Source organism: Triticum dicoccoides, chromosome 3B (genome assembly GCF_002162155.2).
Source record: "Triticum dicoccoides isolate Atlit2015 ecotype Zavitan chromosome 3B, WEW_v2.0, whole genome shotgun sequence".
NCBI classification, from domain to species: domain Eukaryota; kingdom Viridiplantae; phylum Streptophyta; class Magnoliopsida; order Poales; family Poaceae; genus Triticum; species Triticum dicoccoides.
In genome coordinates, this window is record NC_041385.1 from 222,304,127 (window position 1) to 222,376,215 (window position 72,089).

The following is a 72,089-nucleotide window of genomic DNA, read 5'->3' on the forward strand; positions in this document are numbered from 1 at the left end:
TTTAGTATATTTTAGATGAGTTCAACAGTGGAGTGGCATGGACAAGAGGATGTGGAACCCCTTCAAGATGCTAAGGACAGAAGATTGGCAAAAGCTCAAGACTCTACTTTTTCATTTTAGTGATCCAAGATCACATTGAGTCCATAGGAAAAGCCAATACTATTAAAAGGGGATGAGGTGTTGCTTAATGGCTTACTTGCTCAAAGTGCTTAGTGATATGCTCCAGAGCGCTCAACCACTTTCTCATATCCACATATGTCCCAACCTAAAGTCAAACTCAGCCACACCAATTTGATCTATCCGGCGCCACCGAGTTCATTTGACATAGACACTGCCAGAAACCCTAATCAGTTCAGTCTCATCGATGGGATCTCGGCCTCACCGAGATGGGCTTGCAAACTCTCTGTTGCCTGTTGCAATTATTTCGCCCCATCGAGATAAGCAATCGGTTCCATCGAGTTTGCTTGACCAACTCTCTGTTTTGCTTATTACCAAAATCGATCTCACCGAGTTTGTGTAATCAGTCAAACCAAGTTGAGGTTTTACCCTATCGCTAGCACATCGGTCCCACCGAGTTGATCATATCGGTCCCACCAAAAATCCTAACCTTCACATTTTGAACCAAATCGGTCTGACCGAGTTCCACGATTCGGTCCCACCGAGTTTGGTAAATTGTGTGTAACGGCTAGATTTTGTGTGGAGGCTATATATACCCCTCCACCCATCCTCCATTCGGGGAGAAAGCCATCAGAATGTGCCTACACTTCCACCATTCATTTTCTGAGAGAGAACCACCTACTCATGTGTTGAGACCAAGATATACCATTCCAACCACAAGAATCTTGATCTCTAGCCTTCCCCAAGTTGCTTCTCACTCAAATCATCTTTCCACCAAATCCAAATCTTTGAGAGAGAGTTGAGTGTTGGGGATACTATCATTTGAAGCAGAAGAGCAAGGATTTCATCATCAACACACCATCTATTACCTTTTGGAGAGTGGTGTCTCCTAGATTGCTTAGGTGTCACTTGGGAGCCTCTGTCAAGATTGTGGAGTTGAACCAAGGAGTTTGTAAGGGCAAGGAGATCGCCTACTTCGTGAAGATCTACCTAAGTCAGGCAAGTCCTTCGTGGGCGATGACCATGGTGGGATAGAAAAGGTTGCTTCTTCGTGGACCCTTCGTGGGTGGAGCCCTCCGTGGACTCGCACAACCTTTACCGTTCGTGGGTTGAAGTCTCCACCAACGTGGATGTACGATAGCACCACCTATCGGAACCACGCCAAAAATCTCCGTGTCTCCAATTGCGTTTGCATACTCCAATCCCATCCATTTACATTCTTGCAACTTGCATGCTTTACTTTCCGCTGCTCATATACACTTGTCATGCTTGCTTGAAATGTATTGTGAATGTTTAAACATGTGCTAAAACTCCATCTTAACTTGAAGAAATTAAAAACTGCTACTTTTCTTTGTTGAGGGTCTAATCACCCCCCTCTAGACACCTCTTCTCGATCCTTTCAGAGGGATTGGGGTCCAAATCCATGGACAAAACCTTCAGATTCCAAGGATATGGGGAAGGAATTGAGAGGCGGGAAGAGGGGAAATCAGGGATGGGGGGAACAAATATGTCGTGGGGGTTGGTTGGGTGTGTGTGTGGGAGGGGGGCAGGCGCTGCACTTCACAAGTATGGCGCCTTACGCATAGGCGCCACACCTGGCAAGTGTGGCGCCTGTCGGCTAGGCGCTGCACGACCAGGGGTGGGGTCGGGCCTGGCCCCGGGGTGCCACGCTTGCTAGGCGTGCAACGCCTGTCAATAAGACACTGCTCTATAGAGTGCACAGCCTTACTATCGGGCGCTGCACAAAAGGGTCAGCTGGGTGAATTAGTTTCGCCGACGGTTTAGTTTGTGAACTACTTTGATCCTGAGGTCAAATTTGTCCATTTTGCCCCTCACAAGCCATGTTTATCAACAAATATCTACACCGGTACAATTTGTCTTAGCTTCTACTGCAAACATTCCACATGGAATCTGTCAGGACCCCGACTCAATGCCACACCAATCTAGCATGTAACACCTCATATCACTTTGCGGCCTCACGCACGGTATTCCCACGGGTGTCGCCTTACCTGGCCCGGGACCGTTTGCGCCTTTTGGCACGCATATATTATATTGTCGCTAGCATCCATATGACAAGAAGCCCGAGCTGACATGGCTAGTTGTGAACCCAAAGTGGCACTAACTTACAGGGACAGGCATACATGACCCAACAACGAACGTGTCGGTCATGAGTGAATCCGGGCTGTAGCAACTGGGCTAGCAGGACTCCGGTAAACCGGGCTATAGCAGGCTAACAGGACTCCGGTAGACACCGCGTGACATTTCCCCGAAGGGATAGACACAGGAACAAAGAAGGACACATGCCGGCCAGCCTAAGTGTTCCGGAGCAGTAGCAAGCTACCAGGGCTCAGTGGAAGCACTAGGAGACATTTCCACGGTAAGAGAGGCTACCAAGAATAAACAACTAGATAGTCAGATCCCACACATACCAAGAATTTCAATAACATACACACAATATGCTCGATATGTGCAAATACAACATGGCATCACAACATGACTCTACAACTCAAGTATTTTATTCACTAGGCTTCGAGGAGCGAGATATTACAAACATGGGTCTCATGACCCAACATTCAGAGCATACAAGTCAAAGCACAAGCGGAAGCTCAACATGTCTGAGTACAGACATCTACAAATGAAAAAGGCTGAGAAGCCTGACTATCTACTAGATCCTGCCGAGGGCACAAAATCGTAAGTAAGGTAACAAGCTAAACGTCGAAGTCCACGTGGAACTACTAGCGAGACTGAAGTCTCTCTGCAAAAACATAAATTAAGCAATGTGGGTACAAATGTACCCAGCAAGACTTACATCAGAACTAGCTACATATGCATCATTATCAATAAAGCGATGGTGGGGTTTAACTGCAGCAAGCCAACTTTGACTCAGTGGCTAACCTGAACTATGTCTGCAAGTAACTCTTTTGAGGTGGCGCACACAAGTCCACATATTCACCAAATCAATACACCACTATGGATCCGCTCCCGTCCCCCTACGAGAACGCCATCCATAGCACTCACGCTTATCTTGCGTATTTTAGAGTATCCACTTCAAGTTATCTATGAACTGTACAGGCAACCCAGAAGTCCTTTACCGCGAACACGGCTATTCGAATAGATCATATTAACCTTGCAGGGGTGTACTTCTTCACACACGCTCTCGCCACTTACCGCCATGTACACCTCGTGTATCTTGGCAACCTTCAAGCGGAAGCCTGGCGAGGGAGTCGGCCACGACCTGACTAACCACACAAGTCTCTCGTCCAGGTTTATCGCCTATTCGGGTTCCATCCGCAAGGATATCCGGCCGGGGTGTCGCTCACGGCCCCAAACGATGTGTGCAGGGTTCCCAAGTCCACCAACCGGGTGCCACTTGGTACACCGGGCCACTGTGCCTAGTCTGTCCCAAGCCCACCTGTACCGGGTGCCACTTGGTAGACTACTAACACTACCTACAAACACCAGAAACTAGTTGCAACTCCTGGACAGAGATAAGGTTGATTAATAAGTCGAGAGGGGCCGAGTTACCGGAACCCAATGTGTGGTAGTAGTTGTTCGTGGATCACAAACACAGAACTCAGTTCCTGAGGATGGCTGCAATGAGACAACCCACCATGTACTCCTACATGGCCTCTCACCGCTACCTTTACCAAATCGTGTTCACACACTTAGCTCTCAACGGTAGGACATGTTCACACACCTCCAATTCATCCACGATGAATCAGACCTGACACAACTCTAAGCAATAGCAGGCATGACAAAAAAGCAAGAATGAGTAGGCACATCAGGGCTCAAACAACTCCTACTCATGCTAGTGGGTTTCATCTATTTACTGTGGCAATGACAGGTCATGCAGAGGATAAAGGGGTTCAGCTACCGCAGCAAGTAACAGATGAATCGTTGTTGTCCTAATGCAGTAAAAGAGAGCAGGAGCGAGAGAGTAGGATTGTATCGGAATGAACAAGGGGGTTTTGCTTGCCTGGCACTTCTGAAGATAGTAATAGTTCTTCATCGGTGTCATCGAACAATCGTCAGAACCATGTTTACTAAGAGGGGACAAACACCGACAACAGAGAAAGAAACACAATCAATGCAATGCACAATATGGTGCATGCTCATGACATGTCAATATGAGTGAGTTGGCCTAATGCAACTACAACCAGATGGATTTGGGTCATTTTGAACCAAAGGTTCAATCCCAAACTCAAATTATGAATTTAAATAGTGCCTTATCATGTTTTGCACTAAACAGAAAGGTTAAGTTGGTTAACAATGCACGAAACCAGTACAGATGGATAGATTGGATTTTTCTGATCATTTTTCATATATAAATTATTTCATTTGGAGTAACGGTTGATTTTCTATGAATTTTAGAAGTTTTGAACTTTTTCTGGAATTTCCTGAATAAGAATAAATCCAAAAAAGGAGTTACTGCATCAGCCTGATGTCAGTGTGACGTCAACAAGTCAACAGACTTGACCAGAGTCAAACCTGACATGTGGGTCCCGCATGTCACTGAAACAATGCTAATTACTGATTAGGTTTAACCTAAACCAAAAATTAACAGGGGCTGGCCCCACCTGTCATGGAGCCAGGGGGTCATTAGGTTAGTGCCTGATGGTGTTTTCGCCGGAGTTAGGCCGCCGGCCATGGCCAAACGCGGCGGAGGTGTTCGGGAAACGCCCACAGGGCTCGGTTCGAGGTGTGCTTGGGCTCGTTGGAGAGCCCTCGCTGGCGCGCGTCGAATGGTGGTGGTGGTCGTGCCTGTGGTGGCCGGAACCGACGACGCCGAGCTCGTGAGCAGCGGCCGAAGCTCGGATGCGGTCGGGTTCGGTGCTGCTTCTCACAAACGAGGGAGCTGAGGTTCTGGAGGGGCTCTACGGGTCGCGGCAAGCGCAACGGGTGCACGCCCGTGACCAAATGGTCACCGGGGTTTCGCCGGCGACGAGCCCATCCGGCGGCGGCTGTTGTTAGCAAGGGGCGGCGGCTACGGCAATCAAACGGAGGCGGGATTAGGGGGAAATGACCGGGGGCTCACAGTGCATTGATTGAAGTATTCGGCGGGCTTGGGGGAGGATTGGAGGCGACGGGCGACGATGGCGATCTCCAACGGCCATGCAGAGAAGAAGAGCTCGATGACGAGGCTTCAGGGCGTCCGGGGTCGTGTGGTTCGGCGTAGAGGTGGGCGGCAGCGAGGCGGAGCTCGTGGGCGGGATGGCTGACCGTGGGGAGGTCGGTGGTCACAACGGACGGCGACGGTGGCGATGGTGGCGCTCGGGCACGAGGTGCAGAGTGAGAGAGAGGAGGGGATGAGCATGGGGAGAGAGCGAGAGCGGTCCAGGGGGTGCGTGGCGTCGTCCAGAAGGTCGGGGAGGCCAGGCAGGCAGGGAGGAGCTGGCGCGGCTCGCCTGCGCACCGGGCACGCAGCTGCTTCTCCTCCTGGCAAGAGGAAGAAGACAGTGCTGCCCCTGGTGGGCCGGGCTGGCTTTGCCCGGCTGGGCTGCTACAGTGGTGGGCTGGCTGGGCTGCCAGGTAAGTTCAGGTGAGCTCTCCCTCTCCTCTATTTTCTAATGTTTTTGTTTTCTAATTATTTGCCTCTGTTTTGAGCTTAGGAAAAATACCAAGGCATTTCCTAAAATCCTGAAAATATTCATGGACACTTGCTGAATTATTTCAGTGGCCCAAAAATAGTTCCAACATTATTTGAACATTTAAAATATTTATAGTATTTGCCCAAAGTCAAATACAATAAGATATAATTCAAGAGTCCAAAAATGGCCTAGAAATATGTGCATCATTTTTGGCAGAGGTTTTCACCTTTAACAAAAATCATGAACATTTCTAAAGGGCATTTGGGTTCGTTGAAAATATTTTTATTGAACCTAGATGAACTCAATTGGTGCTAGGGTTTCAACAATCCCCATTTCAAATTTCAAAGAAATTTAGACATGATGCAGCAACAAGCTAGTCCAAGTGCATAGCAAGGCTAGGGACGTGACAACTCACCCCCACTAAACAAGAATCTCGACCCGAGATTCAAGACGTGAGGTAAGAAGACAGAGGGAACACGAAGCTAGCACAATCTTCACAATCCAGGTTGCACTTCATAAGAACCTTGATTCGATCATCATCTTGTCTCGACGTCTTGCTCTGAGAACTCCAACTAACATGATAACGAGAGGGAAAGAAAGACTCTGGAAGGATCGATCTTCTCGAAGGTCGAACAACTCAGGATCAACTCATGGAATGAGACATTGAAACATCTCTCGAGCTGAGACATGAAGCATACATCTGAAGGAATGGAGTGAGATAGATGACGAGGGTTCACTAGGTAGACAACAATTCTACACTTAAGAGGGTGGTGAATGGTTGTCAATGTAGCGAGGAGTTGAGTTGCCATGATACCATAACGATGCACCTTAGGGAAGGTGACTCGTAGAAATATCCCCTTAAGTGGCAAAAAGAATTACCTTTGATTCAGATATCATTGAAACTCTTTATACCAGCCTAAGGCAATTCTCAAGCGATCATTTAGAGGGGTTCGGTAGAATGGCATACCCGGATTAGAATGGATGATGTGGATTACCTTGTTGAAAACAACACAAGGGATGATTTTAGTAACTGGGGAGAAGCTCAACAGTAGAGAGTGAGTCCACTGTTTGAAAACTTATAGCATAATCGAGGAAACTGAGAGCAATCCCAGTTAGTGCCGATGATAACACCTAGCGCTTGTGTGTGCTCTCAAGAACTTGAGCATTTCCATATTCATCAAGGTTTTACCAATTTCCGTGTCAAGGGTCCTGGCAACACAACACACTACCATGATGAATAGTGATGGATGATGCAGATGCAAAGGAAGATAACACCTTCTCAGATTTCACCTTAACAATGCCAAGGTCGCAAGATCTGGATAATCGACCGATAGACATTTAGCACTCCGCTTCTAATGTTCTCCTTGATGTGCTAGTGTATCCCATTCATAGATATGGTTTGATATCTAGAACATCAAGTAAAACGTCGGACTTCGGAAACACCAAATCCATAAGGAACAACTTCTGGAGTAAATCCTACGAAATCCTTATGGGGAGGTGGCCAACTTCCTCAATCAAGATACTACAATAATAGGTCTTCCGGCTGGGTGTGTTGGCCACTACATCCACTTTACCGGATTACAGAGAGACCAATATTATAGTTCTTGGGAAATGTTCCAACCATCATATCTGCCTGAGATTCAGATCTGGTTGGTGTCAGGATAATCCAGACTTATCGAGTCTAGAAAGAAAAATGAAAGTTTGCAACACAAATCGATGAGATGACGTTGAGAGATTCTCGGGGGATGAACTACGTTAGTAAGCTCCAAAACATGAGACATCTCGGCTACATACATGTGAACACACTGTTGCAGACAAGCATGACCACGTAGTAGTCTTATAATAAAACACTATCGAGTTCAGGTGGGGAACCATCAACGAGGATAATGAAGTCTTGTGCATGAACTAGTATTCGCACAACAACTCCTTTTCCCTTGAACAAATCAATCAGTGGCTTGGTGTGCTAGGAAACCCATATAGAATGGAGGTGGCCAACCTACCAAACCATAGAGTACTTCGCACATGTGCATGACCAACTTGGTACGATTCCAGAGGAAGAAAAACAATCCTTCTCGGATCCACGGCGGCAACTTACATCAAGTGCACGTGAATTAGAGAAAGTCGCTCCTTTCATCCAAGCATATGCTTCATGAACGGGACATGAAGATAATGCTTATAAAGTTTCCAATACTAGCTGGATGTTCAACACGAATCATGGAGAAGATAACAATGTTGCTAATGGGCTCAACAACAATTCATCTAGATTTCCATATAGATGGAATTCCATAACTATGTGAACAAGGTGATAGTATTGGTCAGACCCAAAAGATATAATGGTGTATGCTCGAGGAAAATCCACGAGTAAGACAACATTACGAACATCATTGGTTCTGATTTGATTTGATGATAGCCCACACTCAAATCAAGGTTTAGACGAGACAATAGATCCAACAATTGACCACGAGGGTCAATCAATGAAGATATCATCTTTCTTCAACACACACACACACACACACACAAAGATATCCCTTTGGAATGAACTGAGTCGGACAAGCTTTCATCTTCCAACTCTCCAAGTTGTTGTTTAGCTTAACCAACCAGCTCAGGGGTATCCAACACGGATTCTTGGAGAAAGGGTGGTTTTGAAAACCAACTTGATCACGAGCTCAACATAGCGGTCAGGTGACATCCTGGTGATACTTCCGAGAAGATATTCGGAAAATCACAAACCACCGATATGTTACTAAGCTCGAGAAAAACCTTGCTTTTCAGGGCAAGACGATATGATCACAAGAGTAAGGGACTGGCACAATCCTAACTCATTGATCAAAGAGTGCACCGGAAATAAGGACTAGGTAGCACAATCTATCTTAGAATGATGATTCAATAATCAGCATGCTAAGAATGAGGTTGTTGTCCATTTAACTACCAAGCAATGGAGTTGCTAGGGTATAGATTTCACACATCACGAATCGCTTGTCGGCATTCCGGTTGCGACAACACGGAACCGAGGACTGAGTAATGATGGTGAGAAGTATCACTACGTCAAGAATTCACAAGAGCCGGTGCAATTCTCATGATATTCTTAATATAAAGATGGTAATTCTCCAAGGTAGAATAGACCAGAAGCTGGATTAGCAATTTGATCTGTGGAATACAACTGCTTTGACCCAATCCCAGAGATGGACGAGGTACTGGAGTTTGTTTCTCCTAGTCATTCCGGAATAGAATGGCTTGACGGACCACAAGAATAATAAGCATCGATAACACGAATGCACAATTACTCCTGACTATCAATTGATAGACGAGGGTCGGAAGACAACTAAAATGGGACAACTCAAAAGAACATATGATTTTCTGAGTTGTGGATGCATGGATTAGCATGTCGAACCAGGTTCAACAGGTTTCTTCCGGATAACCCATGCAGAAAGGTAGAGCTGGCAGAGTAACAACATAGAATCGAGAACTCATCAAGAGCACTCTGGTTGTGATCTTTCGGTTCAACGAGGAACTTCTGCCATAAATAGTTCATGGTATTGGAAGAAGGAAATACCATGGACCTTGAGGACTGTCGCAAAGGTTACTAATTTCCTGAAGGAGCTAGCAAACACTATCAACATGGAGTAGGTGGAGTGAATCCCGGGTTCAAAATCCAGGACTAGAATACTTGCTAGCTAAATTGCATCACAGGATGTTTTCGAGAATGTTGGCCAGAATGATCACACTGGGAACACAATACATGGCTAGATTACTAGGTGATACTCTAGATATCTAGGGTCATAATAATAGCTCCAACATATACGTCGAGGCAATAGAGTACCTCAACTCAGCAATTAGTGTGATTAACCTGGCCCAAAGGAACATAAACACCAGAGGGAAAGGATTTGGAAGTGCATCAGATTGTTTAGAAACCTGGGATGACTCGGACAACATAACGGCTGTAAATGCTGAAAAGAATTTGAGACATGCTACAAAAAATGGTGGCATAACCACTCAGAAGCATAATATCAAGGTTTCGAGGTCAACAGTTAACATAGGGAGGTAGAAACTGAACTGAGGCTTAAATCCAACAATCTTATGAATCTACTGATTAGTAACACGTCATCCTGATAGATAGATGAGAAGGCCTAGTTCTTAATCCCCGTAGAAGAGAAGAGGTTGACTCAGATCAGAGGGCCATGAGGTATAAGGAGTAAAAAGAGCCTTACGTTCCATCCCACAACCAATTCCCCAACATATAACTAAAGCATTTCTAGACTCAACTTCGACCAGTTTGGCTTGGTAATCCTATAGGCAGTCAAGCTCTGATACCAAAGCTGTCAAGACCACGACTCAATGCCACACCGATCTAGCATGTAACACCTCATATCACTTTGCGGCCTCATGCACAGTATTCCCATGGGTGTCGCCTTACCAGGCCCGGGACCGTTTGCGCCTTTTGGCACGTGTATATGATAGTGTCGCTAGCATCCATATGACAAGAAGCCCGAGCTGACATGGCTAGTTGTGAACCCAAAGTGGCACTAACTTACAGGGACATGCATACATGACCCAACAACGAACGTGTCGGTCATCAGCGAGTGAATCCTGGCTGTAGCAACTGGGCTGGCAGGACTTCGGTAAACCGGGCTGTAGCAGGCTAACAGGACTCCGGTAGACACCGCGTGACATTTCCCCGAAGGGACAAACACAGGAACGAAGAAGGACACATGCCGGCCAGCCTAAGTGTTCCAGAGAAGTAGCAAGCTACCAGGGCTCAGTGGAAGCATTAGGAGACATTTCCCGGTAAGAGAGGCTACCAAGAATAAACAACTAGATAGTCAGATCCCACACATACCAAGCATTTCAATAACATACACACAATATGCTCGATATGTGCAAATACAACATGGCATCACAACATGACTCTACAACTCAAGTATTTTATTCAATAGGCTCCGAGGAGCGAGATATTACAAACATGGGTCTCATGACCCAACATTCAGAGCATACAAGTCAAAGCACAAGCGGAAGCTCAACATGACTGAGTACAGACATCTACAAATGAAAAAGGCTGAGAAGCCTGACTATCTACTAGATCCTGCCGAGGGCACAAGATCATAGCTGAGGTAACAAGCTAAACGTCGAAGTCCATGTGGAACTACTAGCGAGACTGAAGTCTCTCTGCAAAAACATAAATTAAGCAACGTGAGTACAAATGTACCCAGCAAGACTTACATCAGAACTAGCTACATATGCATCATTATCAATAAAGGGATGGTGGGGTTTAACTACAGCAAGCCAGCTTTGACTCAGTGGCTAACCTGAACTACGTCTGCAAGTAACTCTTTTGAGGTGGCGCACACGAGTCCACATATTCACCAAATCAATACACCACTATGGATCCGCTCCCGTCCCCCTACGAGAATGCCATCCATAGCACTCACACTTATCTTGCGTATTTTAGAGTATCCACTTCAAGTTATCTATGAACTGTACAAGCAACCCAGAAGTCCTTTACCGCGGACACGGCTATTCGAATAGATCATATTAACCCTGAAGGGGTGTACTTCTTCACACACGCTCTCGCCACTTACCGCCATGTACACCTCGTGTATCTTGGCAACCTTCAAGCGGAAGCCTGGCGAGGGAGTTGGCCACGACCTGACTAACCACACAAGTCTCTCATCCAGGTTTATCGCCTATTCGGGTTCCATCCGCAAGGAGATCCGGCCGGGGTGTCGCTCACGGCCCCAAACGATGTGTGCAGGGTTCCCAAGTCCACCAACTGGGTGCCACTTGGTACACCGGGCCACTGTGCCTAGTCTGTCCCAAGCCCACCTGTACCGGGTGCCACTTGGTAGACTACAAACACTACCTACAAACACCAAAAACTAGTTGCAACTCCTGGACAAAGATAAGGTTGATTAATAAGTCGAGAGGGGCCGAGTTACCGGAACCCAATGTCTGGTAGTAGCAGTTCATGGATCACAAACACAGAACTCAGTTCCTGAGGACGGCTGCAATGAGACAACCCACCATGTACTCCTACATGGCCTCTCACCGCTACCTTTACCAAATCGTGTTCACACACTTAGCTCTCAACGGTAAGACATGTTCACACACCTCCAATTCATCCCCGATGAATAAGAACTAACACAACTCTAAGCAATAGCAGGCATGACAAACAAGCATGAATGAGTAGGCACATCAGGGCTCAAACAACTCCTACTCATGCTAGTGGGTTTCATCTATTTACTGTGGCAATGACAGGTCATGCAGAGGATAAAGGGGTTCAGCTACCGCAGCAAGTAACAGATGAATCGTTGTTGTCCTAATGTAGTAAAAGAGAGCAGGAGCGAGAGAGTAGGATTGTATCGGAATGAACAAGGGGGTTTTGCTTGCCTGGCACTTCTGAAGATAGTAATAGTTCTTCATCGGTGTCATCGAACAATCGTCAGAACCACGTTTACTGAGAGGGGACAAACACCGACAACAGAGAAAGAAACACAATCAATGCAATGCACAATATGATGCATGCTCATGACATGTCAATATGAGTGTGTTGGCCTAATGCAACTACAACCAGATGGATTTGGGTCATTTTGAACCAAAGGTTCAATCCCAAACTCAAATTATGAATTTAAATAGTGCCTTATCATGTTTTGCACTAAACAGCAAGGTTAAGTTGGTTAAACATGCATGAAACCAGTACAGATGGATAGATTGGATTTTTCTGATCATTTTTCATATATAAATTATTTCATTTGGAGTAACGGTTGATTTTCTATGAATTTTAGAAGTTTTGATCATTTTCTGGAATTTCCTGAATAAGAATAAATCCAGAAAAAGGAGTTACTGCGTCAGCCTGACGTCAGTGTGACGTCAACAAGTCAACAGACTTGACCAGAGTCAAACCTGACATGAGGGTCCCGCATGTCACTGAAACAATGCTAATTACTGATTAGGTTTAGCCTAAACCAAAAATTAACAGCGGCTGGCTCCACCTGTCATGGAGCCAGGGGGTCATTAGGTTAGTGCCTAATGGTGTTTTTGCCGGAGTTAGGCCGCCGACCATGGCCAGACGCGGCGGAGGTGTTCGAGAAATGCCCACAGGGCTCGGTTCAAAGTGTGCTTGGGCTCGTTGGAGAGCCCTCGCTGGCGCGCGTCGAATGGTGGTGGTGGCCGTGCCTGTGGTGGTCGGAAGCGACAACGCCGAGCTTGTGAGTGGCGGCCGGAGCTCGAGTGCGGTCGGGTTCGGCGCTGCTGCTCACAAACAAGGGAGCTGAGGTTCTGGAGGGGCTCTACGGGTCGCGGCAAGCGCAATGGGTGCACGCCCATGACCAAATGGTCACCGGGGTTTTGCCGGCGACGAGCCCGTGCGGCGGCGGCTGCTGTTAGCAAGGGGCGGTGGCTACGGCAATCAAACGGAGGCGGAATTAGGGGGGAAATGACCGGGGGCTCACAGCTCATCGATTGAAGTATTCGGCGGGCTTGGGGGAGGCTTGGAGGCAACGGGCGACGATGGCGATCTCCGATGGCCATGCAGAGAAGAAGAGCTCGATGACGAGGCTTCAGGGTGTCCGGGGTCGTGTGGTTCGGCGTAGAGGTGGGCGGCAGCGAGGCGGAGCTCGTGGGCAGGATGGCTGACCGTGGGGAGGTCGGTGGTCACAACGAACGGCGACGGTGGCGATGGTGGCGCTCGGGCACGAGGTGCAGAGCAAGAGAGAGGAGGGGATGAGCACGAGGAGAGAGCGAGAGCGGTCCAGGGGGGTGCGTGGCATCGTCCAGAAGGTCGGGGAGGCCAGGCAGGCAGGGAGGAGCTGGCGCGGCTCGCCTGCACGCCGGGCACGCAGCTGCTTCTCCTCCTGGCAAGAGGAAGAAGACAGTGCTGCCCCCGGTGGGCCGGGCTGGCTTTGCCCGGCTTGGCTGCTACAGTGTGGGCTAGCTGGGCTGCCAGGTAAGTTCAGGTGAGCTCTCCCTCTCCTCTGTTTTCTAATGTTTTTGTTTTCTAATTATTTGCCTCTGTTTTGAGCTTAGGAAAAATACCAAGGCATTTCCTAAAATCCTGAAAATATTCATGGACACTTGCTGAATTATTTCAGTGGCCCAAAAATAGTTCCAACATTATTTGAACATTTGAAATATTTATAGTATTTAAATGCCCAAAGTCAAATACAATAAGATTTAGTTCAAGAGTCCAAAAATGGCCTAGAAATATGTGCATCATTTTTGGCAGAGGTTTTCACCTTTAACAAAAATCATGAACATTTCTAAAGGGCATTTGGGTTCGTTGAAAATATTTTTATTGAACCTAGATGAACTCAATTGGTGCTAGGGTTTCAACAATCCCCATTTCAACTTTCAAAGAAATTTAGACATGATGCAGCAACAAGCTAGTCCAAGTGCATAGCAAGGCTAGGGACGTGACAGAATCTCGCGAGGAAAAAGCACCAGCCTTACAAAGAAATGGGAGCTAAACTCCGGTGAAGGATCGATAAACATGTTATGCTCGTTCCTGCCCATCTGAGAGCCCCGTCTAAGAGCCCCGTTGCTAGCCGCTCCGGCCACGGCGGACACCCGGTTGTTCCCGCCGTCGTTCACTCCGGCCACGGCGGCCTCATAGCCTCCCCTTTCTCCCGCTGCAATCCACTCCGGGTGCGGCGTCCACCATTGTCCGGTTTTGCTATGTCTCTGTCCAGTCTTAACTTTGGCCAGGGGCACGATTTCGAAGAGGAGATCTGGAGAATCTGGGGCGTTCGCACCAATGCTGAGGAGGAGGACACCGCCGAAGGATTTCCTATGGTGGTGGAGTTCACAAGATCCAAGATCCAACTCTCTGTTCAGTCCGTTGCCACCATTCTTCTGTCCTGCTTCGGGGGTTATGCATCGCGCTACAAGGTTGAGCGTTTACAAAACTGGTCTTTCAAGTTCTATGTTTCTTCCCAAGAAGTTGGTCTCACCATTATCAAAGGAGGTAACATATCTCTTCCGGAATTCAACGCTAATTTCTTACTCTTTGGGGAGGGAGGACCAAATTCAGAAGCAGAGCTTGATCTCTATCTCAAAGAGAAAGCGGATGCATGGACACATGTGTTCAATTCGCATCCTAGGAAATCCTATGCACAAGCACTCCAATCTCCTGCAATTTTTCGTTTCCCCAATAGATCAATTTCTTCATCGGGAATTAATGCGACAGTTTCTTCCGGTGATGCCGCGCCAGCGAGGAATCATGGCTTGGAGCCATCAGCGGCTTTCAATGCTAGGGAAGGAAATACGCTTATTCAGAATTCGGCCCGCAGGCCCAACCTGAAAGGCCAACCATTCTGCGTTCGTTGCTTGGAATCCGGTCACCTGAGGCCCAGTAGCACAAACCGTATCAAATGGCATGCCTGTAAGAAATGGGGTCACATTGCTAAAGATTGTTTTTCTCACCAATTGGAGATTTCGGTGCAGCCCACTCCACAAGGTCAGCCCATTTCCGCCCAAAATGCCCACCGGCCCAACTTGACTACTGAGATTCCGAGGCAACCCACCACCTTATTGTCGAGTCAAATCAATCAGCCGCCTGGCAGCGCTATTGCCACTAATGGCACAGGTTGCCTTCCTCGTTTTGCTGCCCCTACGGTAGGTGCCCGTCTTCATGCTGCCGCTTGGAATTCCTCAAACCACGCCAGTCTTGCCCCTTCTTGCCTAGTCCGTCTTCCTCTTGCTCGTCCATCGTCTTCATCCACAACCTCCGATCTGCCAGCAATGGCTACCTTTCCTTTCGACCCCACCCCTTTCATCACCGCGGGGCACCAGGCTCTGGAGATTGAAGGAAGGCCGGCTTGTGTGCGCATTGCCGCTGGCGCTGTGAGACTGACCCATGAGGAATGGGCGATCGTCTCCATCATCCCCATGCTAGACTTGACGGTCCACTTCAACAACATCAGAGAGGTAGTCTCTGAATTTCTCACAGATGTCAAAGCACATGGGTTTTTCAGAAATTGTTCCCTGCCCTTTCGGTCAAGCCTACGTTCGGTTGAACAGCACTTTTGACAGAGATGATTTGGTGATAAACGGACCTCATCCGTATACCGATGTGCACTTTGTCTTTCAGAAGCATAATGAGGGTCTGAACTGGCATAGATTTGATCTCAACAGAGAAATTTGGCTTCTGCTCTGTGGCTTTCCATTTGATAGCCGTTGTATGCATGAACTTTTCAATGCGGTCAGCAGTTTTGGGATCTTATTGCAGTGGGATAGAGTGAAAAGCAATAGAGCTAGTCCGCTGATTAAGGTCAGAGTTGAATCTCTCAGTGATATTCCGGCAAGTATTGTCATTGGGGAAGGTAATTATTTTCATTCAGATTCTGAGACTGTTCCTGTGGTTATTCTGCAAGACCACATTCTGGGTGCAGAGGCGCCTGATGAAGACCCAATTCCTGCAGATGGTAATCCTCACCCTGTCCCTGAGCATGCAAATTTTCATCCAAATCAAACGAATCATATGCTTGGTCCATTGCCTCAACATCATCCTAATGAAGACCCGGTTGTGCCTGATCTGAATGAAGAAATTCCTAACATCCAGCTACAACTGGCTCTCCCTCACAATATGGAAGCTGCAGACGAAATGGATGTAGATGATGATCTCCCTGGATGGGGGCACTGGGCCTTGCCACAAAACGCCAACTTGGTAGACCAGGAATTGCACCCTGGAGAATTCCTTGAGCTCAATGGCCTAATGGCACCTTTACCAGAACAAGACGCTCTGATCATTCAAGAACAACTTCAGCAAGTGGATCCTCAAAGAAACATTACTTTGTCTTTGGCAGCTTCTCACCATTCCGCTCCATCTCCAAAATCGGCCAATGGGCCAGTGCAACAGATTCAGGTTCTTCCTGATCTGAATCTTCAAGAGGGACTACCAGCTGTGCTTCCCCCTCAGGTGCAGGAGCTTGCACCACAAACACTGAGGGACATGCCTCCTCCTGTGCTGGATCATAACCTGGAAGCAATCTTGGCCAGTTATCAAGTTGACAGCCCAGCAGAATTCATAGACCCCTTTCAATTGGATTTAGCAGAGCACTATATTCAGAACAATTTTCAAGGGCACAGTACTGAACATCAAACTGCAGTGCAGTATGCACCCCATCTAGAAGCATTTCACTTACGTGAGTTCCCAGCAGAAGTACCACAAGGTGAGATTTCTGAAACTTCTGCACCCCCTGGTTTCCCTGAACACCTTTATAAGGGCATCTCCAGCCGTTGGCCCCCCAGGAGGGGTAAAAAATTGCCCCCTGGGGGCGCACCGGTGCTAAACCGCGCACTGGGGGCGTGATGCCCCCCAGTCGCGGCACCCACGGTTTGAGAAAAATAGCAAACACGGCACAAAACGACTCAAATTTAAACGCAAACACGGCGAGTTCGTTCAAACTTAAACATATTTTACAAAAAAAAAACCGCGAGCTGCTCCCGCCGTCTCCCTCGCCGCCCGCCTCGCCGCCCGCCCATGCGGTTCTACATGCCGAGGAGGCTGTAGAACCGCGTGTAGTCGCCGCCGTTGTCGTCGTCGTCGTCGTCGTCGTCGTCGTCGTCGTCGCCCCCGCCCCCGCCTAAACCTCCGGCGTCCCTGCTACACCCCTCCCCCGGTTGGCGCGGTGGCGGGTTGGAAGGTCCGGGGGCGTCGTCGTCGTCGTCGCTGTCGAGGATCACGACGCCGCGCTCGTCCTCACGCCCACGCTTGCGGGCGGCGATCTCCTCCAGGGCCCGGCACTGCCGGACCGTCTCGTTGCGAAGGTAGTCGTCTCGCGCCCACTGCATGGCGTCCTCGTCGGAGAAGCCGCGCCGGGCTATCTCCTCGTACTCCGCGAGGAGGCCGGGCTCCGGCTTGGGCTCGACAAGGACGAAACGGCTGGTGGGTGGCGAGGCGTTGGCGCCGATACAGACGTCGGAGCTGCGGGTGCGCGCGGCCACCGGCGTGTCCTGGGGCTCCGGCTTGACGGGGCGGAGAAAGGGCAAGCCGCCGAACGAAGAGGAGGACCCCCGATCTCCATGCGCCTTGGGGTCCATGAGCTTCCCCGGTGGCGTGAAAAGGAAGGGGGGGCGGGGTAGTCGAAGCGCGGCGTGTTGCCGCCCTCGATGTACTCGAGGACGGCGTCCAGTGTGCGCCCTGGCACGCCCCACCATCGACGCCGGCCGGCGGAGTTTTGCCTACCGGAGGGCACGACACCGTTGGTGGCCTCGAGCTGCTGGGCATGACGGCGGCGGAAGTACGGCTCCCACAGCGGGCTGTCGGGGGCGTACCGTGGCCCCTCCCTCGCCGCACGCGGCAGGTTCAAGCAGATGCGAGCGATCTCCGCACGCCGCGCCGCGCCGGTGGGTATCGAGGGCACCAGTACGCCGCCCGTGCTGATCCTCCATGCCCCGGGAACCCGCATGTCCGGCGGGACCGGGTACTCGGCCTCGTAAAGGAGGCGAGCCTCGTCTTCATGGAGATGGCGGCGGCCGAAGCCGTTCGCCGCCGCGCCGTCGCCTGGGAAGCGCTCGGCCATTGGTTTTGAACTGGAGACGGCGAAAGGAGGAGAGGAGAGGGAGGGAGGAACGACGGCGGAGGGGAAGTGTGAGTCGACCGAGCGCGCCGGGGCGCGACATATATAGGCCGACGCGCCGCCCACACGCATGGCACTGTGCGTACGCGTGGCGGGCGAGGCGAGGGCGAGGGACGCGCGTCGTCCGGCCTTCACTGCGCCACCCGTGAAGCATCAATGGCGCAGGCTGACCGGCGCGGCAGCGTGGCAGCTTTGGCATTGATTCGCCGTGGGAAACGAGGCGATGAGGACGACGAAGGGCCGAGAAGTAATCCGTGTCGCTGATGCGTCGGGCCCGCGGTTTCTTCATGCCAAAAAAGTTCGCCCAGCGCCCCCGAGCGCCCCCCAGCGCGCCGGGTTCGGGCTGGGTCCGCCGGCGCTATTTTCGACCCAAGCCGGCAAAAATCGGGCTCCTGGGGGCGCGACTGGAGATGCCCTAAGGATAGTTGCACTGATATTCAAGTTGGTATGGCTCTGATTCATACTCCAGACATAGACCCAGTGATTGCAGAGAAGGATGTGGTTTCCACCATACCTGCAGATGAACAACTTTTGGGTGAAGAGGGTGCAAAGATTTGGAAGGAGAATTTTGCCCCTAAGGCAGACAATAGAGAGGTAATTCAAGTACCTATTGAATGGGTGAATTTCTTGTCTGTTCTTTTACTTTCCCCAGAAAAGTTTGAGTGGGCAAAACAATTTGTAAAGTCTAAAGTCTGGGGATATATTGTGCAAGGCTCTGATTCTAAGACTCACAAACCTTTTGCGATACCAGAACAGCCAATTTCATTCACAGCTCCCTCATGTCTCATGCAGACTGATGATGCTCAGAGTAAGATTCCTACTCCAGCTAGTGCTACATCTGTGGTGGGCACTTCTGCTTCCTCCACTTCTGTTGTGCACATTATCAAAAAAGGAAGGACAAGCGGCCTCTGGTTGAAACAAAGGTAAGGAGAAGTAATAGATTGTTGGAATTGCATCAAGGTTTTAAAAAGAAAACATCTATGGACAAAAATTGTTTACCTTGCCATGCTGAGCCACCTCAAGTGTCCACCAAAGTGGTTAAAAACCTGGTTTCTTCCTTTTGCAAGGCCAATATTTCTGAAGGGAAGGGTGCTACTCAAAGTGAGGGTGCTAAGAAACTGAAGACAGGGAAACAAGCTACTGCCTCGATGCACAGCCTGAAGGAGAACAAGGAGAAGAGCAGCTCCAAAAGCTAAGGCTGCTAGTCATGACTACTTTTATGTTCCTGTTTTCCATGGATTATGACTCCTTCATGTCTCGCAAGAGGAATCTTTTGCTGTCTGTGATCATGATGTTGAACAGTTGTAAGGCACTTGTTACCTAGGAATTGTGTTCTGCCACTCTTCTTCAGTGTGTGAGTTTCAGCAGTTATGTCCTGTGTTGTTTATGTTACACCTCCTTCCTAAATGACCCGCAACTGGAATGTTTTAAACTGGAATATTAGAGGCATTAATGATGATAAGAAATGGTTGGCAATCACAAATAAAATCTCTGAATATGACTATTCGGTTCTCACATTGCAAGAAACTAAAAGGGAATCTTTCGATAGCTCTTACATCAAACAATTTTGCCCGAGAAAATTAAGCAAATTTGACTATCTGCCATCAGTTGGGGCTTCTGGACGTCTCATCACAATTTGGAATGATCAACTATTCACAGGACAGACTATCCACAGAAATGATTTCTCCTTAACCATTGAGTTTACTTCTAAACTTAATGGGAACAAATGGGCCCTGACCAATATTTATGCTCCTTGTCAACCAGAAAAAAGAGTGAAGTTTCTCAATTGGTTTCAAGATTTTCAGATAGAAGATGATCTGGACTGGCTGGTCATTGGAGATTTCAATTATATGAGATATCCAACTAACAGGAATAAAGGGGGTGGTAATTTTCAGGATATGTTGCAGTTCAATGATGCAATTAGCAAGCTAGCTTTGGTTGAAATCCCACTTAAAGGTCGAGAGTTCACCTGGAGCAATATGCAAGATGCTCCTCTCTTGGAGAAAATTGATTGGTTCTTCACCTCTGAATCCTAGGCTCTTGCTTACCCTGACACTATGGCTACTGCATTGGCTAAAACAACCTCAGATCATACACCCTGTGTCATAAAGATTGGAACCTCTATCCCCAAATGTAAGATTTTTAGATTTGAAAACTATTGGTTGGAGCACTCTGATTTCAAAAATGTGGTCAAAGGCATTTGGGAACAACCTGTCCAAGAGACTGATAGTGCAAATATTATAGCTGCCAAGTTTAAAAGATTAAGGAAAGGGCTCGAAAATTGGTCTCGGGGTCTATCTGACCTCAAAACCACCATTAGTAATACTAATGCAGTCATTCTGGTTTTTGATCATTTGGAGGAATTCAGAGATCTGTCAGCTAAAGAAAAATGGGGAAGAGACATTCTGAAAGCTCACCTGGAACAAATTTTGCACTGCCAGAAAATTTATTGGAAATAAAGGGCAACTATTAGAAACATTCAATTTGGAGAAGCGAACTCCAAGTTTTTTCAAACCAAAGCAACTATCAAGCGCAGAAATAACTTCATTGCAGTTCTTCTGGATGAAACTGGTGCAGAAGTGCAGGATCATCAAGCTAAGGCTGTTGTTCTTTATAGAGCCTTCAAAAACAGATTGGGCGCTTCTTCTGAGACAGTTAACCCTCTTCAGCTTCATCATCTGGCGCCACAAATCTCAAACATGCAGGACCTAGAAGCTCCATTTACTATTGCAGAAATTGATGATGTGGTTAAAAAGTTACCTGCTGATAAGTCACCTGGTCCGGATGGTTTCAATGCTGCATTCCTGCAACACTGCTGGGACATTCTTGCTCCTGATTTCTACAACCTTATCTTTGATTTCTTTCAAGGGAAGGCAAACATCTAGAGTATTAACTACTCCTTCATCACTTTGATCCCTAAAAAAGAAGCTGCCATCACACCTGGAGACTTCAGACCCATCTCCTTGCTCAATTGTACTTTAAAGATCATCACCAAGTTATTGGCAAACAGGCTGCAGAAGTTAATGTTGAACATGGTCCATGAAAATCAGTATGGATTCCTTAATAACAGATGCATTCAAGATTGCCTTGCTTGGGCATATGAATACATTCATCAATGTCATCAGTCTAAACAGGAGATTGTGCTCTTAAAATTAGATTTTGAAAAGGCATTTGACCTCTTGAATCACAGTACCATATTTGATATTCTGTCAGCAAGAGGATTTGGCAGCAAGTGGATTCACTGGATCAAGCAAATTTATTCCACTGGATACTCTTCAGTGCTCCTTAATGGGGTGCCAGGCAAGCAATTCCTTTGTAAACAGGGTGTCAGACAAGGAGATCCTCTGTCCCCTCTTATTTTTGTGCTAGCTGCTGATTTATTACAATCCATGTTGAATGAAGCTTTAGCACATCAGCTGATTCAAGCTCCTCTACAACACCAATCCTGCACCACCTTCCCTGTGATACAATATGCAGATGATACTCTTCTGGTTCTACCTGCCTCAACTGTTCAGTTACAACATGTTAAGAACCTGTTGCTCCACTATGCTGCTTATATTGGTTTAAGGGTCAACTATGATAAGTCCACTCTGATCTCAATCAACACCCCTGTTCTCAAGATGCAAGAGCTCTCCACTCTGTTGGGCTGTCAAATTGGACATTTCCCTCTGCCTTATTTAGGTTTGCCATTGGGTTTGACTAAACCCAGAGTTGAAGATTACTCCCCTCTGCTCAAAAGAATTGCTTCCAGACTGTCAGGCTGTAACACCTTACTTTCTACTGGAGATAAACTCACTTTGGTCAAATCTGTCTTCTCCAGTATGCCTACCTTCTTCATGTCCACTCTCATGATACCCAAGTCAGTAGTCAATCAGATCAATTCCTATTTAAAACGCTGCCTTTGGAGGAAATTTGGGTCACAAGAGAGAGGTATGGCCATGATTACCTGGGACACAGCTTGCCTCCCCAAAACACATGGGGGTCTGGGTGTACTAAATGTTGAAACTCATAATCAAGCCCTTCTGCTGAAGTATTTACATAAATTCATGAACAGAGAGGAAATACCTTGGGTAAAGATTATTTCGGAATCATATTACTCTCAACAGCTTCCTGATGGCAGAGCAGTTGGATCCTTCTGGTGGAGAGTTGTACTCAAACTTCTTCCTATTTACAAAGAACACTCGTTGTGTGAGGTTGGATCAGGGAGTACCATTGCTTTTTGGAATGACAAATGGGCAGGCCCAAAATTACAACTCAGCCATCCTCATCTGGCATCTTTCTACATTAATAAGGATATATCACTGCGCCAAGTACTGGACCTACCCAACTTTGAGGATATCTTTCAGTTACCTCTCTCCACTCAAGCATACCAGCAGCTTCTGCAGATTCAGAATCAACTTCTAGATAGAAGTCAATTTCAAGGCAGTGATAAGTGGAGCTCCCTTGGGCAAAATCAAGGTTTTTCTGTCACTAAGATGTACAAAAGCTTGATAGGACCCAGCAGTTGTCATCCAGTGTTTAAATCCTTGTGGAAAACAGCAGCCCAACTGAGGCACAAATTCTTCTTCTGGTTGTTTCTATGACAGAGTTAACTCAAGGAATCTATTGAAAAGGAGATCCATGTATCTGGATGACTATAACTATGCCTCTGTGCTAACCAGACAGAAGAAACGTCTCTGCATCTTTTCTGGGACTGCGATTTCGCTTGGTCTTGTTGGAATAAGGTTATTCCACACCGGCCCCGGGGAATCTCCAGTTTGGATGAGATTTGCATCAGAATGGAAGCTTTTCCGTGTGACATAGCTCTTGATATTATTTTGGCAACCTGTTGGAGCATTTGGCTGGTCAGAAATGACAAAATTTTCAGGAATGTTGCACCCCACCTGAGGACTTGGGAGTTCTACTTGAAACACACGCTCCCGGCGGCAGTTTACAGAGCTAAGCCTAGTAAAGCAGCAAAGATTAGATCCTGGATTGAAGCAAACCTCTAATTGTAGATATGTTTCCTAGGCTTGGTATTGGTTAGTACTTGTTTCTCTTTTTTTGCTGCTTGTACATACTTATTTTTAATATAATATAACACCGTAGAACTATTGTTCTACGGTTCAGGCTTCAAAAAAACATTCCACATGGAACGCCTCAGAGCACATATACTGGTATTATTTATAGTATGAAAACTGAAGAAATCATTTGTTCAACTCCAGTATTCTCTTGTCTATGAGCTGAGCTGTCATCTGAAAACGGCGGCCTTCATCTTCTCCCAAGTGCACCACCATCCATTTATCCATGTAGGCCCTAATCATGCGTGACTCGCACATGTGGCATTAAAGGAAATAAATACTCCAGCTGAAAATTTCTCTTGTTTGTTCTGAAAAATGAGTGATGCAACACAAACAACAGCTCATGAACATGCTAGATGGACAAGAAGTCTCTGTCAGCAGCTGGATTTTGGATGCCAATAATTCTATCAGAGCAGCAAACCAGATTCAAAATAGCTCGGGTTTATGTCGCTGAAAATATGATGAAAGTTACAGATTTCCGGAATTTATTTTTTTCACAACAGGGAACAATGAACCAAGCAAGCCTGAAAAGGCTCAAACTCAAAGGGGAACTGATAGTGGATAAAGAAACGAACTTCCAAAACTGTTCAATTTCTGGACAACAAAATTACAACAACTTCGGTTTTATACTGTAAATATATACAGCAAATTATTTGAATCAGCTCTTATCTCAGAAATCTATAGTTGGCTGTTTCATTTTTCAATCTTGATTAAAGTTGCCTCTATGATGGTCATATCTGACACAATAACACCGCCTTGTTCGATGCTGACGAATGTGGCTTGGAGAGAGACCATCCCTCTCCTCATCATCGGTCACCCCTCAGCAGAACAGGGGGCTTCATCGGAGGACGAATTTCTGTTTGCAATCTCGACTGGAATAGTAGCTTCTTCAGAAATTTATCAATGTCAACGACAAGTCAATCGTTGGCCTGTTGCTCAGTACTGAAGAAATCCATAGAGAAGGTAAAACAAATCTTCTATTAATAGTAGTAATATAGTAACAACGAAATTAATATTGTTGATGCTAATAATTCAGACCCCAATTACATCAAGAATATGTACTGTAGGCCCTAATCATGCATAACTCGCACATGTGGCATTAAAGGAAATAAATACTCCAGCTGGAAATTTCTCTTGTTTGTTCTGAAAAATGAGCGATGCAATACAAGCAACAGCTCCTGAACATGCTGGATGGACAAGAAGTCTCTGTTAGCAGCTGGATTTTGGACGCCGATAATTCTATCAGAGCAACAAATCAGATTCAAAATCGCTCAGGTTTATGTCACTGAAAATACGATGAAAGTTATGCCTATTTTCCTCCAGAGTTTATTTTTTTAACAACAGGGGACAATGAACCAAGCAAGCCTCAAAGAGCTCAAACTCAAGAGGAACTGAAAGTGGATAAAAGGAACTAGCTTCCAAAACTGTCGAATTTCTGGACAACAAAAGTGCCATACTATTAGAACAACCTCGGCTTTTAACTGTACCCCTAGGACTTCCAGCACCACGTGCTAAATATGTACAGAAAATTATTACTCCCTCCGTTCCATATTACTCGTCGCTAATTTAGTACAAAGTTGTACTAAATCAGCAACGAGTAATATGGAACAAAGGGAGTAGCTCTTAACTCAGAAATCTACAGTTGGCTGTTTTATTTTTCAATCTTGATATAAGGTTCTAACACCGTCTTGTTCGATGCTGATGAATGTGCCTTGGGAGAGAGACCATCCGTCTCCTCGGCATCGGTCGCTCCTCCGCGGAGCAGGGGGCTTCATCGGAGAACGAATTTCCTTTTGCATTGTCGATTGGAATTGTAGCCTTCTTTAGAAATTTATCAATGTCACTAACAAGTCAATCGTTGGCCGTTTGCTCAGTACTGAAGAAATCCACAGAGAAGGTAAAACAAATCTTCTATTAACAGTGGTAATAACTAAAACTAAATTTATATTGATGCTACTAATAATTCAGACACCAATTACATCAACAATAGCCCCATTGGTGACGTTCATTCGATTTCAGTGAACAATCACACCTAGAGTAGAGTATAGTAGAATCAGCTGAGCTACACTCTGATTCTGATGGCTAGAACGATCAACACTAGCAGCTGAGCGACACTGGATTCTGAATCCCAGTCTCATGGATCGTTTGTTCAGTTGCTCCACAGGAAGTAAGGTCCCATGGCCGGCGTCCAGTTGGCGCATCCAGACCACATCTGCCCTGGCTCCATGGCTCCTCTGGTCGCCACCCCGCAGTACGAGACGCACGTCGCGGAGGAACCACCGCAGGGGCTGATTATGTGAGGCTGCTGTTGCGGCGGCTGCTGCTTCTGCTGGATGCCTGGATCGGCGCCTGCGCCGGCACCAGCGCAAATGTGCCACTGCAAGGGCCTGTGCGAGGCGGCTGCTGCTGGATCGGTGGCGGCGCCAGCACCGATGAGCCACCGCAAGGGCTTGCGCCAGGCTGCTGCTTCTGCTGGATCGGCGGCGGCGGCGGCGCCAGCGAGCCGGTGATGGTGATCTTGACCCCGCGCCGCATGATCTCAGCAAGCAGCCGCGCCGTGTTGAGCGCATCGTCCAGCCCGCAGTGCAGGCGGCCCTCCCAATCCAGCCCCGCCGCCCGGACCGCCTCCTGCAGGTTGACCCGCCCTCCGCCGCCGAGCGCCGCCTGGAAGGGGAGCCTCAGGTTGATCCAGCAATCGAAGTAGGAGGGCTTCTCGATGCCCTTGAAGCGGCACTCGAACTCGAGCATGGTCCGGCAGTCCCAGTCCCCCCAGGTCACCACGGTCAAGCGGACGCCTCTCTTGTTCCCTGCTCCCGCCGTCGTCGCCTTCAGCCAAGCGTCGTGTAGCCAGAGCGCCTCGCCGAGTTCCACGCCGCCGTCGACGTCCTGCTGCTGGATGCCGGTGAGCTCCCAGCAAAATTGGGTGAGCACAGGGTGATGCTTAGGACGAACGTACCTACGAAACGCGGACACGATGCGGCCGGTGGCGCCGTCGACGAGCACCGCGGGGAACTCGATGATTTCTTGCGGGAAGATCCGCCCGTCTTTCACGCAGGTCGCCTCGAAGTCGACCACCACGAAGAAATCGAAATCTTGCTCCAGACCCTGCCCGCGCGCCGCCATGATCGCTGCCATGTTCGCCCAAGTGCGTGCAAGCTCGAGATCGAGAATCGAGATCGGGGAAAGTTGGGATCGGAAACTAGGGCGGCGAAGATCGGGGGAAGTTGGATCGAAAACTAGGGCGGCGAAGATCGGGGGAGGTTGGATCGAAAACTAGGGCGTAGGGCGGCGAAGATCGGGGGAAATAGGATCGAAAACTAGGGCACGATAGGGCGGGCACAGCTTTTTTTTTTTTGAGAATATCGAGCAGGCACAGCTGAATCCGGCAGCTCGACGGATTGGCGCAATTTCTAATCCAATCCTATACTTTTCGAAACAAACAGTTGGCGCGTTTTTTTCACGTGGTTGGTGCTATTTCTTTTTTATTTCTTTTTTGACGGGTAGTTGGTGGCTTGGTGCTATTTCTTATCTGTAATCAACAAATCAAAGACTGTGATTTGCTAGGGTTCCAAAAAAAATCGATTAAGAAATCTCTCTCCTCCCTTGGCGATGCTAGGGTTCCCAAACTTCCTCTGACGGCGCGTTAGGGTTCCCAAAGTTTACCCGATCTACACCAATTTCCACCTGATTTCTCAGGTTGAATTGATCTTCGGCCAATCCTTACGTGATCAACCACACCAAAGCTACCTAGGAGTGCTGGCTCATGGCTGATAAGGCGGAAAAGATGCCCTCGACGGAGAAGGCGTCTGGCAGTGGCGGAGCAGGGGGCTCCCGTGATAGGGATTGCAATCTGGAGGACCCTTTTTATGGGCTGAACCTCCATGGGGAGGAGGAGGAGGACCTTGATCTCTCTGGTGAGGTCGAAGGGTCGATTGAGGAAATAAGGTGGATACCGATTTTTAGGGTTCATACCCAGAGACCCTTTAGCCACACGACGCTGTTCAAATCGCTACGCAATGGTTGGGCGCCGGCCCAAGGGGTGATTTTCAAACTGAAGGATGAGAACCTCTTCTTTGCACAATTCATGTGCCTGGGGAACTGGAACCGGGTGACGAGCAATGGCCCGTGGCTGTTCCGGAACGCTGCAGTGGTCCTCGAGGAATATGATGGCATAAAACATGTCCATGAATACAAGCTCGACAGAATACCACTGTGGGCTAGGATTGTCGGATTGCGGAGAAAGTAGCGGAGAAAGTAGGGAACCCCCCGTTCAACTGATAGTGAATGAAGGCGGGATTAATCCTAGGAAATACCTTCGGGCCCGGGTGTTTGTGAAGCTAGATACCCCGCTGGTGCGTTTTGTTCCGTTAACCTTGAAGGAGAGGAAGAAGTATCCAGTGGAGTACGAAAAACTTCCCGAGTTCTGTGATTTCTGCGGTCTCATAGGACATACAGTTTTGGAGTGCGGTGATGGTATACACAAGGAAGAGGAATGTGAATGGGGTGAATGGCTATTGGTGAATTTTGATGCTCAGTTAAACCATGGGAATGGTAATGGCGCTGGCCGCAGAGGAGGAAGAGAGGGCAGAGGTGGAGGCACTGATGGGGAAGAGGCGAGAAGGGAGACCTGAATCTGGAAGAAAATAATGACATGATAATCGACCCGAGGTTTGATAATAATTTTGGTGCAATGGTGACATTAGCACATAAACGCCTAACCGGCCAGGATGGTACTGTTTTTGACAGACCCGCAGGCCCGGTAAATCCTCCACCCGGGATTGTGACTGGCAAAGTAAACCTTATTGAGAGTAAAGCAGCTGAACCTGTGGATAAGAGTTTACTAAACACCCCGCAGAAAATAGATGATCCTAAGAGGCAGAGGGTTGACCCAGGTGTGTCAGAGGACGGAGCAGCACAGCAATCGGCAACCTCCCTCGAGGAGTATCGCCGGGCACAATGAAAACACTAAGTTGGAACTATCGCGGTATGGCCAGTGTCGCGGTAGAAAGAGCTCTTCTGGATATCCAAAAGCAGCGGGGGCCGGATGTCGTCTTCTTGTCCGAGACACGTCTGAACACAGATAGGGCAATCAAACTGATGAGAAAGTTGAAAATGGACCGGGTGGAGGTTGTGCAAAGCGTGGGGGCTAACGACGGTTTACTCCTTTTTTGGCGTAATCCCATTGTGATTAACATAAAAGATAAGCCAAGGAATTTCATTGATGCAGCGGTGGGAGGGGCACCGGAAGGGCAATGGAGACTCACGAGATTCTGTGGTGAATCCAAGTGGGAAAATAAACACTTGTCATGGAGCTGCTTATGTGGTATGCATCAACAGAACCAAATCCCATGGGTGGTTGTTGGAGACTTCAACGAGATTTTATACTCACGCGAGAAGGGGGGGGGTGCATCGAGGCCAGTTAGTATGATGCAAAACTTCAGGGATGCACTGGTTGATTGTGAACTTGAGGACATGGGTTTCATCGGCGAGCAATTCAAGTGGTGAAGACACAAATTGCGGGAACGATTGGACAGAGCCATGCAACGGAGCTTTCCTTGGTTTGTTCCCTGTTGTTGTAGTCACAAATGCAGCCCACACAAAATCAGATCATTGGCCGGTGGTGATAGACTTGGAAGGTGCGGCAGGTATGGACCAACAGACTTGTTTGAGAGCAAAACAATTCGAAGCTCGCTGGTTACAGGAAGAGATGGAGCAGAGGGTCACAGAGGCTTGGGAGAGGACATGCATGTCTGATTGTCTGGCACATCGCATGGCGGCGGTCCACCAAGACCTGCACAGATGGGATCGAGAAGCCCTGAAAGGACCTCACTGTCGTTTGAAGGAACTAAAGGAGGAATTGGAATCGCTGCGATCGGGGCCGCTCACTGATGAGTCGGTAGATAGGCAACGCTGCATACTGATTGAGATTGAGGAGACCATGGAGAAAGAGGAGATTTACTGGGTCCAATGCAGCAGGGCTAATTGGTTGAAGTTTGGAGATAGAAACACAAATTACTTCAACAATTTTGCCTCAGTCCGGAAAAAAGGAACTTTATTCGACAACTATTGGATGAAAACGGTGGATGGCAGGAGGATAATGTGGCGATGAAAAATATTATAAATACTTATTTTCAGAATCTTTTTACTTTAGTGGTTGATGTACTGAATATGGACGTGAATAATAAAGTGACACCGTGTGTTACACCCTATATGAATGAAGCGTTACTGGCGCCGTATACCAAAAAAGAAGTTAAGTGTGCCCTGTTCAGCATAGGCGACTTGAAAGCGCCAGGGCCTGATGGCCTACATGCGATTTTTTATAAATAAAATTGGCACTTGTTGGGAGATGATCTAGTGAAAGAAGTACTGGAAGCGGTGAATACTGGAATTATTCCTGAGTGCTGGAATACCACTACTATTGTCCTAATTCCGAAGGTTGACGCTCCAGAGAAGGTGTCTTAGTTTAGACCTATAAGTCTATGCAACGTTGTTTATAAGGTGTTATTAAAGATGCTCGCAACAAGACTAAAGATTTTCCTCCATGGCATTATTAGTGAGACGCAAAGTGCCTTCATACCTGGTCGGATCATAACAGACAATGTGATCGTTGCATATGAATGACTCCATACTATGAAGAATAAGAAGAAGGGGAAGGTTGTGAACTGCGCAGTAAAACTTGATATGCACAAGGCCTATGACAGGGTCGAATGGGCTTTTCTGAAGGCGATACTAGGCAGATTGGGCTTTGATGAGAGATGGATTGATCTTATTATGGCATGTGTGACTTCAGTGGAGTACAAAGTGCGTTTCAACTCAAATGAGACTGCACCATTTCATCCCACAAGAGGTTTGAGACAAGGGGACCCCCCGTCCCCCTACCTTTTTCTATTATGTGCAGAGGGGCTTTCAATCTTAATTGCTTTTGAGGAAGCAGCGGGTAACCTCAAGGGTGTCCAGGTGTGTCGTGACTCTCCTATCATATCCCACTTACTCTCTGCTGATGATTCATTGATCCTTATGGGAGCAGATGCGGGTAATGCGAACACATTAAAAAGGATATTGGATGAGTACTGTTCGGCCTCTAGACAGATGGTGCGTGCAGCAAAATCATCGATACATTTTAGCTCCAATACAGATGTTGAACGTAAAGTGGAGGTGTGTCAGATTTTGGACATTATGACTGAATCTCTGTCCGATAAGTACTTGGGTCTCCCCTCCATGGTTGGGGTAGACCGTGTTGATTGTTTCAAACATATTATAGAGAGGATATAGAAGATGATAAATGGGTGGAAGGAAAGAACGCTATCTTATGGTGGTAAGGAAGCACTGATCAAAGCGGTGGCCTAGGCCATCCCTACGTATGCGATGAGTGTGTTCAAATTCCTAAAGAATATATGTAAGGGGATCACTGACGCCATTTTGCATTATTGGTGGGGTGACGGTAAAAACTAGCGGAAAATGCTTTGGTTTGCTTGGTGGAAGATGTGCATTCCGAAGGAAAGAGGTGGGATGGGTTTCCGTGATATACACAGCTTTAATTTGGCACTTCTGACCAAGCAGTGCTAGAGACTCATTGAGTACCATGACTCGCTATGTGAGAGGGTCCCGCGAGCAAAATACTACCCTAGTGGCGAATTACTCAATTGCAGTTTGAAGAAAGGCTCTTCCTTTGTGTGGCAGAGATTTGGGAAGGAACACAGATTTTCAAGAAAGGAAGCATTTGGAGGGTGGGAAATGGTCTTAAAATAACTATATGGGAGGATTGCTGGGTGCCGAACAGCTCCTCCAGGAAAATTGTCACTCCACACGGGAATCGAGTGCTAACCCAGGTTAATGAGCTCATTGATCCAGTATCCAGAGAGTGGGATGAGAATCTCAGAGATAATTTTTGGCCCATTGATATTGACCGCATATTGCAAATCCTGTTGCATGAGGATGATACTGAGGATTATGTGGCATGGCACTTGACGAAGTCGGGAGTATTCAGCGTATGTTTTGCCTATTATAAACAGTGGGAAGACCTGTGTGGCAGTACTAATCCGAGCCCTCTCTCGAGTGGTTCCGCGCCACACCCGATATGGAAGAAATTGTGGAGTCTCAAGGTGCCAAATAAAGTGAAAATCTTCACTTGGCAAGCATTGCATAATGCTATTCCTTGTTTTGGTGTGCTCGCTGATCAGCACATATCTACATTGGCACAATGCCCGGTCTGCAAACAGCACGTGGAGGACGTGGCGCATGCGCTTTTTGGATGCTGGCGGGCTCTCGTAATCTGGTCTCTTCTTGGTTTACACGAGGTAGTAACACCAGCCGGACCGTCAGGGAAATCGGAAGCTGAGATACTAGATTTTTGTTGTGTGATAAAGTGAGCCAGAAAAATTACTCGGATGTGATTGAGTTGCCGGAGATGATTGCAGTGAGTAGCTGACACATTTGGTGGCAAAGAAGGCAGATAGAAAAGGGTGAGGACGTCCAGAAAATGGAAAGATCAAGCCAAGCCATATTAGCTACGGCCCTTATAACTTTGTTCAAGTAGCAACACCTAAGTTTGTCCTGTCAAGAACTAACAGATGGGTGAGGCCATTGAATGGCCAACTGGTCCTAAATACAGATGCTTCTTTTTTGGAGGATCATATAGGTTCTTGCGGTGCTGTGATAGGATACCACTTTGGTTTTTTCGTTGTGGCATCCACAGCAAAACTAGATCGTGTGGCCGATGTTGAATCGGCTAAGGCGGTTGCGCTCTTGGAGGGACTAAAGCTTACCCGCTCTATTGGGGCACATAACCTTGTTGCTCTGGTGGATAATATGACAGTGGTGGAGGTGATGGCAAATAATTCTAGACAATTGATGGTGGCAGGATCCATACTTGATGAATGTCGTTTTCTGTGTTTAGAGTTCGGGAAGGTCTTTTTTGAGCATTGTAATAGAGAAACCAATATGGTTGCTCATAGGCTAGCTCAACAGGGACGGGATGATCCACCAACTTTGTGGTTGGACGCCCCCTAATTTCATTTCGGTTTTACTTGTGAATGATGTAAGTATTGTATGAAGTTAATAAAGCTAGCCGTAAGGCCTTCCCCTCAAAAAAGAACCAAATACTGTGATTTCCTAAAAAGCTGTGATTGGCAGAAAAAAGAACAATGACTATGATAGACTCATTTGACTCTTCTCCACCTCCACATGTTTAGTTGTTTTTTTCTTTAGGGGAAAGAAACACATCCACCAAATTACATCTTTTTTAGAAGGCCACCAAATTACATCTAGTGCACGGTCACAAGTGAACTACTTGCTACTAGACCGCCTAGGACGTGTTTGGTTGCCTGCATGAGGGACAACACTAAGATGTTAAAGCACCTCATAGCTAGGCCAGCTAGAAACCGCCGAGTTGGCAGTTTCCAGCAACCCAGGCTTAGCCGAACCAAGGGAGGGGAATGCGGCATGGAGCTCATGCGACCATGGAGATGGGGCGAGCTTGCACACGTCTCCCAAAAACCGGCGGGAGGATTTTGGGTTACCTCACACCGATTTAGTCGCCCTATATAGCCCCCTTCACCTCACCACCAAAACTCTCGCCATCATTGTCCCTCCTTTTGAGCTTTCCCTCTAATGCGGATCGGCACAGATGAGTAGGTAAGTGGCACTTCTTCTCCAGTCGGCGGTGGCGACTCGTGTCCTCCTCTTCTCCGGCCTGTTCTGTGTCTCCCTTGAGCTGCAGTGATGGCCTATGTGAGTTAAATCACCCCCTTTTTCGTACGCGTTCTATCTAGATCTGTGGTGGGGTTTGATCTGAGTGCATGTGGTTGATGTCTACTACACAACCTTCTTCTTGTAGACGTTGTTGGGCCTGCAAGTGCACAGGTTTGTAGGACAGTAGCAAATTTCCCTCAAGTGGATGACCTAAGGTTTATCAATCCGTGGGAGGCGTAGGATGAAGATGGTCTCTCTCAAACAACCCTGCAACCAAATAACAAAGAGTCTCTTGTGTCCCCAACACACCCAATACAATGGCAAATTGTATAGGTGCACTAGTTCGGCGAAGAGATGGTGATACAAGTGCAATATGGATAGTAGATATAGGTATTTGTAATCTGAAATAATAAAAACAGCAAGGTAACTAAGGATAAAAGTGAGCGTAAACGGTATTGCAATGCTAGGAAACAAGGCCTAGGGTTCATACTTTCACTAGTGCAAATTCTCTCAACAATAATAACATAGATAGATCATATAATAAGCCCTCAACATGCAACAAAGAGTCACTCCAAAGCCACTAATAGCGGAGAACAAATGAAGAGATTATGGTAGGGTACGAAACCACCTCAAAGTTATTCTTTCGGATCAATCTATTCAAGAGTTCATACTAGTAACACCTTAAGACACAAATCAACCAAAACCCTAATGTCACCTAGATACTCCATTGTCACCTCAAGTATCCGTGGGCATGATTATACGATATGCGTCACACAATCTCAAATTCATCCAACCAACACAAAGTACTTCAAAGAGTGCCCCAAAGTTTCTACCGGAGAGTCAAGAAAACGTGTGCCAACCCCTATGCATAGGTTCATGGGCGGAACCCGCAAGTTGGTCACCAAAACATACATCAAGTTGCACGTGATATCCCATTGTCACCACAGATAAACACGGCAATAAATACATCAAGTGTTCTCAAATAAAGACTCAATCCAATAAGATAACTTCAAGAGGGAAACTCAATTCATCACAAGAGAGTAGAGGGGGAGAAACATCATAAGATCCAACTATAATAGCAAAGCTCGCGATACATCAAGATCGTGCCATAGAGAGAACACGAGAGAGAGAGAGATCAAACACATAGCTACTGGTACATACCCTCAGCCCCGAGGGTGAACTACTCCCTCCTCGTCATGGAGAGCGCCGGGATGATGAAGATGGCCACCGGTGATGGGTTCCCTCTCCGGCAGGGTGCCCGAACTGGCTCCCGAGAGGTTTTTGGTGTCTACAGAGGCTTGCGGCGGCGGAACTCCCGATCTATCTTGATATTCGATGTTTTTAGGGTACGTAGGCTTATATAGGCGAAAGAAGTCGATCGGGAGGTGCTCGAGGGGCCCACGAGACAAGGGGGCGCGCCCAGTAGGGGGGCGCCCCCTATCTCCTGGCCTCCTCGAGGATCTTCTGACTTGAACTCCAAGCCTCCAGGATGATATTCATCCAAAAAATCACGATGCCGAAGGTTTCATTCCGTTTGGACTCCGTTTGATATTCCTTTTCCTCGAAATACTGAAACATGCAATAAAACAACAATATGGGCTGGGCCTCCGGTTAATAGGTTAGTCCCAAAAGTAATATAAAAGTGTATAATAAAGCCCGTAATCATTCAAAATAGATAATAAAATAGCATGAATGCTTCATAAATTATAGATATGTTGGAGACGTATCAGCATCCCCAAGCTTAATTCATGCTCGTCCTCGAGTAGGTAAATGATCAAAAAGAATTTATGAAGTGTGAATGCTAGAAGGTGCACAAGTTTGATCAATGATAATTTCAATCACCTTTTCTAGCATGATAATATGTCATAACAGTAGTTCATCTCATAAAACTTCTCATGATAAAGTAACAAGCAATTTACATGTCAAAGCATAGACCATAAACTTTCTTGAAAACAAGCAAACTTCATTCTCACTCATTAAACAATTGCAATTCATCTTATTTTTAGGAATAACAAACTCCACATACTCAACTATCATATAGTCTTCTACAATTGCTAACACTCATGCAATACTATTAGTTATGGAGTTTCAATCGGACACTGAGAAAGATAGGGGCTTATAGTGTTGCCTCCCAATGTATTCACCTTTGGGTGATGTCAACGATAATAGTTCATGCTAACTTACATCCAATTGGATATATATATCAGGATCTTCCCAACACGAGGTGCTTGCCAAAGGATAAAATGAAAAAGGGAAAGGTGAAGATCACCTTGACTCTTGCATAAAGTAAAAGACATAAAGTAAAAGATAGGCCCTTCGCAGAGGGAAGCAGAGGTTGTCATGCGCTTTTAGGGTTGGATGCACAAAATCTTAATGCGAATGAACGTCACTTTATATTGCCACTTGTATATGGACCTTTATTATGCAGTCTGTCGCTTTTATTGCTTCCATAACAAGAGATCATATAAATCTATCTTCTTCACACCAAAAGATGATACATATTTAAAGAGCAATTTTTATTGCTTGTACCGATGACAACTTACTTGAAGGATCTTACTCAATCCATAGGCAGGTATGGTGGACTCTCATGGCAAAACTGGGTTTAAGGATATTTGGAAGCACAAGTAGTTTCTCTACTTGGTGCAAGGAATTTTGGCTAGCATGAGGGGGAAAGGCAAGCTCAACATGTTTGAATGATCCATGACAATATACTTTAACAGAGATGTCGGAAAACATAACCCATTACGTTGTCTTCCTTGTCCAACATCAACTCTTTAGCATGTCATACTTAATGAGTGCTCCCAATTATAAAAGATGTCTAGGATAGTGTATTTATATATGAAATCTCTCTTCCTTCAATATTCTTTTATGAATTGTTCAAATGACCAATACAATGCTTGCTAACCTTCAATAAATTTACAACCTCTACTTCTTAGATGTGAAGTCATTACTCCCCATGGGATAAGCAAATGAGACATATATAATTTCAGATTTATGACCTTCAACTCAATCAACCATTTACTCAAAGGATATAAGTGAAGCACACGAGAAAATGAAAACTACTCCAGAAAGATATAAGTGAAGATCAATGAGTAGCTAAATAATTACGTAACTATGTGAAGACTCTTTATCATTAAGGAATTTCAGATCTTGGTATTGTATTCAAACAGAAAGCAAAACAAAATAAAATAACATTTCAAGGATAGCACAACTCATGTGAAGAAGCAAAAACTTAGGCTCAACCGATACTAACCGATAATTGTTGAAGAAGAAAGGTGGGATGCCTTCCAGGGCATCCCCAAGCTTAGATGCTTGAGACTTCTTGAAATATTATCTTGGGGTGCCTTGGGAATCCCCAAGCTTGAACTTTCATGTCTCCTTAATTCCTCTCATATCATGGTTTCCCTTTTCATCAAAAAGCTTCATCCACACCAAACTCAACAAGAACTCGTGAAATAGGTTAGTATAAACCAACGCAAAACCTTATCATTTTCTACTGTAGCAAATCACTAAAATTATTATTCAACATTGGATACTAAATGCCTCTGCATATTTAATACTCCTATCCTCAAATAGAATCATTAAACAAGCAAACATATGCAAACAATGCAAACATAACAGCAATCTGCCAAAACAGTACAGTCTGTAAAGAATGCAAGAGTATCAATACTTCCCTAAATCCAAAAATTATGAGAAAAATACTACGATGTAATAAATTTATCAGAGCTCAGTATGCAAAAAAGTTTCAACATTATACCATTCTATGACTTTTCTAGGGAATTTTTGCAACAGTGGTAAACTTTCTGTTTTCAAACAGCAACATGTATACTAGCAAAATAAGCATGGTAAAGGCTATCCTTGACATTTTTATTGAAACTAAAGATGCAAAACATTATTCTAATTAACAGATAGCAAATACTAACAAAAGAAAATGACGCTCCAAGCAAAGCACATATCATGTGGTGAATAAAAATATAGCTCCAAGTAAAGTTACCGATGAACGAATACGAAAGAGGGGATGCCATCCTGGGCATCCCCAAGCTAAGGCTCTTTGTTGTCCTTGAATATTACCTTGGGGTGCCTTGGGAATCCCCAAGCTTAGGCTATTGCCACTCTTTATTCCATAGTCCATCGAATCTTTACCCAAAACTTGAAAACTTCACAACACAAAACTCAACAGAAAACTCGTAAGCCCACTTAGGTACTGTAATGAACTCATTCTAAATTCATATTGGTGTAATATCTATTGTACTCCAACTTATCTATGGCTCATACCCTTCGATACTACTCATAGATTCATCAAAGTAAGCAAACAACACATAGAAAACAGAATCTGTCAAAAACAGAACAGTCTGTAGTAATCTGTATCAAACGTATACTCTGGAACTCCAAAAATTCTACCAAATTAGGAAGTCCTAAGCAATTTGTGTACTAATCCAGAGCAAAAATAATCATATCATAAGCACGTTTATGTGAATTAACAAAACTAATTTACTGGGTGCAAAAGTTTTTGATTTCAGCAGGATCAACACAACTATCACCGTAAGCTATCCTAAAGGTCTTACTTGGCACTTCATTGAAACCAAAGCTATAAAACATGATTACTAGAGTAGCGTAATCATGTGAGCACACAGTAAGGATAAATATTGGGTTGTCTCCCAACAAGCACTTTTCTTTAATGCCTTTTTAGCTAGGCATGATGATGGCAATGATGCTCACATAAAAGATAAGAACTGAAACATAATGGGAGCATCATGAAGCATATGACTAGCACATTTAAGTCTAACCCACTTCCTATGCATAGGGATTTTGTGAGCAAACAACTTATGGGAACAATAATCAACTAGCATAGGAAGGCAAAACAAGCATAGCTTCAAAATTTTCAACACATAGAGAGAAAACTTGATATTATTGCAATTCCTACAAGCATATATTCCTCCCTCATAATAATTTTAAGTAGCATAATGAATGAATTCAACAATATAACCAGCACCTAAAGCATTCTTTTCATGATCTACAAGCATAGAAAATTTGCTACTCTCCACATAAGCAAAACTCTTCTCATGAATAGTAGTGGGAGCAAATTCAACAAAATAATTAGCATGTGAGGCATAATCCAATTGAAAACTAAAATCATGATAACAAGTTTCATGGTTATCATTATTCTTAATAGCATACAAGTCATCACAATAATCATCATAGATAGCAACTTTGTTCTCATAATCAATTGGATCCTCTTCCGAAATAGTGGAATCATCACTAAATAAAGTTGACACTCTTCCAAATCCACTTTCATGTTCATCACAATAAGATTCAACATCCTCCAAAATAGTGGGATCACTACTTCCTAAAGTTGACACTCTTCCAAACCCACTTTCATCAATATAATCATCATAAATAGGAGGCATTCCATCATCATAATAAATTTGCTCATCAAAACTTGGGGGACAAAAAATATCATATTCATCAAACATAGCTTCCCCAAGCTTGTGGCTTTGCATATCATTAGCATCATGGATATTCAAGGAATTCATACTAACAACATTGCAATCATGCTCATTATTCAAAGATTTAGTAACAAACATTTTAATGCACTCTTCTTCTAGCACTTGAGCACAATTTTCCTTTCCATCAAACTCACGAAAGATACTAAAAAGACGAAGCATATGAGACAAACTTAACTCCATTTTTTAGTTTTCTTTTATAGACTAAACTAGTGATAAAACAAGAAACAAAAAGATTCGATTGCAAGATCTAAATATATACCTTCAAGCACTCACCTCCCCGGCAACGGCGCCAGAAAAGAGCTTAGTTGACGGGGTGTGAGTGCCCTTTACCTAGATTCCCCGGCAACGGCGCCAGAAAAGAGCTTGATGTCTACTACACAACATTCTTTTCATGATCTACAAGCATAGAAAATTTGCTACTCTCCACATAAGCAAAACTCTTCTCATGAATAGTAGTGGGAGCAAATTCAACAAAATAATTAGCATGTGAGGCATAATCCAATTGAAAACTAAAATCATGATAACAAGTTTCATGGTTATCATTATTCTTAATAGCATACAAGTCATCACAATAATCATCATAGATAGCAACTTTGTTCTCATAATCAATTGGATCCTCTTCCAAAATAGTGGAATCATCACTAAATAAAGTTGACACTCTTCCAAATCCACTTTCATGTTCATCACAATAAGATTAAACATCCTCCAAAATAGTGGGATCACTACTTCCTAAAGTTGACACTCTTCCAAACCCACTTTCATCAATATAATCATCATAAATAGGAGGCATTCCATCATCATAATAAATTTGCTCATCAAAACTTGGGGGACAAAAAATATCGTATTCATCAAACATAGCTTCCCCAAGCTTGTGGCTTTGCATATCATTAGCATCATGGATATTCAAGGAATTCATACTAACAACATTGCAATCATGCTCATTATTCAAAGATTTAGTAACAAACATTTTAATGCACTCTTCTTCTAGCACTTGAGAACAATTTTCCTTTCCATCAAACTCACGAAAGATACTAAAAAGACGAAGCGTATGAGACAAACTTAACTCCATTTTTAGTTTTCTTTTATAGACTAAACTAGTGATAAAACAAGAAACAAAAAGATTCGATTGCAAGATCTAAAGATATACCTTCAAGCACTCACCTCCCCGGCAACGGCACCAGAAAAGAGCTTAGTTGACGGTGTGTGAGTGCCCTTTACCTAGCTTCCCCGGCAACGGCGCCAGAAAAGAGCTTGATGTCTACTACACAACCTTCTTCTTGTAGACGTTGTTGGGCCTGCAAGTGCACAGGTTTGTAGAACAGTAGCAAATTTCCCTCAAGTGGATGACCTAAGGTTTATCAATCCGTGGGAGGCGTAGGATGAAGATGGTCTCTCTCAAACAACCCTGCAACCAAATAACAAAGAGTCTCTTGTGTCCCCAACACACCCAATACACTACTAGGGAAAACCCTAGCAGTAGCGCGTGTTTTGTGCCCACTAGTAGCGCGGGTGGCCGCGCTACTAATAAGGCGCTACAGCTATTGCTTAGCAGTAACGCGTGCCATCACACGCTACTGCTAGGACAAATAGCTGTAGCGCTTGTTCACTACCGCGCTACTGCTAAGGTATCTACTTGCAGCGTGTTTTCTTTCCATCGCTACTAGTATTTTTTTAGTGTATTTATGCGCCATCATACAAATATTGGTACAATACCAGCTGTTATGAGGTTTACATCATTATGTCCATAACAGTGTATTAAATGAAGGTGGATTAGGTTCAAGTGGAGGCAATATGTGGTGCATGTCAAAAGTATACTACTAATCCAAACTTGATCTAGTTTGGACTAGTAGTACTTTCGATGTGCACAACATGTTGCCTCCACTTGAATCTAATCCGCCAGCTGTCGGGGGAGGCTGATCCACCAACACCTATGGGGCCCGGGCCCCTTTCGGTTCGAAGGGAGGCGGAGAGCGCACAAAGAGCGGATCGAGGCGGTACACGTGAGCGGTTTTACCCAGCTTCGGGCCGCACGGATGCGTAAAACCCTACTGCTGCTTGTTTGTGTGTATTGAATTCTTGCTCAGGAGCGACGGACACTGCCAGACTGAGCGTGAGAGCGTTCCTAGTGTTTCGAATGAGCCGAACCCCTTCTACGTTGCGCTTGGGCCTCCTTTTATACTTTCAAGGGGTCACCCACAGGTGGCAACATAGACTAGAAGGGTAAAAATGGAAAAGGATGCGGTAGGTGCAGCTACCGCTACTGTGGACACAGTGCACCCTACCTAACTCTGACGGCAGGGGACAAGGGCATTGAATTCCCGTCTGTGTCGCCTAAACAGTACCGAAACGGACCGCTAGGGACGCCACCGTTTGCCTCGATGGTTATCTTGTCAGCGCCTGCTTGCCACCGCGCACCCCTAGCTGCACGGCCTCCTGCCACGTGCGCTTGGGAGAGTCCTAGAGCGACACGTTAGCAGGTGTGCTGGAGCGCGGGCACGAAGTGGGGGTTTCCCGCGGCAAGCTCCTTGCCGCGGTCATCGTCTTGTCGTGTTGGGGAGCGTCGCGGCAAGCTTTCTTGGTGTGCCTTGAGTGGCCTTCCCGGCAAGCTCCTCTTGCCGGGGTCTTGTCTTCTTCCCGGTCAGCTTCTCTTGCCGGGGCCTGGGTTGGCCTTCCCGGCAAGCTCCTCTTGCCGGGGCCTTGGTTGGTATTCCCGGCAAGCTCCTCTTGCCGGGGCCTTGGTTGGCCTTCCCGGCAAGCTCCTCTTGCCGGGGCCTTGGTTGGCCTTCCCGGCAAGCTCCTCTTGCCGGGGCCTTGGTTTGGGTACTTTGTTCTTGAATGGTCTTCAAGGGAACCACGGAGGGTCTTGGCGGTCACCCGGCAAGCCTTGCCGCGGGGCGCTGCAACTGCCCGTGCACGAGTTCGGGATACTAGGGTACCCCTACTCTAGTACACCGACAGGAGCCCCCGGGCCTGGGCCACACACGGTGCCGAGCGCTGTTGGGCCAGGCCCAAAACAGTGCACGGGCACGCGCGGAGCCTGGGTTATGCCGAATCTAACTCCGTATCCACCGCGCCCCCCGTAACGGCACGCATCAATTGCGGCGTCGCTGGGTGACGCGGGCGGCGTGTGCGGGGCTAAGCCCCTCGAGCATGCGTCAGGCCATGATGATGGGGACGGTTCACGCCCTCCTCCCTAAACGGAGGTAGGCGTGGGGGCGTGGTGCATTTACTGGATGGGGCCGGTGCTCGGTTTTCGAGACGTCCACTCCCCGCGATCACGAGGCGGGGCGAGGCCGCCTCATCCGTCGCCTTGGCTCTGCATCTCCGCCACGCGGCTCCCATGCGCTTGGGGTCGCGGACGGTGGAAGTGGGAAACTGGGCCGTCGCAAGTAGAGGCAGCGGGTTGGCCCCGACTCCCTGCTCTTCCCGTGCCTTGATTCGCTGAGCGGGGCGGCCGAGCCCCCACCTCGCTCATTTATAAAGAGCGGGAGGGGAGCACAGAAACCCGCACTCTCTCATCTCCTCCTTTCTTCAGCTTCCGCTCCCCTTTCTCTCATTCGCCATGGAGAAAGGGAACCCAGGCCCTTCATCGGTGGCGGCGAGGGTCGCCGCCAGACAGCGCACCTCTCCCTCTCCCGCGCCCGTGGTGGCAGAGCCAGCCATAAGGGGAAGAGGGAGGGGGCGAGGTCGCGGACGAGGTCGAGGACGAGGTCGAGGCGCTCGGGGAAGAGGCGGGCGGGGCGGCGCGCCAGCTTCGCCTCCGCCGGCGGATCCTCCCCCCACGGCGGTTAATATAGGGGATGACCCTTGCGAGTTCTTCGTCAAGCTGCGCCGGGTGCCTTGTCGTCGCCTCCGGCTTCCAGCTCCGTTTGCGAGCGCGATGGAGTTGGACCCGCCCGAGACACTGAGACTGCACATGAGGGGCTGTGGGATCAGCGGCACGCGAGTCCACGTTGTATTCCCAGCCCCTAATGTGATGTATCTTGATCGAGGGTGGAAGACGTTTGCCCGTATCCACAGCCTGATGGAGGGGTTTACCCTCTATTTTAAGTTGATGGAGGGCGATCTCCTCTCCGTCAAGGTCTTCGGGTGCTTCGGCACTCGGGCGAAGTGCTGCGTGGACAGCTCCTCCGATAGCGAAGGTTCCTCCTCGAGCGAGAGTGACGAGGAGGAGAGCGACAGCGACGATGAGGGTAGCGGGCGGCAGGATGGCGGGTCCGACTAGGCGTCGGGCGCCGCTTCACGCGGCACCGGCGACCCCATCATCCGTGTCGCCGGCTCCTTGAACTCCCCGGGGTCGTCTCCTTTGGCGGCTGGCGTAGGGAGGCTGCGGAAGGGGAAGAGGGCTGGCGACAAGGCCGTCAGGTCGGAGTACGAGGGCGTGGTGCCCTCGACAGCGTGCTGACGCCCTGCCGCCCCGTCTTCGAGCCCCGCTTCCAGCGCCGCCATCGCCGTCCAGCCTTCGTACGGCCCCCGGGATGTTCTCTTGGTGTCTTTTGGCACCCGTAGCTTGCCTAGGCGCTCCTTTTGCCCTTTTCGCCTCCTTGACCTGCCTCCTGAAGAGAGGGACAGGAAAGGGATTACGGGCATCTTATCTTTTTAATTTGTAAGCCTTCGGGCCTTAGCTGCATCTAAAACTTGTAATCCTCTCTTCCATGTTTTTCATCCTCTATGGACTGTACCTGAGTGGGATGTTTTTTTAATGAAAAGGGGATGCTTGCCGGGTTATTTGTCTCGCGGGTTGAACCCACGCCAAGGAGCAAATCCTTGGTATCCTTCGAACAGACATTTCATCTCCCGGCAACAGGCCCTGCCGCCTTCCCACGTCGCTCGACCTTTCTCACGCCTTTGACGGAGGTAGGAACGAGGTGGGTGCGGTCTCCTCGTTTCATCCCTTTGCTACCGCGGCTACGACCAAACTTGGCCCCGGGAACGAGCCCCAGGGCCTAGAGTTGAGGGAGCACGGCAGTTTTCAGGGAGAAACGCGGTTTCGCATTCCCCAGTCCATAAGAGGATGCATGATGAGGGATGAAAGACTTATCTGATATTGCAGCCCCCGGCAACTCTGGTTTGCCGTGGACGAATCTTGGCACTCACAACCCCCAGCAAAACTGGATTGCCGGGGCCCAGGTGCCGGCGGACGCTGATCTTGACGCACTTAAGGCCCTCATCGCACCCATTGTGGACAGGGTGAACGAGGTCAAAAGGGTTGACGGCGGTCGCGTAGATTAGGCCGTCCGTTTTCTTCTTTTCTTGTCGCTGCCAGTCATGTCATGGGAACACTTTATTAGAGGCGCGACGAGTTATTTTTGTAATATAACTCTATCTTAGGCAAAAAATTGTTGTGTTACTTCCTTTACTCGACTCTTGGCTTTGTATGGTTCTGCCCTACGCTTTCTAGGGAAACTTGCCGGTGCAGGCACCCTTGCCGCGAGCGCCGAGTGCGGAACTTCAGCAGCCTGCTGGCGGGGTCGCTACCAACAAGCAACCTTGTCGCAACTAGTTGCAGCTCACTTAAGTTGTTGAGCGGACTCGAAACAAAGTAAGGGCGCAGCTAGCTACGAGTTGGTTCCTCCGCGCACAGGTTTTCCATACAAAGCACGGTCGTTCAAGGAAAATAACTCAAAAACTTAAAAAACTGATTGCTCAAACTTTAGCAACTTAGCTTTTCCGCCGTCTGCTTCCCGGCAAGGAGAAACTTTCTTGAACGGCCTGGTCCACACCATTATCTTCTCCTTCCCCCCCGGTAAACCTTGTGGGCGAGGGAACCTTTCTTCTTTTGAGAAAGAAACAGAGAAATAAAGCAATGATATGGAGCCTCGGGCTCGTTATCGCTTACCGGGGTCTGGTGCTGCACAAAGTGTCAGATAACATATGCGAAAAAGGATTATAGCATAAAGAAACTGACAAGATGTGCGGGGCACATGAACTTTACTGGTGCACGGGGTCTGCACCCGGCTCTATACAAAGGATTACATGCAACAGCGGCAAGACTTGTACAGAAAGGTGGTTGCCGGACAGGGTCCGACAACCGCGCCTTACGGGTAAAACTTACGAAGATGCTCGATGTTCCAGGAGTTGCTCACCGGAATGCCATCTTCGGTCTCAAGGCGGACAGCGCCGGGCCTAGTGACTCGTTTCACCCGATAAGGGCCTTCCCACTTCGGCGTCAACTTGTTGGAATTCTTGGCCGACTGAACGCGCCAAAGAACAAGGTCGCCTTCCTCGAGACTCCTGGCATTGACTCTGCGGCTATGGTAGCGACGTAGAGCTTGCTGGTAGCGAGCAGCTCGCACAGCAGCCTGGAGACGGTCTTCCTCAAGGAGCAGCGCGTCATCTTGCCGCAGCTGCTCTTGCTCGAGCTCATCATAAGCGAGCACTCGAGGTGACCCGTATACGAGTTCCGTGGGGGTAACTGCCTCTGCTCCATAGACTAGAGCAAAGGGTGTCTGGCCAGTGGCTCGATTTGGCGTCGTCCTGATCGACCAAAGAACCACCGGCAGCTCCTTGATCCAGTTTCTTCCGCACTTGTGCAGCCTGTCGAAAGTTCTGGTCTTGAGGCCTCGCAGCACTTCAGCATTTGCCCTCTCCGCTTGACCGTTGCTTCTCGGGTGAGCAACAGAAGCAAAGCAGACCTTGGCGCCAAGGTCTTGGACGTACTGCGTGAAGGTGTGGCTCGTAAATTGCGTGCCATTGTCGGTGATGATCCGGCTAGGGATCCCGTAGCGGCAAACAATTGACCTGAAGAACTTGACGGCTGACTGTGCGGTCACCTTCCTCACTGGTTCCACTTCCGGCCACTTTGTGAACTTGTCGATTGCAACGTACAAGAACTCAAAGCCCCCGACAGCTCGGGGAAAGGGGCCGAGGATGTCGAGCCCCCAGACCGAAAATGGCCAGGATAAAGGGATCGTCTAGAGAGCTTGAGCTGGCTGGTGTATCTGTTTGGAATGGAACTGGCACGCTTCACACTTGGTTACTTGTGCAGTTGCATCCTGGAGGGCTGTCGGCCAGAAGAAACCTTGTCAGAATGCTTTGCCGGCAAGTGCTCTTGCGCCAATGTGGTGACCACATATGCCTCCATGTATCTCTGCCAACAGCTATTGTCCATCTTCCCAGCGAATGCACTTCAATTTCACACCGTTGAGTCTTATTCTGTATAGTGTGTTGTCGACAAACTTGTACATACTTGACTGCCGGGCTACTCTTTTCGCTTCTTCTTGCTCTTCGGGAAGCTCTCCTGTCTGAAGGAAACGGACGATCTGCTGCGCCCATGCTGGAGCTTGCGGCTCGACAACAAGGGCTAAAGGCATATCTGTTGCTGTGGGAATATCCGCTTCTACGGCAAGAACCTGCGGTTCGGCCGGAGCGTGATATTCCCCGGCAAGCTTGCCAGAGCAAAACTTGTTGGGAGCGTTTGCTTCAACGGAACAAACCAAGAGGTTCGCCGGAGCAGACTTCTCCTCAGCACTCTTGGCGTCGATCCTGGGGACCTTCTTGGCGGCGGCTTCGGGAAGCTCTGCCGGAAAGTAGTCGCCAGAAACCAACTTCCTCTTCTTTCTCTGTCCAGTCGACGGTGTTACGGATGGTTGAGTCAGCTTGAGCACAAAAATCCCTGGTTCCACAGGTAACTTTAGTGCTGCGCACTTTGACAGGCCGTCAGCCATATTGTTCTGAGCTCGTGGAACGTGTTCCATTTGCAGGCCGTCAAAGTGTGCTTCTAGCTTCCTTACTTCATCAACATATGCTTCCATCAACGGACTCTGATAGCTTTTGTTTACTTGGCGGACGACCAACTGCGAGTCACCCCTGACAATGAGCTTGTTGATCCCAAGGTCTGCCGCGATTCTGAGTCCGGCAAGCAAACCTTCATACTCTTGAACGGTGCCCCGTCCAGGCGACCGTACTTCGCTCGAGCCAGCATGTTGACGTGCATGTTGGTCTTGAACGCCACGAGAACCACCAGCTTGATCTTGGCCCAGCGGACGTATGGCGCTGCGAACGCCATGACGCTGCTGGTCCCGCGCCTTCTGAGAGGGGAGCGGTGCGCGCATGGACGCCGAGGTCTGTGCCGCCTTGTCCTTGGACTTGGCCGCACTGAGGGCTCCCTCGTCGACGCCCATTCTTCCGCCGGCGTCCACTCCACCACCCGTTTGCTCTGGAGGCGGTGAAAGCGACGCAGACGGAACAGCTGCCTCCAAATCCTTCTTCTTCGGTGGCATGTCGATGAAGATGATGAAGATTTAGCTCGCGTGCACGCCGGATCGGGTTCGCACAATCTCGACGCCCCCTACCTGGCGCGCCAAAGATGTCGGGGGAGGCTGATCCACCAACACCTATGGGGACCGGGCCCCTTTCGGTTCGGAGGGAGGCGGAGAGCGCACAAAGAGCGGATCGAGGTGGTACACTCGAGCGGTTTTACCCAGCTTCGGGCCGCACGGATGCGTAAAACCCTACTGCTGCTTGTTTGTGTGTATTGAATTCTTGCTCAGGAGCGACGGACGCTGCCAGACTGAGCGTGAGAGTGTTCCTGGTGTTTCGAATGAGCCGAAACCCTTCTACGTTGCGCTTGGGCCTCCTTTTATACTTTCAAGGGGTCACCCACAGGTGGCAACGTAGACTAGAAGGGTAAAAATGGAAAAGGATGCGGTAGGTGCAGCTACCGCTACTGTGGACACAGTGCACCCTACCTAACTCTGACGGCAGGGGACAAGGGCATTGAATGCCCGTCTGTGTCGCCTAAACAGTACCGAAACGGACCGCTAGGGACGCCACCGTTTGCCACGATGGTTATCTTGTCAGCGCCTACTTGCCACCGCGCACCGCTAGCTGCACGGCCTCCTGCCACGTGCGCTTGGGAGAGTCCTAGAGCGACATGTTAGCAGGTGTGCTGGAGCGCGGGCACGAAGTGGGGGTTTCCCGCGGCAAGCTCCTTGCCGCGGTCGTCGTCTTGTCGTGTTCGGGAGCTTGTCGCTCACCGGGCCTTGCCGGGACGCGCGGCGCGTCGCGGCAAGCTTTCTTGGTGTGCCTTGAGTGACCTTCCCGGCAAGCTCCTCTTGCCGGGGTCTTGTCTTCTTCCCGGTCAGCTTCTCTTGCCGGGGCCTGGGTTGGCCTTCCCGGCAAGCTCCTCTTGCCGGGGCCTTGGTTGGTCTTCCCGGCAAGCTCCTCTTGCCGGGGCCTTGGTTGGCCTTCCCGGCAAGCTCCTCTTGCTGGGGCCTTGGTTGGCCTTCCCGGCAAGCTCCTCTTGCCGGGGCCTTGGTTTGGGTACTTTGTTCTTGAATGGTCTTCAAGGGAACCACGGAGGGTCTTGGCGGTCACCCGGCAAGCCTTGCCGCGGGGCGCTGCAACTGCCCGTGCACGAGTTCGGGATACTAGGGTACCCCTACTCTAGTACACCGACACCAGTACAAGCTATTTAATCATCATCATAGTCATTACCACTAACAGTATTTATTTAATCAACACTAACACTAGCTAATAATAATCATCATAGTCATTACCACCAACACTAGCTATTTTATCATCATAGTAATAGTGTAGCACATCATCATCCTCAAACTCATTTCTAGCTAGCTAATCACTCCTGCTGCTCTCTCTTAGGTAAAATAACATAAAACATATATAGCTCTCCTCCTCGATCAAACTGGAGCATGCAGATGAACCTGTCTCCTAATCGTGGGTAGCGCATCTGTTTGCTGCCCCCTAGTACTTCTCTGCACTCCCCCATCACATATTTGGTCCAGTCTTGCACTATTAAGCATCCGTCGCTAATCTTGAATGCACTAAAGTAATCTGTAGGATATCTTGGCCGTAAGCTGATAATACTCATGGTACCTTTAGTCTCGATCCCATAAGGCACAACATTCATTGGGAGTCCCTGTTGAAGAACATTGTACGGTAACATATTTAGCAATGAAGTTTAGCTTCAAAAATAATGTATGGAAAAGATGCACTGATGACAAATAGTAAAAATCTTACCATCCTTCCTAAATAGATGTGACTGTAGTTCATTACGAACACTATTGGTCGCACATTTTCAGTACTAACATTTCTAAATGTAGGAAGAAAATTTGTCTTGACAGTATCAAGATCCTCAAGCCATGAAACATAATGACTGAGCTCCTCGCAGTTGAGTTCAGCCCCAGGACAGTATACGGTCCTGTCTACCAAGCGCTGGACATGTTTGCTTGCACGGAAATAAGCTGACAATACAAATTAGTTGTCAACTATTTTTGAATAAACAATATCAAAGACATAAATATGGTTGAGAAACTTACATAATGGTATAACTGGAGGCATTTGCACATCGACCCAGATGTCGGTATTACCTTCAATATCATCTTCCGGACGAATATCAAAGGTGATAACCATATCAGGCTCAAATGCATAAGTCTTGCATAGTGCTCGCCATGTTTTGCATCCAAAATAGGTGTAGTCGTCTGAATTGTATAACTTCGCATGGAAAATATAACCATGCTCGGTCTTCAAGTAAACTTTCTTTTCCTCCATACTATGACTGAAACCTATCTTATCCAATACAAAAACTCTTGCATGGCAGGGGATACGCTACTAGAATAGTAAAAAAAATATAAGTTGAAGCAAATGAAGCAGATGTCATGCTTAATTACGAAAAAAGACTTGTCGTTGTGACTTACTGTATCCACTTCAAAGTTCTCGTCCAGCTTGATGCTGAAGCGCCTATCATCATCTAGGAAGATTCCGTCGCACAGGCCGCGCTCGTCTTCGCAGTATTTGCAAATACCGAAATCCTTCTCGTCGTCAGACATTTCCTATGTTCATAGTTAAAACATTAATTGAAAATCGATCGAAGACAACTGCCAAGATACTCAACACACAAATCCGGGGCACTCAATATTTCCTACATATTCTAGCACAAGTCATGCCAAAATTCACGGAAAAATCCGGCATGAGCTTTGCTAAAATAGGACATATCGAGTGCCTGAAATTTGCCGGAACGGAAATGAATCAACACTCCGGCAAAACATAGGCCACTCGAAGGTGTAACCTGCAAACATGACCGGCCACTTGGATATTGAGCAACACAAGATATACATTTCAAAATATCTTATAGGACTCAAATTAGCATGCATTCAATAAGCAAAAGTAGATCATCTCATGCGTCAGTACATCATCGAATATTATCACTAATACATCACGAATAGTGTCATACTGAAAGTGCGTTATATCGACTAGAGGGGGGGGGGTGAATAGGCAATTTTTATGAATTCTTCACTGAGGAATTTGCTGGTGAGGAAATTCCTTAACAAAGAACTACTTGCAGCGGAATAAGTACTCAGAAGTAAACATAACAGGATACAAACATAGTCATCATGATGAAATGAAGACTAGCACAGAGTACAGAAAGCGTAAACACAGGATAACAAGATGAAGACGGACAGACTGAAGAAATTGAACTGAGGAATTTGTGAAAGTCTTCAGTCAAAGTCTTCAAGCACAGATATGAACAACATACAACACAGTAATGAGGAAATGAAAGAGTTGAGGAAATAGAACCAGTTAGTTGGTGAAGACAATGATTTGGTAAACCAGTTCCAACTGCTGTCTCAGTTGTACGTCTGGTTGGAGTGGCTGAGTATTTAAACTCGAGGACACGCAGTCCCGGACACCCAATCTCTGAGCCGCAACTCAGGACACCCAATCCTCACCATATTCTCCTTGAACTAAGACCACGCAGGCCTCGTCCAATCACTCGTGGTAAGTCTTCAGGTGACTTCCAAACCTTCACAGACTTGGTCACTCAGCGATCCACAATTCCTCTTGGATGCTCTAGACCTTGACGCCTAACCGTCTGGAAGAAGCACAGTCTTCAAAGGTAACAAGCGTCGGATCCACGCAGGATCAATTTCTTCAGTGATGCTCAATCACTTTGGGTTTGTGCGGGGTTTGGTTTTGGGATTTTCCTCACTTGATGATTTTCGCTCAAAGTCCTCGGAGGATGGGTTGCTCTCAGATGACAAGTGTCAAGTTCTCTCGGAGCAGCCAACCAGCTAGTGGTTGTGGGGGGTGGCTATTTATAGCCTAGGGAGCAGCCGGACATGATAAGACATAAATGCCCTTCAGTGATATGACCGTTAGGTGGATAAGATATTTTGGACAGCCGGCGTGCAGCACAACAACGGCCGGAAATTTGACTCTCAAATTCCTCAGGGCTATCATGTTCCTCACTGTGTAGGCAATTCGCACTGGAGAATTCCTAACTCCTCAGTCAGAGCAAAGTCCTCAGTGACCAGAAGAACTGCGTCTCTGTCACTGAAGAAATTGACTGAACTGTATGAGATTTCCAATGGCTTCACTCGAAGGGATTGGTAGGTGTAGGATTTTGAGTTGAGCATCACATGGAAATTTTTCCTTAGTATTTCCTCGACCCCCTTTAACAGTACGGTGTTTCCTATGACTCAAGAAAGAGAAAATGAAACTACGAAAACAAAAGTCTTCACGCTTCATGTTCCTCAAGTGAATACCAAGTCTTCAAGGTCACACCAATTTCTTCACTTTCAAAGTCTTCAGAAAGTCTTCGGAATATCAAAGTCTTCAGTCGAAGAACTTCATTTTTAGGGGTCGACTTTCTTTGTAAATATCAAACTCCTCATAGACTTATAGACCTGTGTACACTCACAAATGCATCAGTCACTTAACCTATAAGTCTTCAATACACCAAAATCACTAAGGGGCACTAGATGCACTTACAATCTCCCCCTTTTTGGTGATTGATGACAACATAGGTTAAGTTTTCAACGGGGATTAACATATGAAGTGTAAATACTGATATTGAGGAATTTGATTGCAAGATATAGAAGAACTCCCCCTGAATATGTGCATAGTGAGGAATTTGCTTTTGAGGCAATGCACATTTGAAGAATTGAATCATGGAGATCTCCCCCTATATCTTGTAATTCATACACGCATTTGATATATAATATGAAGAATTTGAAATGCATGATGAAGTATGGTGCCTGATGAGATTCAGCATGCGTGCAATAACATTAACGAGGAATAAGCATGCAGAATAACACATCAAAAGTATCAGAGCACAGTGCATCAAAGTCAGAGCACAATGCACCGTCCAAAAGTATCAGGGCACCATCGGATTTAAGATTACAACTCGATCCAATAAAAAGTTTCGGAAGAACGAGAGTTGTAACTTAACAAAACACCCATAGTATAAACCCGCTTGAAGACTAACTCAGATTTCTCCCCCTTTGTCATCAAATGACCAAAAGGATCGAAACTGAGGACTAACGCCCCTGAAGAATTTCAAGTCGATGGAGGAGCGCCAGCGTTGTCGGGGTTGTTCGTTGAAGTAGGGCCAGCCGCAGTGTCGTCCAAATCTTCATGCTCATCCGTTTCACGCGATGAAGAATAAGAACTGGCCACCAGATCAAGAACTTTAACTCTCTTGAATTTCTTCGGAGGTGGTGCAGACCAGTCAAATGCTTCCTGGAGACCCATGGTCTTCAGTTCTTCTGCGGAATATACATTAGTGAGAACATCCCAGGTGTGGTTGAGGGTTTCATGAAGGTGATACTGATTTTTCTTCACTTCATTATGGGTTGAGGTCATGTTGTGAAGAATTGCAGCAAACTGACGCTTCACCCATTTGTGATTGCGATCAACCTTCTGATGAAGATTGAGGAGTAACTCACGGTCAGTCACCACCCTGGGTGCTGTTGCTTGAGGCTTTTGCTTGGCTGATGTATTTGCGGCAGTGTCATGTGTTGCAGAATCGTCATTGGTGGAGTAAGATGTAGCTAGACGGAATTGACCATCCAATGGACGAGTGCCTTCATCGATCACAACAGCTGCCTTGCCCTTATCATCAGATGATGAAACTGGTCGCTTGAGGACTTCAATGGGCGGCAAGTAGCTACCATGGTTCAGAGTGTCAGCCTTGTAATTCAGTGAAGATCTTGCCCTTATGAATCTCATAATCCAAGGCGCATAGGGCTTCAGCTCAAAAGTGACATAGCAACATTAGCCAGAGTCCTCATGAAGAAATCATGGAAGTTGACGGGAACGCCATGAATGATGTTGAAAAGCATGTTCTTCATGATGCCAACGACATCCTCATCATTCGAGTCGTGGCCTTTGATAGGACTCAATGTCTTCGTCAGGATGCGATAGACAGTCCGAGGCACATATAGCAATTCCTTGACGAGGAATTTGTTCGTGGGGCCTGCCCTGGCTTCAAAGGCTTCATGAGCACTTGCATATAATGATCTGTTAGTTCGCGGTCATTGTAGATGCAACGTGCACTCGCATGGGGAGGATCAAGAGGAAGGACACGAAGCAATTCAGTTGCTGGTGCCTTATAGTGAGTGTTTTTGGTCATCCAATCCAGCACCCATGAATTGACATCTTCAGCATCTCCGGTGATATGCAAAGTGGCATAGAACTGAAGAATGAGTTCTTCATTCCAATCACAGATATCAGTGCAGAAGTTCAGTAGTCCTGCATCGTGAGTAACTCGGAGGACCGTCTCGAAGCACGGCAGAGATTCCATATCCACATGAGGAATATGTTCATGATCGAAGATTTTGTCCTTGTCAAAGAGCACTGAGGAATAGAAGTTGGCTTGAGTAGCAGTCCAGAAACGTCTCTTCCTTATGCGAGCAGAGTCATATGGATTGTAATCAGTGAAGAACACATGCTCAGAAAAGAAGTCTTCAGCCTTGAATTTTTGCTTGCTAGAGAACGGATTCTTCGGTTTGGGCAGAGGAGTGTCAGTGATTTGCAGCACAACCTCAGGAATGACGATATCAGGTGCTTCAGGCTGAGGAATTTCTGGTTCCTCTTCTTGTGCAGTTTGGGGATCAGTAGCAGCAGGTTCTTCAGCACTAGTGGCTGGAATTTCTTCATGAACAGACGATGTGGGATGAGTTTCTTCAGAGCCCATTTGAACAGTTGTAGCTGGGGACTGAGGAATTTGTTGAATAGGAGTGAAGAGAGGAGTATTGGGATGCTGACTTTCCCAAAAGTCATCGTTCATCACTGGTGTAGTGCATCCAATATCCACATCTTCATCTTCTTTTTCAATTTCCTCAACACCAGCCTCTTCAGCTGTGAACTGAGGCATAGGTGAGGAAACGACTGGCGTTGAAGGGAATGTTTCCACTTCAATTTCTTCATCAAACTGCTCTGAGGTAGCAACAGAATGATTTTCTTCATCAGATCCGCTTGGAATCTTGTAGTCTTATCCATAAGGAACAATTTCCTTGGATGACATGGAGGAAAGCGGAATGGCATCAATAGGATTTTCAAGCGAGCTGGTCATTGGCTTCATTTTCTTCGCGGCCGAAGAATTTGACGCAGCTGATGCCTTCCTTTTCTTCACTGCAGCTCACTCTGCAGCCTTGGTCTTCTTCACTTCATAAGCAGAAGGAAGAATTGGAGTTGGTGTTGGCGCGGGAGGAGCTGAGGACTGTGGTTCATTTTCTTCAGGCGCAACTGGTGCAGTTGCCCTGATCCCTTCAGTTTCTTCAGGTGCACCACTAGTGGATGCCCTGGGAATTTCTTCAGCGGCTGGGATGGAGTCATCAGCCCTGGAACTTGTATTCTCATCAGTAGGCTGAAAGTCATCAGCAGTGCTGGCATGTTCTTCAGCAGGCTGAGCAGAGTCTGCAGCCTGAGGATTTTCTTGTTGCGATGGGGCTGCAATAGTTGTCATTTTCTTCGTCAAATTGACGAATCTCACTTTGGCTCCTTGCCAATCAGCATTGTATGCATCGAAATCTTTGCTGAGGGCTTGGATCTCAGATTGAGCCTTGAGAAGTTCTTCAGGTGTCAGTCTGACAACGTTCTTCTTCAGAACTTCTCCTTTCTAGCTTGTGCTTTCTTTATCTCACGAGCCTTTTCAAACTTCCATTTCTCTTGAGAGATGAAATGGGTTAGCATATGACTTTGACCAGGAGTCAGAGGCAGATCAGGCATTGGAGTGTTTGGATCCTTATGCCATAAGTCAATATAGTCGAGGATCTTCTTCGGATCCAGAAGCAGGGGCACAGGTGTTCCTTTGGCTCTGGCGGCCTTTGCTTGTTTGTCTCTGATGATTTCTGCAAGTTCTTCACCAGAAGCCTCGTCATCAGAGGGCACTTGGAAAGCAACCTGTTTCTTTCTTGGACTTGGCCGAGGACCGTGTCCAGCTGTTGCTTTTGTCTTCAGCAGAGTGGGGCCTGATGAGGACATTAGTGCAGCAGAGGAACTCGCTGAGACACCAGAAGCAATTGAGAAACCCTGAGTCCTTTGACATGTAGCCAGATGCACAGGAGTTGAGGACTTGGAGGGAGCTGCTGAGGACTTTGGTGGAGCAGCAGTAGTCTGAGGAATTTGCCGTGAGGGCGCTGATGGTGAAGCACTTGGCTTGCGAGCAGGCTTCTTCGGCATTGATTTCCTCGGATTGACCGAGGTCTCAGCGGCAGCAGCAGCAGCAGAATCCTCATTGAGTTTCCTCACTGCCTCCTTGGCTTGTCTTGCCAATTTTGCTTGGCGCTTAGCCCATTCTTCAGGAAAGTCTTCACCACTTTTGATGCTAGTGGGATCAGCGACTTGGCCAGGTGCCAATGGATCTCTTGGGCATGGAGGATTTAAGGCGAATTTCTTCATGTACTTTGGAGTAACATATCGATATTCCCTCCATTCTCGTGCCCATCTTCGTTCAACCCTCTGAATGCACTTTGCGTTGATTCTTGTTTTCTTTGCCAAACTTGGCTTCATCAGGTGTGCAATAATCCTTGTATATTTCATCAGGGATCTCGAAAGCAGTCATGACCTCCGGTTTCTTTCCTCCTTTCTGCGGTCTCTTTCCTTCAGCCATTTTCTTCAGACGAGGAATTTGAACAATTGAACACTCTGAAGAAGTATGCAGTTTTTCTTCGAGGAACGCTGCAAATGAGTTAAGTTGATGAGAACCTAGTGATTCAGCGGCGGACATGAGTACCTATGAACAGAGTGTAGGTGCGAGGAATTTGGAGAGGTCATATGCGTTCTCAGAAGATTTTTTGAAAAGACATGTTTTGAGGAATTTGACCAGTTGAGCCTTGAGGAATTTCACTAAGTGTTCTTGTCTTAGGTTCCAGAGTTGTACAGATTGAAAATCCGCACAATTGAGGAATCTTGAAGAAATGAGTGCTTAGAGAGATGGATCAAGAGCATATAGTGTGTGAGGTGTTCATATGTGAAGATTTGAAGAATAAAACACCTTTGAAGATTTTCAGAAAAGTTTGAGAATCAAAGCGAGTAATAAAAGTGACTTTTAATTACCCGAACTGAAGAACACGACGAACAGAGATGAACAGTGATGAAGTTCGTCAAGTTAGATCTCCCACGCCCTAACTTGGCAGAGGAAGACGGCTACGGCGGGGGCAGAGTGAAGATTTCCGCAGCCGGCGCGAGTACGACGACGACGAGGTCGAGACAGTGAAGCTCTTCCTCACCGGTGGCGATGGAGTAGCAGCGGCGCTAGGGTTTGTGGAGAGCTCGAGCGAGAGACAGCGACCGAGCGGAGTAAATGAAGTAAGGAAGGGGAGAGGGGTATTTATAGCCACGGTAAAAACTGTTCGCCCGAAGATTTTGGGACGAACATGCCCCTGCCCTTTCTTGTTCACGCGACATGTGTCACCCACGTACTGTGCAGATGAGATCGTGTAAGATCGTGGGTGAATAAAATAATGCATCGTGGGATGCGGAACGGTTTGAGCGGTAAAACCGAAAATCTGGATAAGATTTGTTTTAAAGTTTCATTTGCAATTTCTTCAGCTGACAAGGACACAGTGAAGACTTTGAACGAGTTTCAATCAGAACGCACATGAAGAATTTGTGAATAGATTGGGTTGAGTGTAGCATAGAGGGGGGAAGGGTCCGATCACATTCACTTAGCAGAAATAACAACTAGAAGAAATAGCAATAAGTGAATGCTGTAGAGGACATAAACTCATATATATATATATAGCCAATGAAGAAAAACGACGGAAACAGTGAAGATTTTGCGAACTTGAAGAATTTGAAAAACTGAAGACTTTCAAAAATGAGGAAAAACTCAAATTGAAGATTTTCAACTTTTTGTGGTGGCGTGACCCACCGTATAAGAATGATGATTTCAGACATCGCGTACAATTGTCGTAGGGTTCTGAGAATCAAATTCTTCATTAATTTCTTCACACTTAGAGTGTTATTCTTCATTGATTGAAGAAAACGTTTCTTCATGTGTTGCACATCTAAGTCATCAATTCTGCATAAGGGTTAGGATGTGTGTCCTTTTCAAAGAACATTCGAAGATTCTAAGATATTTAGCTCACACTGCAACTTGCTAAATCTCTTCTCGTCCAAGGGCTTAGTGAAGATATCAGCTAGCTGTTCTTCAGTCTTCACATGCTCGATGGAGATGTCGCCCTTCAAGACATGATCACAAAGAAAATGATGAAGAATCTGGATGTGCTTAGTCTTCGAGTGCTGAACTGGATTGTGAGGAATCTTGATAGCACTCTCATTGTCACAGAGGAGAGGCACATTCTTCATGTTGACGCCATAGTCCTTGAGGGTTTGCTTCATCCAAAGCAGTTGAGCACAGCATGAGCCAGCAGCAATGTATTCAGCTTCAGCAGTAGACAGTGATACGCAGTTCTGTTTCTTCGAGGACCAACAGACCAAAGATCGTCCGAGGAAATGACAAGTGCCAGATGTTGACTTGCGGTCCACACGATCACCAGCATAGTCAGAGTCAGAATATCCAATGAGATCGAAAGCAGAGCCCTTGGGGTACCATAATCCTAGTGTTGGTGTGTGAGCTAGATATCGAAGAATATGCTTCACAGCCTTATGGTTTGATTCCTTCGGTGCAGCTTGAAATCGGGCACACATGCAAACACTAAGCATTATATCTGGCCTAGATGCACATAAGTACAATAAGGAACCAATCATGGAGCGGTATACCTTGTGATCGAAGTAAATACCATTTTCATCAGTGCATAGATGGCCATTTGTGGGCATAGGAATTTTGACGCCTTTGCAATCTTGCATGCCGAATTTCCTCAGTACATCTTTGAGGTATTTCTCCTAAGATATGAATATGCCATTGCGCTGCTGATGAATTTGAAGACCTAAGAAGAATTTCAACTCTCCCATCATAGACATTTGATATTCTTCACTCATCATATAGGCAAATTCATCACTATAATGTTGGTCAGTACAGCCAAAGATAATATCATCAACATAAATTTGGCACACAAAGAGTTCACCATCATATGATTTAGTAAAAAGAGTAGGGTCGAGTGAACCGGGTGTGAAGCCATTCTTCATGAAGAATTCCTTCAATGTATCATACCACGCCCAAGGGGCTTGCTTGAGGCCATAGAGAGCCTTATTGAGTCTGAAGACTTTGTCAGGATTCTTGGGATCTTCAAAACCTGGGGGTTGAGCAACATATACTTCTTCCTCAAGCTTACCATTGAGGAATGCACTTTTCACATCCATTTGATATAAGATGATATCATGATGGTTAGCTTAAGCAAGTAATATGCGAATAGCCTCAAGTCTAGCAACAAGTGCAAAAGTTTCATCGAAATCAATTCCTTCAACCTGTGTGTAGCCTTGAGCTACTAGTCGTGCCTTATTTCTCACCACAAGGCCATTTTCATCTTGCTTGTTGCAGTAGATCCACTTTGTGCCAATGATATTATGCTTGCGAGGATCTGGGCGATTGACCAATTCCCAGACATTGTTTAGCTCGAACTGATGTAATTCTTCTTGCATAGCCTGAATCCACTCCGGCTCCAGAAATGCTTCATCTACCTTAGTGGGCTCTGTGATAGAGACAAAAGCATAGTGCCCACAAAAGTTAGATAAATGTGATGCTTTTGAGCGTGTGAGAGGACCTGGTGCGCTAATGTCATCGATGATCTTCTCCACTTGCACTTCTTTTGCAACGCGTGGATGAGTTGGTTGTCGCTGAGGATTTTGATCAGCATTTTCTTCAGCACCATTTTCCTCATCATGTTCTTCAGGTGCATCAGCTCGACGTTCTTCATGAACAAGAATGAATTCTTCAGCAGATTCTTCAGTCGGAATGACATCCTCAGTTGCCTTGAGCTTGATAGCATCTTCAGGTGCTGGTTCATCTAACACAGAAGGTAGGTGCTCTCTTCGCAAGCCATTAGTTTCATCAAACCGCACATCTACAGTGTCAACAATCTTGTGAAGAACAATGTTGAAGACTCTGTAGGTGTGCGAGTCCTTTCCGTAACCAAGCATAAAACCTTCATGTGTTTTCAGTGCAAATTTAGAGTTGTGGTGAGGATCTCTAATCCAACATTTAGCACCGAAGACTTTGAGATAACTCACATTGGGTTTCTTGTCAGTGAGGAGTTCATAGGCAGTCTTCTTGAGGAATTTGTGAAGATATACTCTGTTGATGATGTGGCAAGCAGTATCAATTGCATCAATCCAAAAATGCTGAGGCGTTTTGTATTCATCAAGCATAGTGCGAGCCATCTCAACAAGAGTTCTGTTCTTGCGCTCCACGATGCCATTCTGCTGAGGAGTATAGGGAGCAGATAACTCATGAGTAATACCAAGTTCATCAAGATATGCATCAAGACCAGAATTCTTGAACTCAGTTCCATTGTCACTTCTGATATGCTTGATCTTCACACCAAAGTTGGTTGAATCCCTCGAGGAAAATCGTTTGAAGACTTCCTACACTTCATGTTTGTAAGTAACAATGTGTACCCATGTATATCGAGAATAATCATCAACAATGACAAAACCATATAGAGATGCATCATTAGTGACTACTTAGTAATGATTAGGTCCGAAGAGGTCCATGTCTAGCAATTCGAATGGACGGGTAGTGGTCATGATAGTCTTCGCTGGATGCTTGGCCTTGGTCATTTTTCCAGCTTCACATGCTCCGCATAAGTGATCCTTGAGGAATTTGACATTCTCAATGCCAATGACATGCTTCTTCTTCACAAGCGTGTTCAAATTCCTCATGCCTGCATGACCAAGTCGTCGATGCCATAGCCAGCCTTCTGAAGCTTTTGCAAGTAGACATACGGCTGGTTGTGGTCCTGTAGAGAAATCAACAATATACAGATCTCCTCTCCTAAAGCCTTCGAAGACTTTGGAATTGTCAGCTTCCATAATCACAACACAGCGATATTTGCCGAAGACAACAACCATATCAAGATCACAAAGCATTGAGACTGACATGAGATTGTATCCTAAGGACTAAACAAGCATGACTTTGTCCATGTGGTTATCCTTAGAGATAGCAACCTTACCAAGACCCAATACCTGACTTTTGCCTTCGTCAGCAAAGATGATATGCTTCAGAGGTGATGGTGATAAGGGAGCATCCATCAATAGATTCTTGTCACCAGTCATGTGATTTGTACATCCACTATCGAGGACCCATTCAGTAGTTTTGGGTTGATCATCCTGCAGATGAATTAGTGTAACTTACAATTTCATATGCTTCATCAGTGAAGAATATGATATCAAGTTCATCAGATGAATTTCATCAAGCAGTAAATAGATATAGCAGTATGAGGACGTGTGAAATGAAAGTTCATTTCATCATGATTTGCCTGCGTCCTTTCAGGCAATTTCGTCAGGTCCCCAGCAAATTCTTCAGACGTTAGAGCACGTCTAGAGACCTGACCCTGCAGAAGAGATTAGTTCTTTTTCTTCACCACCCACATCTGGAGGGGTGGCAAAGAGTTCATCATTCTGCGAGCACCATATGAGAAAGGTGGAAAAGATGCCAAACCATTTCGCTTCACATAAGAGGGGTTAGGGTAAGCATATGAATAAGTAGAGTAATTCCTTGAGGACTTATGAACATAATGGTTTGAAGAATAATGCACATATTCATAACCCTTAGCTCTACCCTGCGAGACAGAGTTGTTAGCACGATGATAATCATATGAGGACTTTGATCCATGTGAAGAATTTGGTCCATATGAGGATTTGGATCCATATGAAGAATTTGGTCCATATGAAGAATTTGATCTGGGGTTCCTGTTCTTCACAGGTGGTGTCATGAGGACATTCACCTGAAGACTTTCAACACAACTTTTGGGAACCCAGATTTTCTTCATAGGGGAACCGTTCCTGCAGTTAGTGCCAACATATCTAGCAAATACTTCACCATTCTGATTTTTGAACAGTTTATAGTTGGAGTCAAATGACTCATCAGAAGAATGAGGAGATTCACATGTAAAGCCAGATAAGTTAGATGGATCAACTGGAGGTCCCTTTGCAGCAACCCATGAGGTTTTGGGGTACTGCTCAGGTTTCCAATATGTTCCATCAGCATTGAGTTTCCTCTCAAAGGCAATACCCTCTTTCCTAGAGTTTCTGTTGAGGATCTGCTTTTTGAGCACATCACAAAGTGTCTGATGTCCTTTGAGGCTTTTGTACATGCCTGTCATGTACAGTTCCTTCAGCCCTGCATTGTCAGTGATGCTAGCAATGTCCTCAGATGAGGAATTAGTGACCGCAGAGGCAGATGAAGGATTTGTAACAGTTGAAGCATTTGAACATTCAGGTGAAGAATTAGCAGATTCACGTTCAATGCACTTTAAGCATGGGGGAACAAATTCTTCCTGAGAAGCGCTGATTTGTTGAGCTAGTAATGAATCGCGCTCCTTCTGAAGATCTTCATAGCACACTCTTAGCTTCTCAAGATTTTCCTTTCTTTGAAGAGATTCAAGAGAAAGCTTCTCGTGATCTTGCTTTTCTTGAAGAAATTCATAAGAAAGTTTCTCATGATCAGACAAGAGAGCGTTGTGATGACCTTTAAGGTTATCAAACCTAGACTGAAGTCTCTGAAGATTTTCAGTCAAGGCATTAGTGTGATCCATTTCTTCACCCAACATATCGTCACTTTTATCTAGCATGTTTTGAACCTTTTCAAGAGCCCGTTGTTGTTTCACAGCAACCTTAGCAAGTTTAGAGTAGTTGGGCTTGAGATCCTCATCAGATTCATTTTCACTAGATTCAGAGGAGTTGTATTTGAGTACCTTAGCACCTTTCGCCATGAAGCAATAGGTGGGAGCATAGCCATCATTATCTTCATCAGGCTTGTCGGTGGAGTCAGTTTCTTCAGTGTTGAAGATGGACTTGCTGACGAAGGCAGTAGCAACGGCCAGACTCGCCACACCAGACTCAGATTCTTCAGACGCCTCCTCTTCATCATTTTCCTCAGATTCAGCTTCAGAGTCCATTTCCTTGCCAATGAATACCCGAGCCTTCTTGGAGCTGCTCTTCTTGTGAGATGAAGACTTCGAGGATTTTGATGATGAAGATTTTGACGATTTCTTCTTCTTCTTCGCATCATCAGAACTGTAATCCTTGTATTTCTTCTTCTTCATTTCCTTTTCCCACTGAGGACAATCTTGAATATAGTGACCAGGCTTCTTGCATTTGTGGCAAAGCCTTCTCTTATAGTCATTGGATGAGGAATCATTGCCTCTTGAGGATTTTCCAAAGCGACCATGTCTTGTGAACTTCTGGAATTTCTTCACAACCAGTGCTAGATCCTGGCTCAGTTCTTCAGGGTCACCAAGGCTACTACCAGAATCGTCATATTCAGAGTCAGACACAGCCTTGGCCTTCAGGGCATGTGGTTTGCCATAGTTTGAACCATAGAGATCTCTCTTTTCAGCAAGCTGGAACTCGTGAGTGTTTAGCCTTTCGAGGATATCAGAAGGATCAAGCGACTTGTAGTCAGCATGTTCTTGTATCATTAGTCCCAGAGTATCAAATGAGGAATCAAGCGATCTCAATAGTTTCTTCACAACTTCATGATCAGTAATGTCAGTGGCACCGAGGGCTTGAAGCTCATTTGAGATGTCAGTGAGGCGATCAAAGGTTTGTTGGACATTCTCATTGTCTAGTCTTTTGAAGCGGTTGAAGAGATTCCGAAGAACATCGACTCGAGAGTCACGCTGAGTTGAAACTCCTTCATTTACTTTGGACAGCCTATCCCAGATAAGCTTAGCAGTTTCCAAAGCACTCACTCTTCTATACTGCCCTTTGCTCAGATGGCCACATATGATATTCTTCGTTTGAGAATCGAGTTGTTTGAATCTCTTCACATCGGTAGCGTTCAGTGAGGGAGTGACAGAGGGGACACCATTTTCCACAACATACCAGAGATCGTTATCAATTGCCTTAAGATGCATTCGCATCTTGTTCTTCCAGTAGGGGTAGTCCATTCCATCAAAGGTAGGACACCCAGCCGAGACCTTGATCATACCTGCGGTCGACATAACTAAAACTCCAGGCGGTTAAACCAAAATCACATAGAACAAGGGAGTACCTTGCTCTGATACCAATTGAAAGTGCGTTATATCGACTAGAGGGGGGGTGAATAGGCGATTTTTATGAATTCTTCACTGAGGAATTTGCTGGTGAGGAAATTCCTTAGCGAAGAACTACTTGCAGCGGAATAAGTACTCAGAAGTAAACATAACATGATACAAACATAGTCATCATGATGAAATGAAGACTAGCACAGAGTACAGAAAGCGTAAACACAGGATAACAAGATGAAGATGGACAGACTGAAGAAATTGAACTGAGGAATTTGTGAAAGCCTTCAGTCAAAGTCTTCAAGCACAAATATGAACAACATACAACACAGTAATGAGGAAATGAAAGAGTTGAGGAAATGGAACCAGTTAGTTGGTGAAGACAATGATTTGGTAAACCAGTTCCAACTGCTGTCTCAGTTGTACGTCTGGTTGGAGCGGCTGAGTATTTAAACTCGAGGACACGCAGTCCCAGACACCCAGTCTCTGAGCCGCAACTCAGGACACCCAGTCCTCGCCGTATTCTCCTTGAACTAAGACCACGCAGGCATCGTCCAATCACTCGTGGTAAGTCTTCAGGTGACTTCCAAACCTTCACAGACTTGGTCACTCGGCGATCCACAATTCCTCTTGGATGCTCTAGACCTTGACGCCTAACCGTCTGGAAGAAGCACAGTCTTCAAAGGTAACAAGCGTCGGATCCACGCAGGATCAATTTCTTCAGTGATGCTCAATCACTTTGGGTTTGTGCGGGGTTTGGTTTTGGGATTTTCCTCACTTGATGATTTTCGCTCAAAGTCCTCGGAGGATGGGTTGCTCTCAGATGACAAGTGTCAAGTTCTCTCGGAGCAGCCAACTGGCTAGTGGTTGTGGGGGGCGGCTATTTATAGCCTAGGGAGCAGCCCGACATGATAAGACATAAATGCCCTTCAATGATATGACCGTTAGGTGGATAAGATATTTTGGACAGCCGGCGCGCAGCACAGCAACGGTCGGAAATTTGACTCTCAAATTCCTCAGGGCTATCATGTTCCTCACTGTGTAGGCAATTCGCACTGGCGAATTCCTAACTCAGTCAGAGCAAAGTCCTCAGTGACCAGAAGAACTGCGTCTCTGTCACTGAAGAAATTGACTGAACTGTATGAGATTTCCAATGGCTTCACTCGATGGGATTGGTAGGTGTAGGATTTTGAGTTGAGCATCACATGGAAATTTTTCCTTAGTATTTCCTCGACCCACTTTAACAGTACGGTGTTTCCTATGACTCAAGAAAGAGAAAATGAAACTACGAAAACAAAAGTCTTCACGCTTCATGTTCCTCAAGTGAATACCAAGTCTTCAAGGTCACACCAATTTCTTCACTTTCAAAGTCTTCAGAAAGTCTTCAGAATATCAAAGTCTTCAGTCGAAGAACTTCATTTTTAGGGGTCGACTTTCTTTGTAAATATCAAACTCCTCATAGACTTATAGACCTGTGTACACTCACAAACGCATCAGTCACTTAACCTATAAGTCTTCAATACACCAAAATCACTAAGGGGCACTAGATGCACTTACACATACATATAACATCACTAATACAACTAAAACTCTAGCACACGACGGGTATCGGCGCGGGCGGTGGACACCCACAGAGAAGGCACCATCACGGGATCATAGCTCTAGTGAGATCCCCGGAGAACCTGCCAGGTATTGGAGAATGGCCTGTGCTCCAACGCAAACAAGTAGCGACGGACGTGCGCGTCCTCCTCACTGACACGGTGACGCACCACCTCCGCGGAGTCCTCGAGCCTCTAGATCGTCACTGGCCCACGCGACCGCCACCAAAGAAGGTTCGGGTCAACGACAGGCTGGCTCCTCACCAACCTGCGCCCCCCGGTAGGTAGCGCCTCCCAGTACCACCCCGGCGGAGCCCAGTCCCGGACATGGCCGATCTGGTCAAGCAGGTGTCGTCCTCCGCCGACTCGACGACGAGGATGCGGGATAGGCATCGTCCACGTCGAGGCGGGAAAAATTGCTTTAACTAAAAAATCACCTAATTAGTACCCGGATTTACTCTTTTGCGATCGGCCGCTCCAGCCCTCGATTCGAACCAGCGCACAAGGCAAAACCGACAGGATTTCCAGGTAGGGCCCACCACGTGTGACAACCAGCCAACAAGGGATGGTGTTGTGCGCATCCACACGAAGGCACCATCGTGAAGGCCCACCCAGAATCAACACTAATCGCCATCTTCAAAGAAAACAACTGTCTACTTTCCAAATCGGGAGCTGTCCGAAACCGAGCGCTCCAACGAGCGCGCGCGAGTTAGACTCTCCCATTAGTACCTAGTTCTTACTAACTAAATATAAGAAGGTCAAATTTTACTCGTTTTATTATGCATTACACTAGTGTTTATTCATCATCTAAGAAAACGTCACCTAAGAAAAAATCCCAGCCGCATCTGTATCCAATTCATTTCCACCCATAGATGAACCCTAACTATTTGATGCAACTAAAATTTGAAGAACTCTATCTATGCAGAGGTAGGGGAGGGGGAGGAGCAGGCGTGCTCACCTCGATCGGGTGCTTGCGGCAAGAGAGGGGCAGGCGGCGTCGAGGTCGGGCTTGGGGTGACGTCCGGGGCGGCGTTGAGGTCAGGGGCGGCATCCGGGGTGGCATCCGGGGCGGCGTTGAGGTCGGGGGCGGGGGCGGCGTTGAATCCGGGGGCGGGGGCGGTGTAGAGGGTGTGCGGAGAGCGCGCGGCGACCGACGGTGACGACGGCGGCGAGAGCGGAGTAGTGAGATTTGGGGGAAGTGGCCGTGGGGAAGGACGAACGCGGTGGTTAAGTCAGAAGTAGCAGTAGCGCGTTCCTAGAAACACGCTGCTGCTACATTAGCTACAGCGCGTTCTGCGATACGCGCTACTGCTACAACTTTGTCCTTTTTCCCTTTTTCACTTATTTTTCTTCACATTTTATTTTTTTCCTTTCACCTTCTTCTATTTCTTTCATTCTCAATTACCTTTCTATTTGCTTTTCATTTAATTTTATATCATTTAGTAGTAGCGAGTTTAGAGCAAAACGCGCTGCTACAAACAAAGTAGCAGTAGCGTGGTTCCATGTAGATCACTAGTACTATGTGTACCATATCGGCTAAGCCGTGAGAATTTTAGTAGTAACGTGTTTTCGGCGAGATGCGCTACTGCTACGACACTATCTGCAGCGCTGTTTCGGCAGGCTCGCTGCTGCTATTTAGCACCAGTGTGCTTCTTTGACACACGCTACTGCTAAAGTTCTGTGTATAAGGTTTTCCCTTGTAGTGATACAATGTCAAATTGTATAGGTGCACTAGTTCGGCGAAGAGATGGTGATACAAGTGCAATATGGATAGTAGATATAGGTATTTGTAATCTGAAATAATAAAAACAGCAAGGTAACTAAGGATAAAAGTGAGCGTAAACGGTATTGCAATGCTAGGAAACAAGGCCTAGGGTAAATACTTTCACTAGTGCAAGTTGTCTCAACAATAATAACATAGATAGATCATATAATAAGCCCTCAACATGCAACAAAGAGTCACTCCAAAGCCACTAATAGCGGAGAACAAACGAAGAGATTATGGTAGGGTACGAAACCACCTCAAAGTTATTCTTTCGGATCGATCTATTCAAGAGTTCATACTAGAATAACACCTTAAGACACAAATCAACCAAAACCCTGATGTCACCTAGATACTCCATTGTCACCTCAAGTATCCGTGGGAATGATTATACGATATGCGTCACACAATCTCAAATTCATCCAACCAACACAAAGTACTTCAAAGAGTGCCCCAAAGTTTCTACCGGAGAGTCAAGAAAACGTGTGCCAACCCCTATGCATAGGTTCATGGGTGAAACCCGCAAGTTGGTCACCAAAACATACATTAGTGGCACGTGATATCCCATTGTCACCACAGATAAACACGGCAAGACATACATCAAGTGTTCTCAAATAAAGACTCAATCTGATAAGATAACTTCAAGAGGGAAACTCAATTCATCACAAGAGATTAGAGGGGGAGAAACATCATAAGATCCAACTATAATAGCAAAGTTTGCGATACATCAAGATCGTGCCATAGAGAGAACACGAGAGAGAGAGAGAGAGAGAGAGAGAGAGAGAGAGAGAGATTAAACACATAGCTACTGGTACATACCCTCAGCCCCGGGGGTGAACTACTCCCTCCTCATCATGGAGAGCGCCGGGATGATGAAGATGGCCACCAGTGATGGGTTCCCCCTCCGGCAGGGTGCCGGAACGGGCTCCCGAGAGGTTTTTGGTGGCTATAGAGGCTTGCGGCGGCGGAGCTCCCGATCTATCGTGATATTCGATGTTTTTAGGGTACGTAGGCTTATATAGGCGAAAGAAGTCGGTCGGGAGGTGCTCGAGGGGCCCACGAGACAGGGGGCGCGCTCAGTAGGGGGGCCCCCCATCTCCTGGCTTCCTCGAGGATCTTCTGACTTGAACTCCAAGCCTCCAGGATGATATTCTTCCAAAAAATCACGATGCCGAAGGTTTCATTCCGTTTGGACTCCGTTTGATATTCCTTTTCCTCGAAATACTGAAATAGGCAATAAAACAGCAATATGGGCTGGGCCTCTTGTTAATAGGTTAGTCCGAAAAGTAATATAAAAGTGTATAATAATGCCCGTAATCATTCAAAACAGATAATAAAATAGCATGAATGCTTCATAAATTATAGATACGTTGGAGACGTATCAGTGGTAGGGTTTGATTTGTAACCATCTTGTAGCACTGTACACTGCCGATCTATGAGTTTATGATGTTGTTGTAGCTATTGGTGGTGGATTTGTAGCATGCTAGGCTTGTATCGTAGTGTTGAACACAATGGATTGATAGCTAGTTTTGATGGATTGGTAGAATGTTTGTTGACGTATGTTGCTCATATCATGATGTGTTGAGCTAGATGGTCAGCTAGTATGTGATATGCTTACTGTCCATTGATACATCCATTTTGCATCATGTTTTTATGTTGATATTTGTTGCATTATGGACTGTTATTTCATTTTATGATACAATTCTCATGGCTTTTCTCTCTTATTTTACAAGATTTACATGAAGAGGAAGAATGCCGGCATTTGGAATTCTGGGCGTAAAGGAGAAAATCTGAGATACCTATTCTGCACAACTCCAAATGTCCTGAAACTTTACGAACAATTTTTCTGGAATATATAAAAAATATTGGGCGAAGAAACAATAGAAGGGGACCCTCCAGGTGGCCACAAGCCTGAGGGGCGCCCTACCCCCCAGGGCCTGCCTCCCGAACTTGTGGGCCCCCTGGCCAGCCCCCAGTGTCCATCTTCTACTATATGAAGGGTTTTGACCTAGAAAAAATCATAAGAAGGCTTTCGGGACGAAGCGCCTCCGTCTCGAGGTGGAACCTGGGCAGAAGCAATCTAGGGCTCTGGTGGAGCTATTCTACCAGGGAAACTTCCCTCTGGGAGGGGGAAATCGAAGCCATCGTCATCACCAACGATCCTCTCATCATGGGAGGATCAATCTTCATCAACATCTTCACTAGCACCATCTCATCTCAAACCCTAGTTCATCTCTTGTATTTAGATTGGTACTTGTGGATTGCTAGTAGTGTTGATTACTCCTTGTAGTTGATGCTAGTTGGTTCATTTTGTGGAAGATCATATGTTCAGATCCTTAATGATATTCAATACCCCTCTAATCTTGAACATGAACATGCTTTGTGAGTAGTTACGTTTGTTCCTAAGGACATGGGAGAAGTCTTGTTATAAGTAATCATGTAAATGTGGTATTCGTTTGATATTTTGATGAGATGTATGTTGTATTTCCTCTAGTGGTGTTATGTGAACGTCGACTACATGACACTTCACCATGATTCGGGCCTAGGGGAAGGCATTGGGAAGTAATAAGTAGATGATGGGTTGCTAGAGTGATAGAAGCTTAAATTTATGCGTTGCTTCATAAGGGGCTGATTTGGATCCACATGTTTCATGCTATGGTTAGATTTATCTTAATTCTTATTTCGTAGTTGCGGATGCTTGTGAGAGGGGTGAATCATAAGTGGGAGGCTTGTCCAAGTAAGGACATCACCCAAGCACCGGCCCACCCACATATCAAATTATCAAAGTAACAGACGTGAATCATATGAGCAGGATGAAAACTAACTGGATGATAATTCTCATGTGTCCTCAGGAGCGCTTTGCTTTATATAAGAGCTCGTCCAAGCTTATCGTATGCTATCAAAAGGATTGGGCCACCTTGCTGCACCTTTGCTACACTTGTTACTTGTTACCCGTTACGAATTATATTACTACCAAACTGTCGGATTTCGGGTTCCGGCAGACCCTTAAGGTTCGAACACTGGGGTGCGCGCGGAGATTCAACCCTCTGCTGGCTCGCTCCTCACCGAATCGCTAGGACCTAAACTACCAAACTAAATAGCACAAGAGACACAAGATTTATACTGGTTCAGGCCACCATTGTGGTGTAATACCCTACTCCAGTGTGTGGTGTGGTGGATTGCCTCTTGGGCTTGATGATGAACAATACAAAGCCGAACAGCCTCGCGAGGGTCTGTTCTTGGCTGGTGCGATGAACTGCTAGGAGGGGTTCAGTCGCTCTATCTACAGGTTTCTTGATGGGGATCCAGATGCCTCTACCTTGGGGGTGTCTAGTCCTATTTATAGGCAAAGGCCCTGGGCCTCTTCCCAAATATTGAGCGGGAAGGGCGCCAACAATTGGCCATTTTGAAGGGGAACAGCGGGTACACTTATCCTGACTAAAGTTGGTCCTCGCTTGTCAAAGGCTCTGGTGATGACGCCGGCTTGGGCTCCACAATGACTTCCTTCCAGCCGTTGGGCTGGTCTTGGTCTTGTTGCACCGAAATGGACACCTTTGCTTGATGCTCTCGCCTGCGCTTGCTCCCTTTGCACCAAAGAGGAAAGGAGGACGCTGCGCGGGCTGGCGCCCGACTGGCGCCCGTGGTCGTCATGGCTTGCGTCATGGGCACCTCGCGAGGTATCCTGCCTTGAACTCTCCGCCTCCTCCTGAGCCAGCCTGACGAGGCTGTGCCTGAGGAAGCTCCTTGTCATCCGCCCCGCGAGGCTTGGCCCCTCGCGAGGGTCTTGAGCTTGCGTTGAGGAAGATGGGCTGTGTTGGGCCTCCTTTGAGCCACGCCGCAGGCTGCAGGCAGGCAAGTCTGGGGACCCCCGTTCCCAGAACGCCGACAGTAGCCCCCGGGCCCACGGCGCGCCCGAACTTGGCCGGGCGGAGAGGCGAAAGGGCAAGTGCGAAGCGTCGCAGGCCCTAACAGCCTGCGGCCTTGGGTGCCGCGTGGCGGTCGCTTGGTCGGGGGCGGCTCCGCTTCCCCATGACGCCGTGGTAACCGCACGGATTCGACAAGTCCCTGTATGCAAAGCGGATCATGATTACCTGTGATCGTGGAGGTCGACGGTTGACCTTTGCCGGCTATAAGTACAGAATGGCGCGCGCCCTTCCAGCCTATCCCCCCTTGCTTCTCCTTCTTCTTCATGGCTCCACCAAGGAAGTTTTCGCCCGCAGAGAAAGGCAAGGCCCGCCAGGTCGAGTCTTCCTCTCCCCCGCCCAAGCGCGGTCGAGCTCGCCCTCGCAAGCATCCTGTGGCCTCCACGGCGGTCCCCCGTGGCCGCGGAGGTGGCCCTCAGCGCGGCGATAAGCGGCTGGTCATGGTCGGCGGGCGTGCTCTGGCCGTGCGACCCCCCGAGGCCGCGCCTCCACGCTGCGGAGGCGCTGCCGGAGTTCGTGGTGTGGGCGGTACAGCCGTCCGGCGCCCGGCTTCAACTCCCTCGCTTCCTCCTGGGTGAGCTCCCAGATGGCGCCCTGGGTGGCCTCTGGCTCCAGGCGGATGGCTGCTGCAGCCGGGCTTCGTGGGCTTCTCTGGAGGTCTCTGCTACAGGGAACCTGTTCCTGACCCGCGGCTAGCAGACGTTTGCTCGCGCGCGCGGTCTTCGCCGCCGGTGCTCCCTGCACTTCAAGTAAGACGGCGACGCCACCCTCTACGTGAGGGTGTTTGGGGAAGATGGTCGCTGCATGGGGTGCTGCCCTGAAGACGACGACCGCGGCCGGGGACTCAGCCCCGGCATGGATGGAGAGGGCAGAGCGCGGGCGGCTGATGACGCCCGTGACTCCTCGAGCTTCACCAGCTCTTCTTCGGGTGGTGACTCTTCCAGCAGCGGCCGCGGCCAGCCCCCACGCTGCCGCGCCTGCTTGGAGGGTGGCAGCGGGTCTGCTCGCCGCCGCGCCCCGGTGAAGTGCGAGAGGGAGTCCGCCTGAGCCCCGGAGGCGGCTCGAGTCTTCCAAGAGGGCCGACACGGGACGTGCTTCGCCTGCTTTTGTTCTTTTCCTTTCTTTTCTCCTGCGCAAAAAAGACAACAATGTGTGGCCCCGTGGGGGCGCGTTTGGGTTAACGCCGTTAATCATTGTACTGCTTTTGTTATCCTGATACTGTTCTTTTCTATTGTACGCCCATTCGCAAGTAAACCCCGGCCTTGGCCACGGGGGCGACCGACCCAGGCCCCGTGTCCGCATCGTGCTGCCCGTGAGGCATGGTCCGGAGGGGTGCTCCGGCTGTGGACCAGGGTCGTGAAAACTTGAGCGATAGGGGTAGGAACGCTCGCGAGGGCTCCCGGGGCTTCTGCCTCGCGAGCCCCCGTGCAGGAGAAATCGAGGCAGGAGAGCGAAAAAGGTCGAAGAACCACGGACCAAAAGATGGCGATGGCTTTGATAAAAACTCCAAATGGGAATAACTAGTCAACTGCAGAAAGCACATGAAAAAGCCGCATCTGGCACCTAGTCTAATCTTCGACGTCTTCTCACCAGCGCGGAGCTAAGTGCTGCCACTGGGCGTGGGAGGGAGCCCCAGGGCCTGAGGCCGGCACCCCTGAGACTCCGGGGCGTGTACAGCCCCAACTCATTATTACGTGAGAGTGTCACGGGCGGCGAGCTTCATAGGCGTTGGCCTTCTTCACAGGCTCCGGGCCTTTCTTCGGGGAAGCAAGCTTCACGGGCGTTGGCCCTCTTCACAGGCTCCGGGCCTTTCTTCGGGGAAGCAAGCTTCACGGGCGTTGGCCCTCTTCACAGGCTCCGGGCCTTTCTTCGGGGAAGCAAGCTTCACGGGCATTGGCCCTCTTCACAGGCTTCGGGCCCTT

General features: G+C 47.2%; 1 pseudogene; it reads right to left on the bottom strand.

The window, feature by feature from the left end:
* Positions 1–25,353: 25,353 nt before the first annotated feature.
* LOC119281164 lies at positions 25,354–26,607 on the bottom strand (annotated as a pseudogene).
* Positions 26,608–72,089: the final 45,482 nt, after the last annotated feature.